This window comes from Echiichthys vipera (assembly GCF_963691815.1).
Source record: "Echiichthys vipera genome assembly, chromosome: 16".
In the NCBI taxonomy this organism is placed as follows: Eukaryota; Metazoa; Chordata; class Actinopteri; order Perciformes; family Trachinidae; genus Echiichthys; species Echiichthys vipera.
The window spans coordinates 9,745,845-9,817,933 of NC_139841.1; positions in this window are offsets into that span (position 1 = coordinate 9,745,845).

Consider the following 72,089-nt stretch of genomic DNA (forward strand, 5'->3'; position numbering starts at 1 on the left):
CTGGCATAAAGTGCGGCTGTCTAGATCCCCTTCAGACTGCTTGGTGTTCAGGCAAATTAGAAATAAGGCAATGCAAGTTGCTCGAAAGGCCTCTGTGGCTCTGATCCCAAAATATTCTGGAAAATGGTGAGAGATCTTGAAAATAAACCTTTTACTCAGCTGCTTTGTCACTTAACATGGACAACTTTGTAGTCTCCGATAAGGTGCATACTGTATGGCATATTTAATCAGCATTTAAGCCCCTCCTCGAATTTACCGGAAGTCTCTGCCCATATATCCACAGTGTGTTGGGTTAGAGTTAAGGGTGTGCCACATGGTTCAATATTAGGGCCTACACTATTTTCTGTTTGTATTAATAACATTGCTTGCTCAGTTAGAGGCACTTCTATTCATCTTAAGGCTGACGTCACAGTCATTGGTCCCTCCACAGATACAGTATTTACATCACTTCACGATAGTTTCTTTAAAGTTGTACTCATTAAGATTTTCATCTTTTTAATTGTCTTTTAAGTTACTATCTGTCAAAGAGTGAGTTAAAATAATGGTGATTGATCATATGAACCCCTAATGAAAGCACTTCTACTTGCCTTTTTACTGAGAATTACAAAATCCGTGTCTGTGGCGACATCTGGGGCTAGATGGGACCCCATGTTAGTGACGCTGCTGACAGCAGTTGGTCTGTCTGCCGAACTCGTCATTAACGGTTACGCTGCATTCACTTGTAATTGGAAATCAGGAACCTCAACTTCTGAGTCAGGCTTTTGTAGTGTAATTTGCAGTGTAATAGGAACATATGTGTGTGTATGGATTTGAGAGGGTAGCATATAGGGGATGGACTGGAAGGGGAGAGGTGAATGTGTTTCAATAAAATTTACAAAAGAGCAATAAATAAATAAAAGAATAAATGGTCAACACACATAGGGATCATGAATGTGACAAGATGGCTGAGTGGTTAGAGCAGTTGCCCCATGTAAAGAGGCTGAAGGTCCTCGAGGCAGCGGCCGCGCGTTCGACTCCGACATGTAGCCCTTTGCTGCATGTCTAACCCTCTCTCTCTCTCACCCAATTTCCTGTCTGTCATATCTAATTAAAGGCATATCTAAAAAATTGCCCAAAAAATAATCTTTAAAAAAAAGATGGAGGGCACTAAAAGAACAGGCTCACCTGCAGTTACATCTTACTGCCAAAGATGCCGCTTGAAACAACATATCTCAATTCTTATGGAATACAACTTTAAGGTTCAACATCACTCTGTCTTTCTCACATCATATCAGTAGGTTACAGTCTAAGGTCAAAGGTTACAGTTTTCTTGAGTCTTCTCAGGTGGCTAGGAGTGAGTTTGTATTGAAAGAACAAAAGGGAAATGTTGTTGTTTTACTCACATCAACAATTCAAAGCTTCTGCTTTCCATAATTGAACTACTCTCGAGTTGTTTGCACAAAGAGAACTCACTTAAGCTTGTATTAAATGCATGCACACACTTGTTTTAACACTCTCGGGCATGCATGGCACTAACACAGATGGAGAGGGAATCTGCATTTCATTTCTCTGCTCTCCTTCTCACACTCAATTTACCTAGCATTCAAATCTTTTGCAATCATGCATTTTTCAAATGTTAGTGGTGGTGGCGTTGGTTCATGCTCCTATTTCACCTCCACCCTTTCCTTCCCTTTTATCTGACCACTCCCAGTCACACTTCCCACAACATCCCTGCCATCAGCACAACCTTTCCTCTAAGGTGCTATACTGACCTATATCACACTGAGCCAGTAAACATGAGAGAGAGGAAAAAAACTGCCAGGGGTCAGAGAGTAGGATTTTGAAATGTACTAATCCCCTGGGGTGTTTGCTGATGTGTGTTTAGTGCTACTAACCCTCCCTCCCCTCTTCTCCCCTGTGGATTGAGTCCCCTTTTGCAACTTGGCAAAGCAAATAAGGTGTGTTATCGCTGCCAACATACTCCCTCCTACTTCCTGGTTCTTTCTGACTGTCAGGACTGTCCCTCCCTGCCACAGTCACTAGAAATCCAAGCCTCTGTTAATAATTACCATCACCACATTCCAGTGGCACTGAGGCATACATACTGCAGTGTGTTTGCTGTGTTCATGTTTTATTTCTAAGGTGGTGCATAGAGAAGATTGTGAGTCCTCAATAATGCTTTCATTGACAGTTTCTCTCCATCTGTGCTGTTCCATGCCATTAGGTTGTTGCACGATTGCCTGTCTGATAAAGTCTGAAAAGTAGAAGGACACCAGAAAGATGTGGGCTGCAGACTGGAAAAAATAAAGAGTTGATGTTGCGAGCTATGCTCCAGCTCGAGGGAGCCGTCACCTGGCAACCAGGAGATCACATTTCTTTCATTTGTGTGCGCTGTTTTTGTGCATGTGTTAGTGCGCAACAACATTGAGGCGATGTTTGAGGACACAGCCCAGACCTGGGAGATGACAAGTGAAATCAGCATCACTTGCACTTGGTCTATCTCATGCCCTTCACGCCTGCCCTCTTACCTTTTTACCTTCACTGTGTTTCTGCAGGGCGGGTGTCTCTGGTACGAATCACTGAACTGAGGATGCAGGACCTGCAGCTGGATGACCAGGGCTTGTACGATTGTCGAGTCCTCTTACTGGATGAAACCACAGATGAGCTGCAAAACGGCACCTGGACTCTGCTTTCTGTAACTGGTGAGGTTTATCATGTAGTGTGCGTTTGTGTTTTCTTTTTCTTTTGCTTCATAACACAAAATCATTGAAGGGTATTGAGCCTCAATACCTTTGCTACCAATTTCTACCACGGTCTGTTACACTAAAGCAGTTTTCTCGCAGTGTCCAAAGTTGGCCTGTCATACATGTAGCACAAAGCAGGGAGTTGCTTCATAAAGTAGGCTCAACAAGCTCTGAGCCTTATCCTGAACTCTGAGTTGACTAATCCTGAGTTGGGAAAACCTGAGTTTTCAGTTTCAGAACAGCTTACCAGAGTCAGTTCAATCAACTCTGAGTAGGTTGAACCTGAAAATAAAAAGCTTGGCAAGCCCCACTGTACCACTGTGTAACATCACCTTTCCTTTAACAACACTCAATAAGTGTTTCGGAACTGAGGACACTAATGGTTGACTTAGAGTTAAACTTCTCTTATGAAATAAGCAGGGACGTTGCTGAAAAGGACCTTGCTAGGATGGCAGCATATGTTGCTCCAAAACCTGTATGTACCTTTCAGCATCATATGTGCCCATCAAAGTTACCTATGATGCCATGGGCACGAACACACCCCCATACCATCACAGATGCTGGCTTTTGAACTTTGACTGATAACAATGGTTCTTTTCCTCTTTGGTTGGAATAGACAATGAAATTGTGAAACCGGGACTTGTTTTCTGAGCATTCCTTAACTTTCCCAGCCTATTTTTGCCTCTGTCCGAGCTTTTTTGGGACGTGTTCAAAATTAATATTTGCAAAAGCACAATAATGTTTACATTAAATATCTTGTCTTCATAGTGCATTTAATTGAATATAGGTTGAAAAAGATTTGCAATCGATTGTATTCGGTTTTTATTGAAGTTTTACACAATGTCCCAACTTCATGTGAATTGGGGTTGTATTATTCAGTAGCTTTATTTGAGCTGCTTCAACAAATGTAGACAATTTAAACACTAAATGCTGTTAAAACATGTTCTGCATACTAAAAAAACTCACTTTCAAACTACATTCTGCAGCTGCACCACGATCCTTCTCATTCATCATATTAACATATAATCTCCAATATTAAAGGAATTAAGTTCTGTCAGTGCGACCAATCACATCATGAGTGATAGAGATAATTAGAGCGAGTAGAAGTTTCATACATTTATTGAATATTTAAATTTAAGGGCAAAAACCGCTGTTCAAAGAAATGACTGACAGAGCACAAAAGCAATAACATTAGATAGTCCTGAGTAACAAACTAATATCCGACCAGGATTTTGATTCTGACATTCTGTAACTATGCTATTTAAGCACTTTGATATGCGCTTTGATAGGGACTGAATGAATGAGGAAATTAAACCGCGTGTCTGGCTCTGTAAGGGGGAGGAGACACAGAGAAACTCATTTGTTGAAGAAATCATCAGCAGGAGGCGAGTCTCTTGCTGTTCCTTGAATTTCTTTGATGTTTTTCTTTACTGACAGAAGTTCCCAAATTTTGTCGTCTCTCCAGTTAGAAATTTTCATTGTCATCTTTGTGTAAATCACCCTTCTTCTTCCCCATCAGATGTTATTTCTTTCTTCCGGTTTCGAGCGAGCTGCATGACAGAAACGTCATCAACATGGCCACTTTCTCACCTTGACTTCCCACATAATAACCTGCTCTTTCACAAATCTAATTTTTAAGACTTCCTTTTTAAACATTTCTAGACAGATCAGAGGATTTGGATAACTTTTGGCTTCCTTCATGCACTGGAGTTATCATTGTATGTATTGATAGGTTTAAATAATAATAAAAAATTGCACTACGCATCATTATTTTTTGGGCTTTGAAGTTTATCCATAGTTGGGAAAACCTTTGCCCTGACTCTACAAACATATGAAACAAAGTGTCGCTGCAGATCAAAGCGAGGCGAGACAGTTTCAAAGGTTTTGTCACAGAGTTGGTTTGTGTGCATTAGGTTAGAGATGAGAATTATAATAGATTATGACTGTGTACTTAAAGCAGTAGATGTATCATCACTGACATGCCCTGCAGGCACGTTCTTCACATCCTATTGTTACTCAACCTTTGAGATTGTCAGTGTGGCCTTCACAGTCTGGAAATACAGAGCTCAAAGAACAAAATCTATTTACATGCAACAGCTTATTTTTCTAGGACCAGGAGGAGAAAGTATTTGGCAGGTGTTTTTCTACTTATATACCATATAACGATTTATCCTGTGTACATCTCAAGCTATGATCTAGATAAGAAAAGAAAAATGACTCTAATTTTTGTGAAAAGAAAAATATTGAAACCATTTTTTAACTTTGTATCTGAATATTCATTTTCCAAAGGTACAATAAGGGTATGAGTCAGAAGAATTGCAACAATATGTTGAAGTTGCAAGTGGTTTGTTTATGTTTCAAGCTGGACGTTATGTTCTCTGAGATCTGAGACTTACAGTGGCAGCAAATTTGTCATCTCAGATCTAAAAGGCAGCGTAACTGTCATTTTCACTTGGATTTGTGAAATAATAATGTGACTTGATGTCAGTAAACTGAACACATGCTGCTACTACTGATGTTTAACAAACAAACAGTTATGCTGTATATAAATTGATAAAAATAAGAACGTACAAGGGAGACAGAAGACGTCTGTGTGTATGGCTTTTCGCTTGCAGTTTTTCCTCTTATTGCTGCTGTTTGGAAGATAGTGTGGTTCTCTCTTTAGATTTATCTTCAGCTAACTCTACACTGGAGCTCAAAAGTAGAGAACAAGTTATTAATTCTTAATTTATTCTCAAATGTTATTTTTTTATTGTTCAGAATTTGATATAATATCCACTGTGGCTATACCACTTTTGTACTAGCATGTTTTTGTAAGTTATTCAACCAAGGCACTTAAACAAAAACTTTTATTTTGTGAAAAAAACACTTATACCTCACAGTCATTGGTGTTAATCTGGCACCTGGTGACAGTTTACTTAATTGTTGGGCACACCCTTTTTATCTGCAGCTCTCCTGGTTACTTTGAAAGATGTTGAGCCGCTCTAAGGTGACTGAAACCCTGAGACAGCAGGTTGTCCAGATGAAGGCCAAAGGGATGACCCTCTCAGCCATCAGAGAGAGGTTGGGCGTTCCAAGTCTGTGATTTCAAGAATATTGAAACTTCACAGGGACACAGATTCATTTAAGTCCTTCAAAAAGGCCTCTTGTCCAAATAAAACAAGTGCACGAGAGGACAGGATTATGCAAAGACTCTCTGTCTCTCTCTCTCTGTCATATTTTAAGACAATTTGGACTGAAAGCCCACTCTGCAGTGACCAAACCTCTCATCAGCAGAAAGAATAAAAAGGCTAGACTTGCCTTCGCTGAGGAGCATGTTGTGTGGACAGAGGAGAACTGGTCCAGAGTGACTTCAGTGATGAGAGTATGTTCAATTTATTTTTGTCTGATGATGGGAAATATTATGTTGGGCGTAGGACTGGGGAAAGACTGAAGCCAAAGTGTGTTAAGAAGTCAGTTAAATTTGGAGGAGGAAGTGTCTTGGTTTGGGGGATGTTTTCTGCAGCAGGAGTTGGGCCTCCTGTACAGCTACATGTCAGGCTGAATACAAATGTTTATGTGAACCTCCTTCGGCAAAATGCAATACCTTCACTGCAATTGTCTCCCAATCCGCCCGCTCCCTGCCACACTGCAAAGCAAGTTAAGCAGTTCCTTGAGGCTAAGAATATTGAAACAACTTAATGGCCAGCCCAGAGTCCAGATCTAAACCCCATAGAGCATGGGTGTCAAACTGATCCAGTAAAGGGCCGTGTGGCTGCAGGTTTTCATTCCAACCAATCAAAAACACACCTGGTCCAACAAATCAACTGTGTGAAGGTGATTGAGTAAGTCGAGTCAGGTGTGTTCTTGCTTGGTTGGAATGAAAACCTGCAGCCACATGGCCCTTTACTGGATCAGTTTGACACCCATGCCATAGAGAACCTCTGGAAAATCCTCTGCAACAAAGTAATGTCTAAGAAACCCACTACAGTTACTGAACTGTGGAAGAGACTGAAGAAGAATGGATCAAGATCAAACCAAAGCAGTGTGAGAAACTAGTGATGTCCTGTGGGCGCAGATTTGCTGAAGTCATCCAAAGCTGTGGCCTCTACACTTCCTATTCATTTTTGAATCCTATAGCCTGAAGAACACATTGTTGAAATCTTCTCTTCTGACACAATGGTTACTGTTTTTTAATTTTTCTCACCTTTTTTTGTTGAAGTGTCTTAGTTATTTAAAAAACATGCTAGTACAGCAGTGATATAGCCACAGTGGAAATACCATCAAATTCTGAACAGTTTAACAGTTTAGAATAGAATAGAAAATGATGTGTTTTGCAACAGTGTTTTCATTGTACAATATATACTGTACATAGATGAATACTAGATGAGTTTTGTGTTGCATAGACTATAAAAAAAAGATGGTCTTCCGGGTCTGAAAAGTGAAGCCAATGCAGAAGTTCCTTTAACCTGCATTCTTTCTATTGTCCAGCGGGGCGGCTCCACTGGTTGCAGACAAAGCTTATTTGTATAGACGTCAATGGGAAAATGACCCCACTTCTCACTTAATTTATAACCTTGATAAACATTTCCTAATGAGGTCTTCTTCAATTCAGCATGATGTTCATTTAGTAAATTATGATCCCATTTATAAAAACAGACGATAAACCGGTTGATGGAGTCATCATAAGTAGTTTCCCTCATTATCATTTAGCTAAGAGCAGATTTAAACAACCGGACGCTGTTTAGCACTTATTTTTATTTATTTTATTATTAACCTTTATTTATACAGGTAAAATCTCATTGAGATCCAGGGTCTCATTTGCAAGAGAGACCTGTTCAGGTCGGCAGCAGCAAAACACAAAGTTACAGACTAACTGAACACACAGGAGACACAACACAAACAGTAAAATAATGCAGTACAAAGTGCAAAGGGCAAAGAACAAGATAAGTTCAAGTTAAATTATGTACAAGTGCAGACCCCCACAGACTGTTTCAACAGCCTTCCTACAAGCAGTTTGAAGTCCCCTAAAGAAATAAAGCTGGACAGCTTCAGCCTCTGCTGGAGCTGGTTCCAGGTCGCAGGCGCAGCGTAGGAAAATGCCTTCTTGCCAAGCTCAGTACGGACTGACGGGACGGCAAACGAGATGTAGTCCAGGGACCGGATGCTGCGATGGGACTGTTTCCGTACCAGATACATTGACAAATAAGATGGGAGCAGCCCGATAATGGATTTGTAGACAAATAGATACCAGTGAGTGGTTCTGCGCATGGAGAGTGAAGACCAGTTTGTGAGAGAGTACAATGCACAGTGATGTGTGAGGGGTTTACAGCCAGTTATGAATCTCAAGGCCCTGTGATATGCGGCATCCAGTAGTTGCAGGGAGTGAGCAGAGGCATTTATATATACAACATCCCCATAATCCAGGAGTGGCAAGAAAGTGGCCGCAACAATACGTTTCCTGGTTTTAAAAGAGAAACAGGCTCTATTTCTGAAGAAAAACCCCAGCTTTAATCTCAATTTCTTCAGTAACTGGTCAACATGACATTTAAAAGAAAGGGTATCATCCACTGTGATGCCTAGATATTTGTAAGTGGCCACAGACTCAATGGGGATACCCTGAGCAGACATAATTCTGGGTAGAACAGCAGGTACCTTCCTTTTATTAGAAAAGAACAACAACTTGGTTTTACCTGCATTTAGAACTAGCCTTAGATGGAATAATTGTGCCTGAATGGTGTCAAAAGCAGACTGCAAGTCAGTGAACACCTGGTCAGTGAACACTTCTCCCCCGTCCTCATATGGTCACATCCGGTTTCAAAAAAATAAGATGGCGACGGCCAAAATTCGATCTCCTGTCTTCAAAAGGGTAGTCTACCAACGTCACGGTAGCTATGTCCATCTCTTATATATAGTCTATAGTTAAAAGTTCACCTTCATGTTTTGTTCCATAGCTCCTCCCACCATCACAGAAGCCCCGCCCCCTGTGATGGAGGCTCTGGTTGGAAGTCCCCTCTCTCTTGCCTGTGTTGCTAATGGCAACCCTACTCCAACCATCACCTGGCTAAAAGATGGCAGTGTTATTCAGAGAATAAATGATCAGGTATGTTTATACAATTGTGAATGCATTAATGTAGAAATATATGAATTGTATTTATTTGTCTCTAGCTCCGTCTACAATGTCCACCACTGTATCTTCTGATGATGATAAATTACCAATTCTCAAAAATTCCAGTCAAGCCCCTACCCTCCTCGTTCAGATCTCTCAGCTTTTAAGTAATCATTTTTTCACACTAATGCAGACACTCACAACACATGTACATGATCACACACACATACGCACACGCTCCCGCGATCAGTCGACACAATTCCAAAACACAAGCCCAATCCCTTGTCTTCCTGTGTGAAGATACCAACCTCTACTTATATCCCTGTACTTGTCTTCACCTGTTCTGTTATCACTGTATCTCACGAGAAAGAAATTTGAAATGTGACAAGGGTCACACACCAAACACCTTGGAAAACACTGGGTCAATCTTTAACATTAAATTTCATATCATTACAAAACAACAATCTGCAAAGGGACGTGTAAACCATTAACTGCAGTAGTAAAGTACAAAATTGTTCTTTCATTCCACATCTCTTTATCTACCTGTCTGCCTCTATCATACCTATCTATTGTATGTATATATAAGTACTACTTGCATTCACCGGCCTCTCTGTTGATCTGACATATCATATTTACCAGGAAGGAGCCTTATCTCTGCAAGCAGTGAGCATGCAGTCAGCAGGACAGTACACCTGCCACGCCTCCAATTCTGAGGGAAACGTGACTCGTGTGACGAAAGTGAAGATCAAAGGTCAGTTGCTGCCTGATGACCTGGCTGTCTGTCTGCCTGCGTCTTTTTCAGGCACTTCCTTCAGTCTCTGTGATGTCTGTGTGCCTGACTGCCTGGGAGCCACCGCAATTCACATTTCTATTTCTCCTTCTTGCATCATATGACAGAGTGGTAACAGAAACTCAAGTTGAATTCAACTCGTATTCTCTCCCTGTGTAGACAATATTGATATCATGAGACGAGACAGGATTTCATATGGGATTTTGGGAGTTGCTTTATCGTTCCGTTTAAAGGCTGCATTTTAGAGACGTGACTGTTTTTTTAACTTGTCAGGATGCTGTAGCTATGTGAAAGGAAATATCTCTGTTCGGTCATCAAATTCACATTATTAATACATTTGTTTATATGGTAAATGCAAAACGGTAGCCTGATAATAATTAGAAAATGCTTATTAGTCGTGAGCCTCTCAGTCAATTTTTATTTCCATGGTGGAGACTTAAATGCCTGGTCCGTTTTGAAGCTGCAAAACAATAGTCACAAACTTTCTCAAATTACAGCCAAACTGTACAGCTAAACAGTTTCTGAAAACATTTTATGCAACAAATAATCAATACAGAAACAGAATATTGAGTTATATTTGATGAGCACTGCCTAGTCTGACATTTTGATCTGAGTTTTGTGAGCCTGGTAAACTATGCTGAACGGACCTGCAGACTCGACGGTGACATTCTCAGTCTTCGTCTTAAACCCGCCCTACATGAGATAAATAGTTGTTATTGGTCTGTACAGTCTCAAGCTGCTGGAAATCTGGCTGTATGGGAGAGGGGCCAGATGTACCTGCCAGAGCAAATGAAACATGCGTTCAGCAGAATCGTCGGGTTTCCATGCAAGATGCCATCTGCTTATCAGGATCTAATCTAATCATTCAGACACACATTCACACACCAATGGCACAGCTTCCGGGAGCAATTTTAGGGTTCAGTATCTTGCCCACGGACACTTTGACATGCAGACTTCAGGACTCCTGGATCGAATTTCGGAACACTGGATGCATTATGATTTCAGGTTATCCGTCCATCTGTTTGTCACGCCGTCCCATTCTTGTGAACGAAATGTCTCACAAATCCTTGAGAGAATATTGTGACATTTGGCACAAATGTCTACTGGGACTTAAGGATGAACACTAATGACATTAAATATCTAAAAGGTCAAAGGTAAACTTCACTGCGACATCATAATGCTTTTCTGTCCATTATTCAACGCTGTAACTCAAGAACAGAAGGGGAGACATTTGGTCGAATACTGAATTGGTGACACATATCTTGAAACTATGGTGGTTGTATAGATCTTCTTTTCTGCTGGGTTGAAGATGTGTGTGAAACTAGTGTTGTTTTCGTCAACGAAAATGATGACGAAATATTGTCGTCAACGAACCTTTACCACGTGACGAAAACTAGACGAGACGAAACGAAAATGCTGGGCATGTGACGATGACTAAGACGAAATATAAAATGCAATTTCGTTGGCGAATAAAAACGAGACGGAATGTCTCTTCATTTTCGTTGACGAAAACGAGACGAAATAACGTTGTTTCATCTCGCTTAGTCACGTTATTATTATCATTATTTTGAAGTTTTCTCCCAGTCTCGCGTCTGGGTGACGCCACTTCCTCAATCCCCACACGCGCATTATTTAGTTTCTGAAGATGACGCTGCTGTGGCGTTAACGTTAGTGTTAGCGTTAACGACAACTAAAGAAACATGAGAACAAAGTCTGACACCAGCCGGGGCTCGTGTTTGGAGAAATGCGACCACAAAATCACAGGAAAAAACACCACGGATCTTAAGAGACACCTCAGAGCATCCCATAATGACATTTAGGTAAGTCAAGACATAACGTAACGATACTTTCTATTTTATTAAGCTCATGCGACATGAGGCTACGGGGCGGCAGTAGCTCAGTCCATAGGTGACTTGGCTGGGAACCGTAGGGTCACTGGTCTAAGTCCCTGTGTGGACCATGTATGGAGCGTGGACTGGTGGCTGGAGCGGTGCCAGTTCATCTCCTGGGCACTGCCGAGGTGCTGTTGAGCAAGGCACCGAACCCCCAACCGCTCGGGGTGCTGGTCACTGGCAGCCCCCTCGCTCTAACATCTCTCCTTAATTGCATGTATAGGTCCTGTCAGTGCATGTGTGTGTATTTCGGGCCTGTGTGTGTAACATGATTAATAATAAGAGTGAAATAATTCAATTTCCCCGTTGCGGGGTAAATAAAGTAATTCTTCTTAATGTGTCGGGTTTTAACGCTAGCTTTAGACGTTAGCCACTGGAGCTCCGAACAAGTGTGTCTGTGTGTGTCTGTGTCTGTGTCTGTGTGTGTGTGTGCTGTGTGTCTGTGTGTGAGACTAGCGTGTGTGTGTGTGTGTGTGTGTGTGTGTGTGTGTGTGAGACTTGCGTGTGTGTGTGTGTTTGTGTGTGTTTTTAGTTCCTACCTGACTGACTCACTCTATAGGTATACTAAACTTCCCCTTGTTGGCCAAATACTTTCACTAGTTTTGTATTTCACAGAGCAAATCACACTAAACTGAATTTGGCATCAACATAAATTGGATTACTTATTCTAGATCTGTACATGCATGTAAACTAAAGATATCTGCATGTAAACTAAAGATATCTGCATGGGTTTGGCTCAAAGGAAATGTTGGTTTCGTCAATACTACTAGGTACTTTTATCATATTGATTAAATATAATTGCATTACTAAAAAGAGACTAATATACAATTTCCGTCGACTAAAACTAGACTAAAATGCTCAGACTTTAGTCGACTAAAACTAGACTAAAATGCTCAGACTTTAGTCGACTAAAACTAGACTAAAATGCTCAGACTTTTAGACGACTAAAACTAGACTAAAATGCTCAGACTTTTAGTCGACTAAAACTAGAGTCTAGTCTAGTAAAACAGGCCGCCAAAAACAACACTATGTGAAACATCCACTTTTCACCAAAGATACACTTCATACCTGTTCTATTGAATCCCTTTAAAGTCATCACTATATATTTTATGTAAGTCTGGAGAGATATGGGTGTAAACTGCATATTGATAGGCAGAGGCATTCTGTACAATTACAATACAGTAATTCTAGTCTAAAAATGTTCCTTGTTGAATTTCAAATTTAAATTTCCTTTGATGAATATATATATCTTGAGGTGTATATTGATAGCTTTCCAAAGGTTTTCAGGTTATGGATTTACTGTGTAATGTATGGACACGTACATGTAGAATATGCAAATATGCTTCTGTGTATTATAGGATTACACCGACCCAGCACTGCATAATACGCTGTGGAATATATTTCTGATGTCTGCCTACTCTACACCTACTGCTGATTTTCTCTGGAGAATCAAACCCGTCTGGAGCGTGGTGCACAGGGACATATTTTGTTTCGGCAGAATGTCTCAGAGAGGTTTCATTGAATTTTGGAATTTTTCAGCGGCCCTATTTTGAATAATAATAATCATGTGCACATAGTGCCTTAATACAGTTCAGTCTAAGGCACATCATCTGAGCTTTGGCTGTGTTTGTGCGCAGCATTGCCAAATGGATGGATTACAGGAGACTAATAACTGATCTGGATGAAGTCAGTCTAAAAGCCTTAAGCAACCTCTAAACTGTCACTCATGCACATATCCAGTAAGCTTTTTGAGGTTAAAAATCGAATCATTAATGACTGCTGTGGAGATCATGTTCTTATTTATACATGAGAACATGGAATGTGGAGCCTCCTTTATTAGCTCTTTGCAAAAAGCACTCATGTTTGTGTTCGGCTCGCTAGAGGGAAGAGATAAATGTGACATTTTACCACCATGTTGTAGTAGCTGCATGTGATTCGTTTTCCAGGAGATTATATTATTTTGGCAGCACTCAGGGATATTGTATTACTTTTTATTCTGTTTTCTTTGTGTTGTTTTTGAAAAAGGTTTTCCTTGACAGTTGCGTTGTCATGATTGTCAAATTAAAATCACGTTTTCAAAACAGTGATGGAAATTCTCACCACAGCTCATTCTCTCACAAGATGATGTGCGTTTCTTCTTACTGAACCCAATGATGCACTAATGTTTCCTTGGCACATGTATGGACATGCTCTTTGTAGAAATCCACACATACACGATTTTGCACCAAACCATCATAATCTACAGACATAAATGTCTCATTTTTTCATTTATTCACTCTTGCATTATCCTAAAGCCATTTCAACTTGCAGGTTCAGATTGCATGCTCATCTGTAGCTTTACTGCGATTTTTCGCATTTATGCCACAGAGGGAAAAACTGCTGGTTTTCTTTGAGGTACAGCATGATGAGAGTTGTCTGTTGTGTGATGGGTCAGACTTCCATCATAGTTGCAACACATTCTCACTCCCTACTTGTCAAATATGATTTGCACAGGACATCTTGGCGTCATGCTTTCAACACTATGGGTATCCCTTTGGCATCACTTTTCAACATGCAGGGTTCACAGTGTTAATCAATTTGAATTGGTAGGTGTTGATTTTGGTGTTGTTTTAACACTTGTAGTGATAAAAAGTGCTGTGAGCGTTGTCAATTAAGCAAGTTAATTGTTTACATATGTGACTGAGTTACATTCACTACAGGTTGAGTAGATCACTACATCCGGTTTGGACGTGCACAGCAGATTTCCCAGTAGGCCATTAGTTGAACAGATTTCCATTGGTCGAACAGATTTCCCAGCAGGCCATGTTCATTGGAAATGTTGAGAGAAAAACTAAATCAATGAAATCATTTGGATTTTTATTTTATTCATGGCCAATATCATTACTGAAACCAAATAAACATACATTAAAGTGTTTAAGAGTAAATACTGCATATGAGTTGGGTGGGATCAAATACCACCATGACTGTGATGTATGAGAAAGTGCATAAATACCAGTCAGCTCTATTTTGTTTCAGAAGGAACTTTTCACAGGCTACCAGATGAAGGTGAATGGTAGTGGAACAGTGTAATCTTGCCCTGTGTTTTCATGCGGCGGGGGTGTCAAGGGTGGGTCTCATACAGATGCTAAAGGGTGTCTTGTGAGCCGTTATCAGACACTGAGGGCCACTGACCAAGCTGTCGTATATGATGAGTCAGGAGTGAGAACGAGAGGCATATTTCATACTTGATTCCAGGTTATTGTCTCTATGTAGTATTTTACTAATATTTTGATGCAACGATAGCTCTCCATAGTATATGAAAACACATCTGCGTCCTCTTTATTACATCTTTGACATGTAGAAGATACTGAAAGGTGATGTAATTTAAAAGAAAAGTAAGGGGTACAATGTAAGACATTAAACTTGATTAATTTATGTCCTGTTGCTATTTCAAAGATCTTCCCATTTCTTCACGTTGTTAATTGGTCATGAGCTCCACTACTATTAATGGGGACTTACTGTGAATAGGCAAAAGAAAGGTAAAACCTGTGACTATATTGTTGAAACTAGTGTTTGTCTAACATGAATTGATTCAGTTGGGTGTAGAAGACATATGACTCTTAGGCTTTTAGGTGTTGAAGTCTCAATGAGAAATGACATCAAGACACAATTTTAGCATTTTCTGCCACACTAATTTGACTGGCTTCACGGAAGCAATGATAAAGGGACCAGTCATTTTGAAGGAAGTGCTGCACTCAAGGAAGAAGTGATTTACTTTTGTGAAATGTTTTGAGTGAGTAACCACCTTTTGCAGTTAGAGTAAGCTGTTGCACTCTGCATATAAAATAGATGTTTTTAGAACTGCAACAGTATTTCAGAAAATGGGCTTCTTGAGACATGTGTTAGCTATTTTCTGTTATTTTAGAGACTATATGATTAAAAAATAATCAATAGATTAATCATTGTTTTTGTTCCGTTTTCTTTTTAAATAAATGTGATATCTTTTGTAACCTGCCTCCCACTAGGTCCGCCTGTTATTGTAGTCCCTCCCAAAAACACCTTTCTCAACAAGTCCCAGAATGCACTTCTCCGGTGCCAGGCGGTGGCTGACCCCCCCAACATGACCTATGTATGGCAGAAAGGCGGAGTGAACGTCCATCACATAGAGTGAGTATAATGATTACTCTTTGTTTCTGAGAAGTCCATTTTCACCCTTTGATGTTTCATGCAGTGCATTTCAGCAGGTGAAGTACATGTTTCTTTTTTATTTTTAATGTTCTAGGAGCACAGAGGTGTTGTTAGAGCTCATTCAAATCTAACTTCGAGTTTTTCATGGAAGATTGCAAAACAAAATGTTTCACTGAGGAAAAAATAAATAAATTCAAACAAACACCTACAACACAATAGTGGAATTGTGAAATTAACACACAAGGACATTCAGTGAGATCAGTCCGATTAAAAATGGGAATACAAAGAGAAAACATTTGTTCTTAACATTTTGTTTGAAAAGGCTGTACCAGAGCTGAGGTCTATATAGACTAAAATGTACTTAGTGTCCAAACATGCCAAAATCGGCTTTTTCATCAATATACTCTTCCTGGTTCTTAGTTCAAATCAACAGAGCTACAGTACACGGAGGCCCATCTCCGTGGACCAGACAAATCTAGAGGCCATTTCTTAAAAGCCTGTCTGACATGTACTCCATGTACTCGTGTGCCGGACCACTGAATGATTTGATGACGAATGTTCATCTAAAATTGACATGAAAGTAAAGAAATGTTAAAAACAGGCACAAAACCATTTTCTTGCACGTCTTGCTAGATAGGAGGATTTCATAGGATCTGAAATTTACACACGCAAAGCGCCAATAGATTTTCTGTTTGGCTAGAAATTCCCGGAAAGCTTCCATGAAATGAATAATCATGCTGAGAGACTCAGGCGATTTCTGTCCTGTTATCTGTGTCCAAGTTTTACAGATGTGTTTTACGCACATCTGTACTAAGGATGGGTATGCGTACTCCAGTACTTTGTTCAATGGATACGCGCTTCTTCTTTCTAGGCTTAGTAACTGTCAGTACCTTACTCTGATGTGCTACCATGACAAGTGGCTCATGCAGCCTTCAAGCTAATGTGTCAGGTAACGTTTCAACATTAAAACAACGATCAACATGTTTATGAAGTTATTTTAGTTTAGACTGTTTTGACCATGGATAATAGCAACTGGCTTCCCCACAATTGAATTTGCCACTGAACGTTAGCTTTAGTAGATTCATGTAAGCTAATTGTAAGTTAGTAAGTTAGCCAGCTAGTGCCCCACTGTCCCCTTGAATCTCCCCACTTCCTCGGACACTTTTGATTGTTGTTTGTGTCTGTTCATGGAATATGGCAATATCCACATTTATATCATACAGAAGTCAATTGTCTGCATTTGTTTTATAAATGGCTACATGTGAAGACTGAATGCCACAGATGTCAATATTAAAAAAATCTACTAATTATGAAAGTAGTGGCCTTACAGCACTGTCAGTTTTTGGCTAATTTAGCAAATTCTATATCTGAAAAGTTATGCTAAGTACAAATAAATGCATTTAAAAGATACGTTGTCATTTAGCAGTTCCGCTCATGAATTTGCAACATTGCCCTCACTGGACCACTTCACAGATTTAAAATCAGGATATAAGTACTGTATTATCTTTCTTAGAACCTCGGACAAAATAACAAATATAGTTTTACAGTATATATTGTCATATCACTCAACCCACATGTCAAAGAGTACCTTAACTCTAGCTTAACACCTTGTTCTTGCTGACCTCCGGTGGTAGTTACCATCTTACTGCAGTGATGTAGTGTACTCATGAAATGCGCATAACATGCAACCCCTATGTGCCTCTTCTCAATGTCCGATTCACAAAAATATATATTTGCCCTTTTTTTGAACGTCTAATTGCAATTAATTATGTGGCAAAGTATAGATTTCTTTTTGTGCTAAGAACACCGTCAGCAGCAAAAAGAGACGGTCAACGTGACATAACAGCAGTGTCACTACAGTTTTGGTGTGTGTATATTAAATATATAAATGTAGATTATGTCACAGATATGAACAATTTCTCATGTATCTGGTCTGTCCCGAACGTTAGCGACTAGCTGGGGGAAAAAGTTGAGCAGCATAAAATCCAGATATTTTAGAGTTAGATGAGATGAGTTTTTGAGTTCTAACAATCCAAAATGACCAAAACCTAAATTAATTCAGACTTCATAAAGACAGTATGTGACAGTCTTTGCCAAAAGACACACACAATCCAAAACAGAAACATAAATTAAATTAAACTGAGGAAATATAAAAGTGTCAGCTTCAGTCACATTAGTTTAGAATAAAAATGAAGTTGTCCTGAAACTGTGGAAGCACTGAATGAGCTTTTCTGTAGGAGAGGTTTCATAAAAGTGGCGTGCAGTGCCAGGAAGATGATCCGAGTGAGCGGAGAGGGGTTCATGATTGCCAGCACATCATCCACCAGACAATTTAACACTCTCTTAAAAAACGGTGGCTTGGATAGGGTCAGTTGAGCAGGTGGAGGGCTTCATTTGCATTACTTCCCCTCTTGAGTATTTCTCCATCACACATATCATTATTCATTACAGCTACTCTAAGGTTAATACTCAACCTGATTTTGATGAGGAAAAAAGTTTCACAGAGGCTTTTTGGAGCTGATATTTAATGCTGTTAACAGCTGAGTAGAGCACACTTGGATTTTCTAATTATCTGCTTTGAATCTTGGGAAGTAAGCCCTTTTGTAATTGCTTTGTTAAAAATAGTGAGGTGCTCCATAAGAATGTAAAAATAGACTTTTTTATGCATTTAGACTCAATAATTCTGCATTGTTTTTAGGTTACATATATCCTCATTGGTGTTTTTTGGTTTTCATTCAAAGTTGCTTAAAGTAGAGGTTATTGTGAGAACTAAGTCATAGGTGGAGGGAACAATTTCAGAGGATACATTATCATTATGCTTAAGGCTAAATGTAATAAAAAGAACTGCTGACCAGCCCTGACAATCATACGGTTGTTATCGCTGATGTGTTAAGTGCTGTCAGTTACTTGATCAGTCAACCTGCAGAAAAATTACAAAAAAGCTACAACTCTGGCCTCTTTTTTGAAATGTAAATATGCATATACAAAAAGGAAAAAGTGATGAAAGCAAATGTTAAACAAGGCCCAGAGTCTACAGTCGTGTTAGCAGCACATTGAGGCTATGCACAGTAGTGCTTTGAGCTAAATATTGATGCAGGTGTGATGTTAACTGTTACACCCATCTTAGTTAATGTCTTAGCAGGCTACCATTTACCAAATAGCACTAAAAACAAAGAATTGTTGAATGATGAATGTCATTAGTTATGCAGGTATATGCTCACATGTTTTAATATACATTTAAACAGGAAAAAAATAGCCATTGAGATTAATAATTTATTTTTTGAGTGTCCTGCCCTATCTATCACAAGATAAGATAAACTTTTTATTGATCCCACACTGTGGAAATCCACTTGTAACAACAGATCAAAAGTCAGAAAAGAAAAGGAAAAAAAGATGACTGAGAAATAGAAAATACAAATAAAATAGAATATAACATCGATATATACTATACTATTAAGTATACAGATATGCCCATGCTGGAAGAATTGCACAGGATATTGGAACAGGGAAAATAATGTTGCACCTAAAATTGTAATACAAACAATGGTGTATAGCAATGTACTTGAAAATACAAGAATATATCTAAAACATGATTGTGAAGACAGCTGCTGCTGGAATCAGACACTACAGTAAATGTGTTATAAAACCAAACAAGTGTGCTGAAAGAGCAGTAGTGTGGAGGGATATCAGGGTTGTTTACAGTACATGAGTCATCTGACCTGTATTCTAATTAACCCAAATGTTTGACTGTGAGTCGTCTCACTAACACGTATCAGCAGTGCAGCCTGTTAATGAGGTGTTACAGGCTGGTGGAGTCTGTTTTCTCTCTGGTTTCTCTGTAAATGCAAAAATACAAAAAAGAGTTGGTACTCCTCCTCCCACTCTAACTGAAATGAAATGAAATATCCTTAACCTCCATCTGCACACAGTGGTGAATAACTCATAGGGAAAAAAAACAATAAAACTCCTACACTGTTGATGCTCTGAGAGCCGGTTTGACTCTACTGGAATAGCAGAGCTGAATTACCTCTCGCTGACTCGCAGCTCATATGCACTTTACATATTAAAGAATCCCCGTGTGTTTTTTATCCAGGTCTCTGAAGTCGCGGGTGAAGATCATGGTAGATGGAACTCTTCTCATCTCCAGTCTCATCCCAGAGGATTCTGGGAACTACACCTGCATGCCGACCAACGGCCTCATGACCCCACCCACTGCCTCTGCCAATCTCACAGTGATGCGTAAGTTTCTGTTGTAGTCCGTAGCCTTCATAAAACATCAGACACTTCTTTTTTTCTTTTCTTTTTCTCCAGAGTTTCAACACATTATGGTTCATCAATGAATTATACAAACAAGGAATTTGGCTTGTTTGCACTAAAACTTATACTGTATTATCTAATTACATATTAAAATATAACAAATTATTATTGCTGTACATATAGAGTGAATGCTCATATGTCCTTGTTAAATACTTTCTCCTGTTGATTAGGATTATTCTGATCTGGGTTAAGCTATTTAACGCCCATCAGTGATGTCATGGTACACTTCTACGTACATCGCTGCAGCAAAGTAAAAAGATGAACCACCATTTTCCAGCTCACTTGAAGTTGCTCTTCTACTTGAGTTAGTTATACTCTTTAACTCCCTTCAGTTTCTCTAAATGGCAACATCTACTGTAGGTAATACATTGACTATGGATAAGTACCTGATACAATCCCACATCTTCAACAAGGAGAGTGAGCTATCCCTTTAAATTAGCTGCTGTTGCAGCAAATAAGGTGTACTGTAAACACATGCAGAGAAAAGAGGCTGATTAAGAAGTAGCTGTGCTTCATAGATTAAATATAGAGGTGTGACGGAGTAAGTCATTTACCTAGTATCTTGAATGCATTAGTCCATAACAATAGCTTCCTTACAAAACCAACATTTTTCTTATGAGAGAGAGTTTAGTCAGTTTTTTATATATATATGAAGAGCTCTTTTCCAAAACGAGATAAAAGCCAAATTTAAAAAAAATTAGTTTGTCATGCCACTTTGCTGTATACAGAACCTATTTACTGCTTCATCAATGTTTCTGCCAAATCGCTATATTTCCTTGTTTCAAATGGTCCGCAAGATGCAGTTCCTTTCCAAACCGCGACCAGAGCCAAACCTATTTTTAGCCTAAATGCGATACGTCCTCTTCACCAATCAGAATTCAGTGAGCGTTCTATGCGATCCAACATGGCGCCGCTCTGAAGCCGGAGAGTTTTTTGTTTTGTCCGTCCGTTCAACATGTTCAGACTGAGCCATGAACCATTTTGAGATAAATTGAATATTGACCAAATGTGTGGGTCTGGGTAAAAAATGTCATTTTCCTGAAAACTATTAAAATGGATTTATAGCGTTTTGGAAAAGAGCTCCTCATATATATAACCAATATTGGTAAGCAGCAATTAAGTGTTCTTGTATGAATCTATTACCATGTAAGTGTACCATTTGACTGTGGTTTGTAGACCTGTAAAACCCTTCAGACACTTTCACTCAGCTATAAATAAAATGAGCAACAACTGTAACAAAAACCTTCTAACAGAAAATGTATTACAACAAAACAATCTCAATTCTCAAAATGATGGATTGTGATGAGTTATTTCCACCGATACATGGAAACAATACGAATACGACAATACGAATTGTAGTAGTTATTACAAAGTAAAGTACTTAAATCTCTTTCCACTACTCAGACCCAGCCCAGGCTCTTCCAATGCCCCAGCAAACGTACCTTCCCACAGGTATGGAGGGCGTGGTCACCTGCCCAGCGGCGGCTCAGCCTCCGCTGCTGCGTGTGGATTGGACAAAAGATGGAGAACCACTTGACCTGTCCTTGGTAATAAAAGTTAACATATATCTAAACGTGTATGTTTGTGTGTGTACACATGTGTGTGTGTACTCTAAGACGTGAACAAGTGTGTCTATAGGCCGTCTTTATTTGTTTTCCCAAGATCTGCCTCTGTCCGTTTATAAATATTTTTGTTAATCTGGGGATTAATCATTTCATAAATGAATTCATGGCCTCATATCTCATCCACTTAAACAAACGTCTTTCATACTCTTTCAGTCTCTAAAGAAAACTATACTTTCCAGATGGAGTTGCTGTCACCATAACAGTGCCCGGCCTTTACTGTGTGCTCAAACTCAGATTTCTATCCCCGTTTCTTTTTCTAGATCTATTTATTGATTCCTTATGCTGCAAAGATCAAAGGGAACCAGAGGCTGAATCTATTCATATTCTTTTCGCAGAAAAACAAACACCACTGTCAGCAGCTCGTCATGCAAAAGCTTTTCTAACAATGAGCCTCCCCACTTGCCTACAGGACAGCATAGCATCTCTTTTCTTGCTATAACATTATGAAGACCGAGGTGGACGTTATGATCTATTTTTTTAAGGGTTTCTTAATGGGACACTTCCTGTGTCCGCTGATGGAAATATCCTTTCAGTTTTCCAATTGTACAATGATTCAACCACATTCATCTTTAGGGGCAGGGATGATGTGCAATCTTAAAAGCTTTTGAAGCAATCCCCAAGGAACTCCTAACTGCCCCCTTGCTCTCTCGTTATTCTTTTTTTCACACTTCCACTTCAATCTACTGCTCACTTCGTCTGAGGAATGCGTAAAGGAAGCTTTTATAGATGAGGGGCATAGGGTGTGACTTCTCAGTACGCAACCACAGTGTTTCTGTGGTTTGTCTTTCAGATCAAAAAAAATTTGAATGTACCTTTGTTTCAAAATAAGTGCCCAGGGTGTTAGCTTTTAAAATTATGATTTGTCTCGCGTGCATTAAATCCACCCACTTCCTCCTCTCCCCCCATCCCCCCCATCCCCCCTCCCCTAAACTTTGGTCTGAGCAATTGACACATTGTTGGATGAGACGCGCCACAGGAAATGTGATACATTCCTGTAGTGCGGGACACACACGTTGGAGTCAGGCTGTTATTCTGCCAATTATTCCAATAGCACGCTAGATGTCACAAGCTCTCAAAGACACAGTAATACTTTGTTACTTTGTTGGGGAGGATAATAGCAGTTTTGACTTCATTAAATGGAGTGGGAACCTTTTGCGCAGTAAAAGCATAACACAAACCTTCTATTATGGTTTATTGGGAAAAACTACTATTCATGCCAATGCTTAAGAAAGAGATTTAAAAAGTTCTTCAGAGCATTTCTGTTGTGCACTTAGGGATGCACCAGAGATATGATCAAGGTAATATCCACAAAGGTTGTTTTTTTAATTGGAACAGAACACCACTTATCTTTTACATGTACTTAAGATATTATCTTGCGAAATCTGTCACAACATGAATAAATAATACACAATTTTAGAGAAGTTTGGTAATAATCTACCCAGCGGGGACTTAAGTACTTAACCACTTCAGCACTGTGGTTGGGAGATATCAAAAAAAAGATTTCTCTAAATCCTTCAGACACAGCTGAGGAGCTCAAACGTGGCTTCTTTAAGCTCTTGGCACACTTCTGACACTTCTATTTTTTTTGTTGCCATTAATGCTATGTATCATGCAAGTATGTATGTGCTGGTTCCTTTTCTTTGTAGCTGTCAGATTGTTATGAGCATTGTGCATTTCTTTCAGTATCCAGGATGGACCTTGACATCAGACGGCTCTTTGTTCATGACTACAGTGAATGACGATACAGCAGGTGTTTATAGCTGCATCCCATACAACAGCTACGGCAGCATGGGTTCATCTGTGCCAACGCATGTAATTCTACAGGTGAGTGGGCACTGCAGGCTGCCTGAGAAATTATGCATTAAATGATTAGTAAATACTTAATGTGAGGCAGACTACATTCCTTGCATAATGCCCATAAAGCTCAGACACTGCCACTGAATCGGTCCTTCTAGTTCTGCAAAACTGCCTATCTACAGCACCGTGAGTGCATTTTAATTAGCCACAACTGCATCTGTCACAGCGAATTAAAAACTTAACAGAAGCGACATTTTATTGACCTTTTCGCTCCGACGTGTGAGCCCTCTGGCATTAATAGAAGTCAACTCAGACTCACTACAGTGGCTCCACTATTGGGGAGTTAATTGTGTGGCTAATCCTTTTGTTATTAAGATAATCTTGTCCAAAGCGACAGTAATCCAGTCTTAAAATCCATTGTTGCCATTGCTGCAATCTCCTTGATTCCACTATATTGCTTTGGAAATTCAGGACCCCCCAACGTTCAGCGTCACTCCAGAGAAGCAGTACAAACAGGAAGCTGGCAGAACCCTGCTCATCCCCTGTCAAGGAAAAGAAGACCCAACAATTAAAGTGACCTGGAGTAAGGTAAATTACACAGAACAGGTTATTCAATAAGTAAGCAGTCCTGTTTTATGCAAAGGTTTACACCGATATCCTTTTTGGAGTATGTACATAGAGTGTCTCCACTTCAGTAGCACTTAGTGTGCGTATAACATACTTTCCAGTTACATCCTTATATATATTCTGAAGGTTTTTACAGAGGGCTTTGTAAATAAATCATTCATAGCCTGATTTGTACAACATTATATTCATAAAATCATAGAGAAAGCTTAATTTGGTTAAAGGTTGTTGCCAATATTTTCTTATTTATGTGATATTTATGTGATAAAAAAGATGTCCAGAAAGTATTTTTATCAACAAAATGAATTTTGAACTTGGCTTAATCCAATGTTCCAATGATTTTTAGTCTGAAAAATAAAAGCAATTAGCACATTTTCTCCAACATAATGTCTCATTTGCATATTTAAACATATTTTCTATTATCTAAGTAATCAACTGGGGAAGATTCATGGTGATCCCTATTAGTTTAAATGTTACCTTATTCACCTCTAGTGTCTCCCCTTAAATAATTCCAAACAAGCCAGAGTGTTTCTTGTCCATCTCATAATGATAAGTGGTGAAGCAAGACCATACTCCAGTGCTGACACAGCACAGTGAAGATAGGTCTGGCTATGCAAGGCTATGTAGGAGGTGGTTGTCAGATGGCAAAAACTTTGTTTGGATTTCCAAAGGAATGTGTTTACGGTAGGTGGTTTTGAGGGAGGTGTGGATGGACGCCAACAGTTCTCTACAGCTTAAGGATTTGATTAAATCCCTCTTACAATTATACACTGCCCACATATTCCATTTCACTTGGAATTACAGCGCATTACATACTGCCATTTCACTGTAACTATAAAGAGTAACTACGCCAAGGCCGAAAACTCTGGTAGTGCTGCCCTCTTGTGAATGCAACATGTGAGGTGCAGCACTTCACAGAGTGATGATGAATGTGGTCAGAGGTGCAGACTTTCGACCCACTGAGATCAATGAAACAGTGTTTTCCCTCTATACAGATTTATAGTTGCTCTGGAAGTCAGCACATTCACACACCATTACAGCGTGGACACACCCTCTTACTGAATAAAAAAAATGCTTTCAAATCAAGGCACAGACAAGAATCAACTGACGGTATAACAAAATGATTATGCAAAAATTACTAATTCAAATGTAGTGTTAAGATACTTATTATCTCAAATCCATCCTGCTGCAGTACATAGTCAAAAAAAGAGAACGACACGTCACTGGTTTAATACGATATGATAAGATGTGGTCCAATTCGATGTGATGCGAAACTATGCAATACTTCCCAATACGATACCATTCGATACTTTACAATACGGTTTGTTACTATAGCATACAATGCAATGTGGTCATGGTCTGATACGATATAGTACATTACGATTTACATCCCCATAGGGTGATTAGTGCATATGACATATTGTCATAGCAGCTTCCATGGTTTCTGACTGCACTACATATGATGCTGTGATCACACTGCCTGTGATGGACGCGATAGAAGCAGAGCAATTATATACAGAGTTATTCTACATGCGCGATTTGAACGTGACGTGTTCCTCGCCTTACCTGCGGCGTGATAGATGTGAAAATGGATCAATATTCACGTCCAATGGCTCCAATGTCTCCAATGCCTCCAACATTCTGGTTGAAAATATTGAACTTTTCAACTGAATCACGTGACGCTGTGGCGGGTCAGCCAATCAGCATTGAGATTGTGGTAATCGTCATACCATCTGTGGGATCACCGCAGCTGACATTGTTGCAGTTCTGGACTACATCAAGAAATCAGACTGCTCCTGAAAGAAGATGAAAGTCGTCATTTCAGAGGACTGAAGCATATCCCATGAGCAGGCAGGTCAGCAACCTCTGCAGGTACGGAAGGTTAAATCACTGACGGCCTAATCCCACTACAACAAGACGGTCCATTTAAGAGCTGCACACTTCCTCTGGTAGCTAATTTCTGTTCTTTTAAGCATTCAGATGCTACCTAATTGCCTCGATGCTCCAAACACGCGATTGGCGTGATGTTCCGAATATGATCCAAATAATCCAAATATGATCAAGCAGCACGTTGCTTGTGTTTCTTGCGATGTCATTGTGTCTCTCGTGTGCAGTGTGATCACAGCTTAAGAGCTAGACAATTTGACCTAAAATCTAAATCGCAGTATATTGTCAGATCAATTTGATAACAATATAGGTAAACAAGTAAATAGTATTTCCTTACCTGGGTTTGCTCATGTCTGTTAGTTGATTTGTTTGTTGGCACTTTTTCAGTCAAATTGTGATCTTGAGTAAATGTAGCTTAAGAAGTGATCTGTTATGTCAGTTATATTTCTCTTTCTTGTATATTGTCTTGGACATATACAGAGAGTTTTGTTCCTTTTGTGAATGGTCTTTGTGTTCTTGGTAGGTTGACTTGGCTCGTCGCACATCTTACTCTATAGAACCCAACGGTTCCCTGCTCCTGCAGCCTCTCACCAAGGACCACCAGGGCGCATGGGAGTGCAGTGCTGTTAACCGCGTGGCCTCAGTGAAAGCCAGCACACAAGTCTTTGTCCTTGGTGAGTTCAAGCAGATCGATTCCTATCTGAGAAAATAACCAAAAGTCCTATTACGTGAGCAGTTTTTTCAAATTGTTTTCTTTATACCTGTGTAAACCTCTGTTATACCCAGCAAAGGCTGGATGCCTGTGCCTCCACTCCGCCTCCAACGGATAAATGTGGTATATCTAGAGATGGCCTTTTAACTTTAGCGGTATCAGGTAGTTGAAGTGCTGGCAAATATCCATCAACTCCTCTCTGTTCCCTCCATTACAGGCACCAGTCCCCATGCGGCTGACTCTCTGTCCGTCTCTCCAGGGGTGAAGCAGGCCAACATTTCCTGGGAGGCTGGCTTTGATGGAGGATCAGCACAGACATTTTCAGTTTGGTGGGTGTAAAGCCTCCCACTTTCTTCTCGGGCTGTAACCATGGCAGCCATCAGTTGCACTGGTATTACTCTATTGATCTTGAGGATGAGGAATTCATTTATCTGTTATCACCTCTTGGCAGCTACAATAAAAAACGTTGCTGCAGAGCATAGCTTTATAATGCAGTGACAATGCTAGCAACAATAGGAGGTTAGTGAGAAAAAGGAGAGCGGAATACATTTGTTTCTTGTGAATATGCACTTTTCTATATGCTTAGAAATCACAGATGAATGTCCTGTCTTTGCTGTCAGTGTGCCTGTGATGTATTTCAAGTGAGTGACGGACAGCAGGGCCGCCGGCCCTGATGGCAGGTTAAAAGGAATGAAAAACCACAGGCGGTGCACTAAAAGTTGTATTACAGTTGCATAGTCCCAATCACAATGTTTTCATACAATAAGATCTGGGGAGAACTGTGTCCAACTTACATTTCAACAGCGCTAAGAGAATATAGAGTGGAATAACAGGATATACTCTTCATCAACATGCACATTTGATGCCTTCACATCTCATTGATAACACGTTCAACTTTACTGAGACCGCATTTGCCGGTTGGGTCACAGACTAAGAAAAAGACTCCGCCAAAAGCTAGAAGTCAGTCCGACCGGCGGTAAGATGTCGCCACCTGTAACTCTAGATTAGGTTTATCAAAGATGCTGTCAAAACAACACATTACATGAAATAATTTTAATTAGATATCTGAAAATGTCTAAATTACGACTGAAAATGACAACAGAAATAAACAATTCGCTGATTTCACATTATCTCCGCAATGTAAATCAACCGCCAGTTGTCTACCTGGAAGTGATTCGTTGTTAGTGCAACATCAACGTAATTCAGCCTATTGTATCACAGTTATAATGTCTCAAAAAGTGAGTTAGTTTATTATGATTAAGTAAAAGTAAGGAAAAAAAAACATCTTGACGTGACCGGTATGGTCGAAAAAGTAAAGAAAAGATAAGAAATATAAAATGTCCAAAAAAATGCTTAAATCAGTCACAGGATAGCCTGTCTAAAACAGTCATGGCATAGTTTGTTGAAAAAAAGTTATATTATAGTGTGTCCAAAAAATTAGCCCCCCCAAAAAAGTCTCAGGACAGGTATGGTCGAAGTCACACTCATTTTTGGACTTGTTCGGTCTTCATTTAATTTTCATATCAACTACACAACTGCATGGGTGGGACGTTAATTGCAAAATACTCAAAACTGCCTCTCTCTCTCTCTCTCTCTCTCTGTCTGTCTGTCTCTCTCTCTCTCTCTCTGTCTGTCTGTCTCTCTCTCTCTCTGTCTCTGTCCCTCTCTCTCTGTCTCTCTCTCTCTCTCTCTCTCTCTCTCTCTCTCTGTCTCTCTCTCTCTCTGTCCCTCTCTCTCTCTGTCTCTCTCTCTCTGTCTCTCTCTCTCTCTCTCTCTCTCTGTGTCTCTCTCTCTCTCTCTCTCTCTCTCTCTCTCTCTCTTTCCTCTTTCTCTCAGACACTCTCACTCACACACACACACACACACACACACACACACACACACACGCACACACACGCACACACACGCACGGTAGTAGCGGCTGTTAAAAAGGATTCACTGAACTATATTGAAATGTTCATGTTTTTTTAATGTTTTGAATGCCAGTGATGACATACAGAAAACTTCTCCTGATGCTCATCTTAATCACATTGTAACCTGGCAGCGTTACATCAGATGAAGATAAGATGAGCTACCTCAATCCCTTAGAGGAAACTGGGTCATCACTACAGCAAAGAGCAGCATAGAAATACGTTTAAATTACATCAAAAACCCTAAAAATAGATCATCCAATCAGTATAAACAACCCACTAATGTCTCAGCTGCTGCTCACTCTGACAGTCTGACATGTTAATGGCCGTTTATTATAAAAGAAAGTCAAAGTGAATGCATCCTCTATTATGAGACACTTTTGCTTTTTGTGCTGTAAGAACTTAAACAGGATTTAATGGGAATGTTTTCCAATTGACATTTTAACAGCAGTCCTTACTTTTTTTCTAATGAAGGCTGAAAATGGTAGCAGGTAGTTCTTGTGAGCACTTTGTGACTTTCATCTAAAGCAGTTTTTTGACAGTTGTGAACGCTCTGTAGACAAATACAGTATTCACCCCATATACTTCAGGCCTCTTCAACGGAGGGCCACATACCCAGGGTTTCTTTGGATAACCTGTATCGACAAATATGAAACTCCTAATCAGAGTTAAATAGCAGATTGTGTAAAATTGTGTGTGAAAAGTGAAAATATTATGCATATTGTCTAAAAATAACTATGCCAAATGCAGAATTAACACCATTAATCCCTCTAATTAATTAGAAATGATGATTTCAAAATGCAAAAGCAACATTCAACCTGCTTTATTTTATATTTCAGGGAATGCAAAAGGTGTAATATACCACACTGGCCATAATTCCATATCTTTTGGTGAATAAGTTTCCCATGTGACATAAGAGTAGGATTTTTTTAAACTACACATAAATGCACATCGGAGGGGAGATGAACCCCACATGCAGAATCACAAAACTGACACGCTGCCTTCACTCTACCACTGTCTCACATCACAAACATATTGAGCGCAGCTACAACCCTGCGGATTGCACGGCACACCGTATTTTTGCTCAGAGTTTCGGAATCACCAACTGCATGCATGCAAATATGTACCTGTGCCAAAGAATCAAAGTGAACAGACACACTGTGCAACATTAAGTGCACGGCTTCTTTGTGTAGCATTGCCAACATAAGGACCAACAAGGACGATTAATTAGTGAATACCCTCTGATGAGAACCTGCATCTCTCATAAAGGAAGTCTAGGAAGCTGCTTTTAGCTTTAAATAGCCAATCTAACACGACAGTCTACATCACTTAGCTCTAAGTCTGAGCTGAAAAACTCCTCCCGACCAGGTTTGGTTGAAAGCATAAGTTACCATGGTGATACAGTGACGCTAAGAAAGAGCGACTTTCATGTCACAGCTAACCGCACATACCTCTCTAACTCACCAATCGAGCTTTGTAGTACACCCGACGCCCACAGGGAGACCACGGTGAAGTGAAGTGTACTAAAACTCAAAGTACAACTACACTAGTTACTATAAGCTCAATAAAACTTTCCAGTTTTGCACATTTTTCTGACAGAAAGTTTACTTTCATTTTGGCTGTGGCTCAGGTCATTCCTCTATTCGAGAGATTGGATTTCGAAGTGTCCTTGGGCAAGACACTGAACCCCATTGGTGTGTGAATGTGGTGTGAATGGTTAGATTAGATATAGATTAGGTATGACATCTACATACCTAATGGTTAGATTAGGTATGTAGATGTCCACTGCCATCAGTATGAATGTCTGTGTGAAAGGGTGAATGCAACAGTAGTGTAAAAAGCACCTTGAGTAGTCTAGAAAGATGCTAGTACAAATCAATTTAGGACGCTTCAATGTATAATATTTGGAGTCATTATATCTGCTCATAAGAAAAAAACATATTCAGAACATATTGACATATGATGCATGTTAATTGAAAATTAGGAATAATGGGAAGGTTTTCAATACATTCTGTTCCTTTTTTAGAAGATTTATAAAGCTCTCTGTAACTGCAAGGCCATTTCTTTGTACCTAGTTTTCCAAAGCCTTTGCAAGTAAAAAGCCCATACTTTGTCAATACAGCTGTTCAACAAGCAGAAAACATGTAGAAATCTGAAAAAGTGATGTTTTAGTCTCTGTCCACTGTCTCTCATCCAATGCCACTATCTTATACATAAACAGCACGCTATCTCGTCTGATAGCGAATTGTTTCAAACTAGAGAAGAAACAAAATGAAAATGTCACCTTGACTGTACTTATACACACCAACTTTTTTTTTTATTGAGAACACCAAATAAATTCACCTTTGTTTGCATAAGTATTTTTTGTGCATGTTCTGCAGACAGCGGCCGATTAGGCAAGTTTCTCCCACCACATTTATAAAATCCAAAATATAAAGTCCAAAATACGACCACATTTCAGACTTCAGAGAGGGCTGAACTCTGTCCGGAGCGTCAGTGCCTTCCACCATGTTTAAGCGGACTTTGCTACAAGTTAATTGGCTATTGAAACAGGTGAAGTGACTTGCGTTCTAAAACCAGCCGCTGGCGATTTGACAAGCCGAGTCGCCGGCAACAACATCAGCTGCTTTAAGGCGAGACAAGAAGGGCCGGTTCCCACTGCTGCAACATTTACCTGCAATATTCTAAACCGGTTTTGTCTCCTCGCGACTCTTTGGTCTGAACAAACATAGTTTTAATAACGACGACGGTGATGGTTACTGTCTGGAATTTGACCAAGGCATCATTGAACCGGTAACTGTTTCATCCCTATGACAAACAAGGTAAAGCAAAAGTTGTCTGTATATAGTCTAACATACTGTCATTATCTTATTATCTTGAAATTTGGCAACTTCTTGTGAACTTACCTGCTGGGACAAACCAGCCCCTCCTCCCTCTTTCAGCAGTACAGCTGTACATGGCTAATTAATATGCATGTCAATGTGATGTCAGATTGTGGTTGTGAAGATGCCAGTACATCCATGATCAGCAGAGGACAGGAGGAAGGACTGATACTGACTCATTCTTATATTGATATTATTATATTATATATATTATTTATTTTACTCACATTTGAATAGTTAGTTTTCAGTGGGATCTTATTGTGTTTATGAAGTGACCTTGCTCTTGTTAACTTTACTGTTGCTGCTCTAGAAACATTCAGTTATATTTAAAAGAAATATTTAAGCAATCATTAAGTCATTAAATAAAATGAATAAGTGTATTGACAAAGTGAACTGACCTAATATGGAATATATCAAAAACAATAGTAGTATTGACACAATCCTAATCATACCCATCTCTAATTATGATGGGAAATGTGTTAGAACGTAGAGAACAGTAGCTCAGGGAAATGTCTGAACAATATTATTAAATAACCCTGATAAACTGGAATAAAAAATACTACAGAACAGAAAAATCACCCAAAAATCTCGCTTATTGCTCTCGGAAGATGAAGTGTATTTTGCTTTATGAATATTACCCGCTTAATTAACTGCAGTGAAATTTGAAGAACACTCAAGTATCTAACGGAAAATGACCTTAAAATGATCGACTCCATGTTAATGTGAGTAACACTCACTACTTTCTATTTGTCATATAAGAGCATCACTTCTTTGTCAAAGCCGTCATCTTCAAAATCTTTTCACCTTTTCAGACAGATCTGAATCATTTTGAATTTGAATATGTTTTTTTAGGCTTTGGGGGTTAAGTAATTTGCTCTGTATAAAACATACCTCAGCTCCAGTAGAAACATGAAAATCACCCTAATTAGAGTTCTGCGCAATAGCATGGACACATCAGTGCTGTCTCTGCCACAAAATCTGGAGCTGATGATGAGCATGAATGATTAATGAAACCTACTTTTCTGTCATGTTTCATGAAACCAGTCTGCCAGAAATCCCCGCCGCTCTTTTGTTCTCACTGCTTTTCTCTCTGTCTTTCTTCCTCTGCAGGGTGAAAAAGATTTCAGCGAGGGATAATGATGGGAAGCAGGACTGGTTCTCTGTGCCCGTGCCCCCCTCCTCTGGCAGCAGGCTGCAGGTGACCGGCCTGTCTCCTGCCACCAACTACCAGTTCAGCATCCTGTCTCAGAATAAAATGGGTACGGGACCCTTCAGTGAGATCGCCACCACACGGACCTTGGGTCAGTATGGTTCCCCAGTTTCCTCTAAATCTGTCGAATATCAGCAGCTTTCATTTTGCATCTAGTCAAAGATTTGCGAAATCCTTGTTTGGGCGGATTGTATAGGTGATATTTAAAATCAATGCACTAAGAGACATATACAGAGTCCCACAGTTGATGGACTTTATTGGCCTCCCTGGATCTTGCAGTCAAAAAAGTACAGAGTATCATCATATTTTCGTTTTATAGTGCTTCACAAAAAAAAACCTTAAAATCTGTATTGACGTCTTATTCTCTTATCTCAAATGACCATTTAGCAGAGGAAGTATAAAATAACATTAAGTGCAGATATCAGATAAAGGCACAAATATAATTGTGCAATGTAAAGAATGTTTGCCTGCAGTCTAGATGTTGTCGACCTCCGAGCACTCCATGTCCAACCCAAGACACATCTGAAGCTTACAGTAGCGTACAGTAATTGCAAGCAGTGTGGTTAGATGTGGGAGCTTTGTGCGCAGTGGCTGGAATGTTCTGCCGCAAAGCTGGTTGAAAATTGTCCCTGTAACAGGCAGCTCTGTCTCACACACTCAAAAAGTAATCAAATGTGATTAGTTACATTAGTTTGATATAGTAATTCAAATAGTTACACTACTTATACATTTTCAAGAGGGTAACTTGTCATTGTAACCAATTACATTTACAAAGTAATCTTCCAAACACAGGTCATCACTTTGTTCCCTGGGTCCCATTTGTATGAGACTTGTACGGACAATACTCTGAGTCTGAATAGCAAACAGATGAAGGGAGTTGGATGTTTCAAATGCAGTTTGAATGGTAAAAATTTGTTTCTCCACTGTGGAGATTCTTAATGGCTTGTATCTGTTAAAAATTGAGGGTGTAGGTTTCAAGTAGTATAAGAAACATAAGCTAGAAGCTGTAGGTGGGTGACTAAATGCAGTTCTAACCAAGGGAACATACTTGAAACATTTGTCCTTGGGAAATAAACGTTGCTAAGAACATAAACTCCTTTGAAAGGTCTCCTTCATGAATCATATTAAGAGGATATTGAGTGAGGGAACATTAGACATATATACACTTACACATTTGGTACAGACATTCATGTCAACCTCTCTCAGGATAAATTGACACAGCTTTGATGATCCCCTGATTAAATATCTTACACCATTAACGGGTCAAAACCACAATTAATCCAATACTTGGGACCAAATGCCTATCCCGTACTCTGTTTACTGCTAATGAGCACTTCCTAGCATGCTAACAAGTTGACCTAAGATGATCATGTTAGCATTAACCTCAAAGCGCTATAGTGACTAAAGTCAGCTTTAAAGAGTCACTGGTGTGGCTGTTTTATCTGTTATCCAGCAGCGGGTTATATTTTCAAAGGTGTTTTCATGATCATACAGATGTCTACAGTCTTACTGGGATGATCAAATGTTGGCTCAGGGCGAAATCAACATTCATATCCAGTGTTTCCACACAATGTGCCATTGCTTTTCTCTTTTAAAGTACTTTTAAAGATTATTAGTCTGTTGCTCTATAGCCTATGGCAGGCTGGGGATGGGAAGTAATACAATTTTATTGATAATAATACCATATATCGATTTCCATGTTGATTCCTGATCAATTTACTTTATGGGGGGAAAAGTAAGCTTACACAGCATCAAAAGATGGCATCCAAGTTTGAACACAGTGTGGATGAAATGAGAGAATATTTGTGCAGCTTTAATTTTCATTTAGATTTTAAAGCCTGTCTGCCATGACTCCTCCTTGTTGCAAGTTTGCAGTGTGACATGAGTTTTACCTCATTGTTTTGCAACGTGCAACAGTCAAAAAAACATGCCACCATTGATAAAATGACTTGATGATCTCAGAGGCATTAGATTCTGGTTTTGATTTCAATTTGTTACCAGTTTTCAAATGGAACCGGTTCTCGGTTCCCATATGGCAGGTCAGGGCAGTGGATGGCGCAGCCTGAAATGTTGTGAGATAAATGTTAATTTTGCCCATGGGAAGATTGCATCCTTGCCTGCAGAGAGTAAACATCCTTGAGACATCTGAGAGATCACAGTAATACCTTTGAAGATGCAACCCACTGCTGGATACAAGTAAAAAAAATAATAACATTTTGATTCTTTTCCAAAAGGGTTTGTGTCTTCTCTGGTGGAACACTAGTGCTGGTCATGTCAATTTCAGTAGCCACAATCTCTCAATTAAAGTTTTATGCACAATTAGTCATCACCTTAATAAGCTCATCAACTACTATGGTTATTGTTGCTATAAATGTCACAATAACATGCATTATAGCAGTATTTATCAACATGAAATATCATGTTAGACTGCAAATCAGGCCTCACACCATATTTACCTTTAATCAAGCAAAACAATCTGGGCGGCAAACTGTACGTCACAAATGATCTGCTCTCTGCAGAACAACTAACATCGTCCCCAACCTTGCTCCCCTCTCACTCTCAAGGTTGAACATCTGTGGCAGCAGCAATTTCCTCCACTGTAATTAAATGTTTCCGCCAGAGGGTATGTGGCTGATCAGCTGAAGTTCTTTTTTCCCCTCTGCATCAGATCCTCCACCAAGGAGAAGTAAACTAAAGCCCCCAGCATGGCTGTCAGCTAATCAGGGCTCAGCTGGTGTCGTTCTGCAATGGTCCCTTCCTGAAGCTCAGCACCCTCCCATCACAGGCTTTGTTCTACAATCACGCACCGAGCAAGGGGAGTGGTTCCATTTGGACGAGGACATCAGTGCCAACAGTAGCGAGATAGTTGTTCCAGGTCTGCACAAGGTAACAAGCCAGTCACACTGCTCCCTCTGAGACTAATCAGTCCACACTGCTTGTTGAATGCCTTGGAGATTTGTATCTAGGTTATACCTCCGTGGTTTTACTTTCTCAATTATGCACACTACATGGCAGCCATCACTTTCCTGTCGCCTTTAAATCTGTGTGCCCCGCTGTATCGTCTCTGTCTGCCCGTCTCATCCTTCTTTTTCTCTCCTATATAGGCCTACACAAATTCAAATGAACCTCATTAGCATTGCAGGCACACTCCCGTGTTGACAAAGTGTGGTTTCATCCCCTGTCCTCTCCACTGTGTGTGTGTGTGTGTGTGTGTGTGTGTGTGTGTGTGTGTGTGTGTGTGTGTGTGTGTGTGTGTGTGTGTGTGTGTGTGTGTGTGTGTGTGTGTGTGTGTCTTTTTGAATACTCGTCTCAGGACTGTGTGTACGAGCTGCGGCTGCTATCCTGTCGCGGGGAGTTGCTGAGCGAGCCCAGTCCATCAGTCAATGTCTCCACCATGGGTAGGTGTTCAAGAGCAACCTTGCCCCCTTAGCATTCTCACCTCCTCCTCGGTTTCAACCCATACTACTTTTCAAACAATTTTCTCTCTTTTTTTAACCCCCCCTCCCCAGTCCCTCCTTACTCAGCGTCGGACCAAAATTAGGGCAGGCCCCCATGGAATGCTGTCTATTAGAGGCCTGAATGATAGAAATAGCTTTGCTAATAACTTCTGAAAAGAGTTAGCGATATGATTTATACTGGTCTTTTCTGATACTTGTGTGACTGTGGCATGAATGTTCCATTAGAGATGGTATGGAGATGTCGAACAGAGGGATATACAGGTCCCACTGGTACCACCCAGGGATTGTCACAACAATCAGAGCTGTACTCTGTATGTTGTTTAACATAGCTCTGCTGAAAATTGCAATTTGATATATGACTGAGCAAATGCAAAACAATCAAGTTTATGATTTGCTGATAGTGATCATCAGGGAGATAGATTTAAGATTACATCCACTTAAAACTGGTAATACCAAACTGCATTGCAATTTTCTATTATTTTTATGATTTTTGTTTGTTTGTGATGTTAAGGATATTTATCGTAACTGTAACATACTGACACAATGAAATGCATATGTATTGATCAATCATGATGAGATGATTGTATAGCTTGATGAACAAAAACATTTTTTCTTTCAAACTAAATTGAAAGATGTTTCAATTTATAATAATTAATTTGAAGTATTGTAAGGTTTAACATTTTTCTTTAATTTAAAGTTTATTAAAATATAAATGTTTAAAATAGTTTTAATCAATGCATGTCTTTTTTAATAAAATAATATGTTTACACATTGCAAACAAATTCTAAAACCACATTTTTTAATAAAAAAAAGGGGGAAGAAATATATCTGCATTTTTAAACTCATCTTTATTGTCTTTTTGTTGTCTTGTTGTTTTCAAGAGTTTTTTTATAGTTATTGTTGACACTACAGTCACACTTAGCTTGCTTTTACTTGTATCTACTAATATATGTATCACTGATGCAATGATGTCACAGGGATGGAGATCTATCCCGCCACATCCCGACTCCTGGAGTTTGTCCCGGAGCCATTACTGGCCGGCGTGCTGGGCGGAGTCGGCTTCATGTGCTTGGCGCTGGTCTTGCTGCTGGGGTCCGCCTGTGTCATCAGCCACAAGAGGGACCAGCGTCGCAGAAAGAAGAAGGATGGTAAAACTTACCTCACTCTAGAGACTCAGCAGACACTCACTTTGATGAACTGCATCATGAATATCATCATTTATTCAATAAAATATTGAAGGCACTTTCAATCCATTATATAAATCATATCCCACTGCATGGATTTGGTGCTCCTCTTACCCTGCTCATCCATTCAGTTGTAAAAGTTATTGATGTCATTTACATTACTTGCTAATTAGGGGGATTTCTCATTAGTGACTGATAAACGTAAGTGTAATTAACTTTTTGGACAGGCGTGGGTGCCTCAGGCCTTTTAATGGGCTCTTATTAGGGTTGATTATGTTTTTACTTCTTGGTCAGTGTGACTGTATTCTAATGAGTCAGATACCATCTTGCCCCTCTCCCTCCCTTTCAGAACCCCCTTCTGCCATCTATAAATGCTCACCATCGACGTAAGTACCCCCCTTTTTCATTTCACTATAATACCTCTCATTGACCTTTCGGCCTCCCTTACAAAGAAAATATTGAAAGTGCCAACACTTAAGTCATTTTCTAGTTCAGATTTCTTGTTCTTCTATTGCTGCTGCTGTTAAAGTCTCTGTCTACATCTCTTCCGCCCCCTCTTCTACTCTCACGCAATCTTATTTTCTCTGTCTCTGTTCCTCTCCCTCTCACACCTCCATTTTTTCTTACAATTCCCCCCTCTCTCTTTCTCTCCCTCACACACACACACACACAGAAAGACTTCAGGCACTGGCAGTCCAGACAGTGTGTTAAAGAAAAGCCTACTTCCATCCAGCATCCTCTATCCCACTACTTCCTCTCCCACCAGCACCACCACCTCCTCCTCATCCTCCTCCTCGCAGACAGACTGTTCCTCCTTTAGCACAGAGAATCATCATCGACGGAAGCAACTCCTGTCCAACTACAGCAGAGGTCATCTTACTAGGACAACTTCGACTCCCATTTCTCCTCCAATGGAGTTGATCTCTAGAGGTCCAGATGGACGCTTCGCATTACTACCGTACGACAATGACACTGATAGTGTCCACAGCAAGAAAAGCGGAAAACACAACGATGTTAGAGTCCGAAGGCCTGCCTCAATGCACTCAGTGAGGGAAGACAGGAAGCAGCCAGCGTTTGTGCTTTCTGTTGATCTCCCACCTTGCAAACAAGCGGAGCCTCATCCCACAAACCAAATTTGTAGCATGGCCCAGGACCTTTCCTATCACCGCCCTTATATCTTGGATCAGAAGGCAAGCTACGATGGTTTTCCTGACGTCAGTAGCCTGTGCTCAAATAGTAGTTTGGCCACCATTCCTCATCAAGACAGAGAAATTATTCCCACATTTCCGGTGCTCCCGCATATCCGATCAGGCCTAGGTCAGCCATCTACGACCGCTAGTGCTCTTGTTCTCCAAATGGAGCACGAGCGGGATAGAGGAAACCTGAGTCGCTGCCTGCAGCTGGCTCAGGAGAGGGAGGACCTGGAGAGGGAGCTCCAGAGGTACACGCTAGAAAGCGGCTCCATGAGAGAAGCTAAGAGGGAACATTCAGACTTGGAGAGAGAGGCCAGTGATAATGTGCTTATGTGGGAATATAAGAGTAGCACTTTGCCCCACAGATACCCTCAGGGCAGCAAGGAGAGCTTTGGTCTGCTACACAGCCCTTGGTCTTCATCTTCCGTGCAATGGGATGTCCGTCCTTTTGTCTCTCCTCTCACTGTGATCCCAGCCCAGACCTGTTTCAGAGCGTCTTCACCTGCCAGTCCCTCTTGTTTTAAGTCAGACAACCATCATCCTGCTCCATCCTTCACCAAACAGACCCCACTGATATCTGAGGAAGCAGGCAGTTTTTACAAAGGCAGATTAACTCTCCCACATCTCTCTTTAATGCACCAGAGACATGAAAGGGTAGAGGCAGCACCAGAGGGCTATGATAATTCACCACAATCCACAGTCTTAGAAATGCAAACGAATGATTCATGCTCTGAGGCACAGAGACAGAACAATGGCAGCCATTCAACGTTGTCTTTTCGTAGCAGTAAATATACTGACAGATCTCATTCGGCCCTCAATGAAGTGACGCACTCTTTAAAAGCTGAGGTAGCGTTCCCAGAGCCCACGGAGGAAGATGTGTGTGTTGAGATGAGTGTGGATGAGCCAGAGTTGGAGGTGTGTGTAACACGGCCTAAAAAGCCCATGCTGCACCGCAGGATCGCCTCTCATGTGCAACACGGGCACTCGTTGACTAGCAGAGGTCAGCGTGAAGGCATGAGAAGAAGCACAAGCTTTAACTGCCGCAGTCCTGCTTCTGCGAAACACAGCATCAGGTACCCAGCTTCTCCGCAAACTCTGGAACCAGAATTACGAAGAGCTGTGACCCAAGGCTCTAAACTCTGGAATGCTCAGCAGCGAAGTCAGAGCCTTGACTCACGGAGACGGAGAGAGAGCTGTTTCCTGACTCCTGATGCGTGGATAGACTCGCTCAGCCAAGAGAACTGCTCCGTTGCATCTTCCTATCATCCGGACACTGTGTTCTGGGATCCCCAGAGCTCTCCGACAAGGAAGAGCTCCAAATCCCCTGCAAATCCTTCTGCTACACAAGCTGTCTCCCAGTCAGCCCCTACTGTGGACCCCTTATCTCTCAGGAGCAAACCAGAGATGCCAATACCAAATGCTGACTTGCGTTGTCTCTATGAGCCAAGAAGACAGGCGTCCCTCTTTCCCAATGCTGTCAAATGGCCAATAGACTACCGGGAGGCCATGAAAAAGGCAGAAGGTTCCTTGGAGGCCATGAAGGAAGCTTCCAGATTCTTACCGCCCAACAACAATTACCAAGAGGCACTAGAAGTGGATGCAGGGGGCTACGAGGGAGTGCCAGAGTCTGGGAGCAGCTACAGCAGTTATGCCAGCAGCGGCAGAGGCAGCATGGAACCAGTTAACAGACGTCTGTCCCTGTGTCATCTCTCCTCAACCCTCACAAGCTCACCTGAGACTGTAGAGGAGAGCCAGGGGAGCACAGAGGACAAGCACAGTCACCAAATGGAAGAAAGCCAAAGGTATTAAAGAAATAATGAATGAGGGATATTATGTTTTATTGAAGAAAATATGCGGGTAACAATTGTAGTGTTGGAGGATCCTGTGTGGTCATCATAAGGGGTTCAAGGTGAGCCTAACGTGTGTGTATATATATATATATATATATATACACACACACACACACACACACACATATGTGTCTATATCCTTTTTTTAAGGAAATAAAGTACCATCTATTTTGAGATTTTTTTATATTTCACATAATCTTATATACTCTTGATTTCCAAGAATCCATAATAGTCTTGATATAAAGGTTGAGAAATGCTAAAGCAATAAAAATAAGGTAATAAGTGATGTTTTGTTCCTTCTCCACTAGAAAGGCCTCAGTTGATGAGAATTATGAGTGGGATGCTGCTGATCTCTGCTCACAGCCTGAAAACCATGATGGTAAGGATTTTTTTCTTTTTAAAAGAAATTGATAATATGCAGTTCTTGTTTCGGTGCAAAACCAGATGGATTTGGCTCTTTAAAATCATGGAACAATACAGTACAATGTATACGCTGGCAATTTTAATTTCCATCATCCGAACGGTTCCTTCTGTTCAGTAGACCCATTTTTCTGCATTTAACCTGCTTTTCATGCTTCAATTCAATTCAATTCAATTCAGTTCCATTCAATTTTATTTATAGTGCCAAATCATACCAAAAGTTATCTCAAGGCACTTTATATATAGAGAATATAGAGAGGTCAAGATGGTGGCCTACTTTAAAGGACGTGAGGACCAGGATTATTTTAGGTAATCCGGTTGGAGATGGGGAGCAACTGGAGTTCTCAAACCCATGATTTGGTGTGAGTGAGGAGTAAGGCAGATGTGTTCTCGACCAGTTGTAGTCTGTTGATGGAGCTGGAGCTGATGCTACAGACGAGTGAGTTGCAATAGACAAGACGTGAATAAGTATTTTGGTAGTGGGGGGTGTGAGTGAGGATCCATCTTGGCGATATTACGGAGGTGAGGTTTTAATGACATGGAGGACGTGAAGCTGAAGGGAGTGGGTGGAATCGAAGATCATGCCAAGGTTCTGGGCCTGGGGAAATGGGGAGACAATGGTGCCATCGATGCTGACTGTGAGTGTGGTGTTGTTGATTTTACTGAGTGTGGATTTAGAACCTATGAGGAGGAGTTCTGTTTCATTACTGTTGAATTTGAGGAAGTTATGTTGCATCCGAGTTTTTATTGCTGACAGGCAGGAGTGGATGCTGATTGATTTGTCTGCTGATAAAAATATCCTGTATTTACATTTGATATGTTTTATGCATAGTACTATTTTACATCCTGGCTTTCTTGTCATTTAATCTCTTAAATGAGGATGTTAAATTAAGTGTTTTGCAATAGCAGTGTGTTTGCTAATTATAGAGCAACATTTACCAGGTCATTACTTGAACACTTGGCAATTTTTGATCTGATCTAGGTGGCATTTAATCATCCACATTAAAATAAATGTCAGAGATGTCTTCACTCTTTGGCTTCTGTGAATTATCTTCCAAGCTTACTTACATTTGCACTCAAAAGCCAGTATTTAATATTTAACCCTTAACCTGCAAGTGTTTCATATCAGTGAGAGTTCATGGAGGGGGCGAAACCAACTGTAGATATTTATTAAATTAGCATCTGCTGTAAAATGTCAGGAAGACTCAAAGAGCATTTCTTTGTTTTACCCACAGATCTGCTTCCTTCGTTGAATCTACTGAAGTCTACGCCGTGCTGTAGCCTTCCCAGAATGCAGTGCTCCACTAAGGCACAAAAAAACTGCGCTCCGCTCTCTTTGCTCCTGGGGCATCAAAGCAGCTGCTCTGCTGAGCCAGAACCAGACACGGTGCTGTTCTGACAGGGACAGCCTTTGGCCCTTCTCACCTGGTGTGTCCTTTCACTTATTGACTTACATCAAAAGGCAACAAAAAGAGTATGTGACAGAAAGTGAGCTTCTGTCTAATTCCCTTTTTCAAACCAAGAAAATGACAAAGTACGGAATGGCTTTTAAGTGGGTGGTCTGCTTGGTCTCTTTGTGAAACTTTATTTGGAATTTTATGGTTTAGCAATATAGCTCTCATAAAAGTAATGGAGACACAAAATCTAATTTTTCTTTGCTTTAATAGTTTATTTTGCTCTGTGACCAATCACAATCAAGCTGTTGGCATTTTCCTTTGAGACGGTCTGCCAATCTGCCAATATCAAATCTTTTCACTGTGCTGATGGATTCACCACATTCTCTGTGTGTGGTTAGACATGCATTCATCATCCCGAGATGACTCAGTGGCTACACAAGGAACAAAACGATCTCAGTCATCATCAAGTGACTGGTTTTGGGCTGGGGATGATTAAGATTTCAGATATCATCAATCACATGTGAGTTTAACAAGAGCTGCTTATGAAATGTCAATGAAGAAGAAAGATAAATAGAAAAGGAAATGTTTTTCTGCTACACTGTTACTATTTTTTCTTTAGTGTAACACTGGGCCTCATGCACTAACGGTTATGATGCGTTCACTTGAAGTCAGGTCCGTAATAAGTGCAGAAGTGTAATAGGAACGTGTGTGTGTGTGTGTGTGTGTGTGTGTGTGTGTGTGTGTGTGTGTGTGTGTGTGTGTGTGTGTGTGTGTGTGTGTGTGTGTGTGTGTGTGTGTGTGTGTGTGTGTGTGGCTTTAAGGGGGTAACAGGGACAGACCTGAAGTAGAGAGGTGAATGTGTGTTAAAGTTTACAAAAGAGCAAAAAATAACTCAAGATTACCAGTTTTAGTGTCCCGAGCCGTGTCCCAAGATAGACGTTCTCCGGAGTAGGGCCAAAGTGTATCTGCCTCGCCTATAAGTGGGAAGGTGATGACCCCATTTTCTCCCCTCAAAGAAAGTTTTGACGCAAAACTCATGTCGGTGCAGCAGGACAGCACAGAGAAATACATTTTTAAAACTCTCTGTGTTCAACTCTCAGTAATTTTGTAGCTTATAACTGAATCTACTGTATATTACTTTCATTTTAGTTTTTCTCCCATTGTATGTGTTTTATCATAATTTATGTCATGTCAAAGTGTAATTCCAACAAAAATCAAACCGATCGTCTTTTTCAGCATGAATATACATCAAATAATCCATCAAGACAAGTTTTTTGGGTGATCACCTATTAACAGAGAAATCCTGGACAGTCGCCAACAGCCAGACATGGCTAACACTGAGTAGGTGGAGCACTAATCCATACCAAAGGGCTTTTTTTAAAACTTCTAATATTAATAAAAACAGCACCAAGCCTCTGCAGTAGCATGATAACAGTCTCTACAAATAAAATAAAGCACCAAAAACATAGTCGGCACACCTGGAGTTTATTAAAAAAGACTGTTTGACAATGCCACAAACCTTAGCAGCTGAGTACGTCCATAATGAGATGCAGCCCAAACAATGCACTGGAGTTAAGTTCTATTGAACTTCAATAGAACTGAACTCATGATCGACTTGTTCGGGCTGCCTCTCAATATGGACGTACTCGGCTGTTAAGGCTTGTAGCAATGTAGAACAAGCTACTCCAGATGAAAACACTACAGTTCCTGATTTAACTAGCTTCATTATTACCTGTTACTATTTTGTTGCTGTCATCTTTCCCGTTCCCCGGACAAACAATAGGAATCAGCGATTGATCGTTTGGTATTCTGTCTGACTGGTGATTGGTCGACTGAACCCGCTGCTGCCCTTTCACACTCACTGAACACAGTCGGTCAACATTACAGCACATTCACTGACTGGACTCTCACATGTGCAATGAGTTTGCTGTCGTAAGGCCTAAAAGTGCATTGAATCCAACATTAATTTGTTGTTTTTATATGTGATATACTGTATACTCTGTGTTGTGATATATATTGATATTGAAAACACTAAAGTCCTACTGTACTTCCCAATTTAGATTGTTCCTGTTAGTTCTGGGGGATAAATCAGTGTCTTTCCTGGCACAAACCTGCCACCACTGCCTGAAACCTGCTGACAGAAACATACATATGCCTCATGCTCTCTTTTCTTCACGAACAATGGAAGAAAAGGGAAAATTGTTTTTTTTCCCTATTTTTCCGCTCAAGGGCCTTCACATTAGTCAACCAAATAATTAACTCAGCTCCACAGCGTACCAGAGCATTGTGGGGTATCCATCCTATAATTGAAATTCACTCATAGAGGCAACATTTACTGCAAATCACTGTTTCACTTCTGTAGAACATTTTCATTTTCTGGTGTACACTTATTGTACCTCAAGTCTGTACTGTAAATGATCAAACCCCACGTGCTGCTCTGGGGATTTGTAGTCAGCACTACTTTTTTGCCTACGTTTTTGAAATGGAATCTAAATATTGTGCTTCCAATGCATCAAAAAAAAAAAAAAGATTTTTTTATACAGCCCATTTTTGACATTCAGAGCTAAAACCAGGGGAAACATACGGACAACTATAGCATGTTAAGTGATCTGGAGGATTCGATCATGAACCAGAAAATGTATAAAAGACACTTCTGTCAAGGAAACCTGTTCACAAAGACACATGGGCTACAGCGAGGGCTCATAAACCTGATTGTTACACTGCTACCTTTTTCAGTTATTGTGTGTACTTAGGCGGATTAGCTCTAAAGCAAGCACTCTTTTATTATGGCCATTAAGTAGTGAATGAATTATTTGCAAATGCCAGGCAGTGACTCCTGAAGCTAGAAACCAATCAAGATCTTATGGAAATAAATGTCATTTACAAATTGGAAAGCGTAACCATATGGTGCTCATGTTACCTTGGCAAGTTCTAAACTCACTGTAATTATTGAATAACTGGAATCTTTATGTGAGTGAATGTCAATGTACTGTAAAACTTTCACAGACTGGGATCTCTGTATTTAAATCAATTATCATAATTATCATAGCATTTTTTTCACAATACCCAGATGTTTTTTTTTGTAAAAACCTTCTTTAAACCACAACTTCACCAATTAGCCAGAAAAATATACCAGTTTAAACTCATCTTCATTCGGATTCTACTTAACACTTTCAGATGTTTTTTCTGTAGAGAGGCGTTTGTCCAAGTGAAGCAAAATGCCAATAAGCTGCTGATAATGAGTGTTTAAGTGACTAAAAACTGTTAAAGATCAGAAAGCTTGAGCTACAAATGGTGTTGTAATTGACCATATCTCCCCACATTGTTGTATTATTTATTTAAATCCACACACACAAAAAGCTCCGGCATTAAATATTCATTATAAAACAACATCTAAGACTGACAGGAATCAAAAGGCCACCAAGTGCCATCACATTCTGATTAAAATCTTATTTAATCCTCATTGGTGCACTATGTGACATTAGGTTTTTCCAACTGCGCCCTGCACGTTTCAAACCAAGAAAAGAAAAATTGAACCGAGAAAGTAGAAAAAGTAGTGCAGAAAGTAGTGTGTTCAGTTGCTTACAGAAAGAAGACGATTGAGAAAATAGATTTTAATTGGCCTCCACGCAGATTCTTGTTTGTGCATACTGGTAATATAGAGTGTTTTTTACCAACAGAACACATACTGTGGGTCAAAAGTTTTCTATGACAAAATAGGTAAGACTCAAAGTCTATTACGTATGTGCCCTAAGTTGATGTTTAGCATAAAAATTGCAAATAATTAGTTCATTCTACAGTACATTGTGCTCTCCTGTTAGATTACATTAAGATATTTCTGTACATCCAGGGGTTAAATCAAGCCTGTATGGTCCGCTGCTCTAGATTTGCACTAAAAGATTTAGTGCTGGTATGCAGTAGCTATTGGGAAGATGTGACAGCAGCTGTCTGCGGAAACTCACACACAACAACCGTCCCAATCACATTTTCAACAAGAAAACACACCTGCGAAACTTGAGTCTACATAAATAACAGATAGTTTTCTTATAAACTGCTACCTAATTGTTCAAGTGTGTAGGCAGCACAGACCTGTGGGTTTTAATCTGTGCTGGAAGGAACCCCGCCACCTTTAGAGAACTGTTACGTTAACGCTGGCTAACGTCAACTTCTGCTGAAGCTGACTGATGTCGAGTGCTATGGGCTTTTGGGAGGCAGTTTTTATAAAAATCTAGTTTTTATAAAAATCTAGAATTTCAGTCTACTTTCACTGTTGTGTACAACGATGGGGGCTACAAACATTCTGTCCTTGCCAGGGCTTCAGGAAGAGTTTGCATTGTTTTTCATGGCTGCACAGCTGCTCTCCTCACTACTCTCAAACAATGTAAACCAGATAGGCAGTCTGTGATGGGGTACGGATATACAGCTTGATTTTTCTCATCTGACCTTGAGTGCGCAGCTGACTTCATTCACTGATAAAATACTTACATCTGAACCCGCTATCAATTAAACTAATGGTATTACTGCAGCACCAGCCCCCCCCCCCCCCCCCCCCCCTTGAGAAAATGATCGGCGGTAATGTCCCAGTCATCTTTTTTAATCCTTTTACAATTCCGTTTCTTTAGAATATCACATTGATCGCAGAGATTAAGGGGTGGGACAAACAGATATTTCTTGGTGAACTAGAGTTTTTGAGAGCATACGAAGAAAACATTAACGACTGAAGCCTTGGAACAGGTACTTCAACAGCTCATTTCAAAGGGAACACTCATAGAATTCAAATGACAAAATAGCCTTTCACACTGACAGGTACCATTTTTTCTGTTTCTCAGACATGTTGTGAATATATCAGCCTTGTATTCACTGACATTCAGATGTTCTTCGCAGCTCAATCTGTAGCTGGCAACCCACCAGTGATTGTTGTTTTGTGAAGTGATGTTTTTCAGTGAAGATGTTTATTTCATCCTGTGATTCTTTTTATACAACAAGTGACACAATGACAGCTTGATTCAGTTTTATATAAATAGATCCAAAAGGCTGAAGGTACGACCCATTATATATGGTTTACGATCTTTTTCATATTCACTGACACTTGATACATTTAAAGTGGTTATGGTTTGAAGTGACACTTACAGGTTGTGGTAGTCGTCTTGTTATCTCAGGCATAGGCTGGCTCGCTGCCACAATTGAACTGTATGTGACACAGTGCAAATCAATGGGCGAGGGACCGATCTATATTGTTTTTCTAAATGGTTATAAGGACATAAACAGGAGGGCTTTCACATGTCAGAGGATCGACACAAGACTGGGTGTATCAAGAAACATTGCTCTTTAACGTATGACAGGCTATAAAGTTACGATTGTGCTAATTTAGCCAACTTTAGCTAAAGCCTATATACAGTTGTGGCCTACCAGCAGGGATACAGTAGTGCACTAAGGCCATTTCCATGCCAAGCCTGGAAAGCCTAAGGTGTACTTGCAAACTGTTTTTCTGCCCGTTTATCCATATGAGGAGTGCGCTGAGCAGTTGTATCGCTTACAGCTTGAAAAGACAGTTGGCAGGCCATGGCCAGCCGGTTGAAAGGCTCTTGTCAATCAACAATGGCTGGTGTTACACTCTTAAGGCCATGTCTCAACCAAATGTTTTTTTCCCAGCTGAGAACACTGAGCTAGGAGCGCTTGAGAGCATTTCAGAGGCGTATGTCTTTTTTCAGCTTAGTATCTACAAGGAAAGTTTTAAAAATGAAAAATTTGTGAGAAAAAACTTGCAGATTTACAAGATGAGAAATTGGCAAATATACGAGAAAAAAACTTGTAGGTTACGAGATTCAAAGTTGAAAAAATTGCGTTTTGTTTTATACTCCCTGTTGAACGTAAATCACTTCAGAATCAACACAGATGCTGCTGTGTGCTGTGCAGGCTCATATGTCTGCAGCAAACCTAAATTTGAAGATTTAATGTGATTTGTGACGCAGGTACAAGCACCCGAAATGGGTTTTCTCAGGAGGGTGGCTGAAATCTCCCTTAGAGATGGGGTGAGAAGTTCAGCCATCCGTGAGGCCATCTAGCCATCCATCTAGTAAGGATGCCCCCGGGCGCCTCCCTAGGGAGGCGTTCCAGGCACGTCCAGCTGGGAGGAGGCCTCGGGGAAGACCCAGGACTAGGTGGAGAGATTATATCTCCACACCGGCCTGGGAACGCCTCGGGACCCCCCAGTTAGAGCTGGTTAATGTGGCCCGGGAAAGGGAAGTTTGGGGTCCCCTGCTAAAGCTGCTGCCCCCGCGACCTGACCCCGGATAAGCGGTTGGAGATGAGATGTGATTTTTTTCACACTTGGCTCTAAGTCTCCCCATGTTCTTCCAAGGGAATTCTTTTAATGTGAAGCAGCAGCAGTGCTGTAGAAGACTGAACATTAGAAAGTGAGATAGTGATCAAAGAGACCAAATTAAAAACAGGAACACTGACTTGTTTTCTGAGATTTCATGTGTGTGAAGGTGATTTGAATGGCTCCCCCACTAACAATGAAAACAATTGAGTAGAGAGGTAATGAAAAATGCTGACCATAAAGACTATTGAAAAAATGTAAATTTGTTCCATGATGTTAAGATATTCGCTCATGCACACCTCAGAGCGCGATCCCTGATAGGAATGTGTTTGTTTAGTTTGTTTCACCTGGAGGCCAAAGCAGGCCCTCAATTAAAAGTGGACAATCTTTTCTGTTCAGTGGAAACTTTGGTTAGTTAGATGAGTTTACAACTCTAATGCATTTTAAAGTTTAAACAAGGAAATATGTCACCCTGAAATCCACACATTTAATCATGACTCAAGTCAACCAGTGTGTGTTTTTATAAAAAGGTTTTAGACAGAAAATTAAGTGAAATGTAATAATTTGTAAGTTAAATTATTTAACAAGTAGAAAGGGAAACTGGTTTTGTCATGTCACCTACTAGGATTTGCTGTTTTATTTTCAGTTTTACGTCCTTGTAATCTTGTTTTTGGACAGTTTCATTTCATATTTTGTTAAGGATTTTTCCAGTATGTTTTTAAGTAGGCAAAAAAACAAAATGAGCATATTGTGGAATACATGAACTAAACATCTTGAGGGGTCACTACAACATAGCAATTGTTAATGAAAGGAACACATTATCAGTTTCAGCTGCATACGGTAACATTTCCATATTGTGTTCTGCTGTGATTAAGTCGTTTGTGTTTCATTTAACCTTGCAGACATAATTATTTTTTTCATCATCATGTGGACTATAACAGGTATTTTATTTTGCATGCCAGAAAAAAAGGATGGCAATTAGTGCTTGTTGATGAGGATAAGCCATGGCGATTATCTCCTGCCAAGTGTAAAATTAGTGTGATTATCAGCAATATAACTGTAGGAATATGGTCTGACGAGGGTAATTTAAAGATTGAAACTTAAATGGGAGTTTTTCAATCAGTCTATCTGCACATCCAGCATTCAGTCTGAGAAGCGAGAATCCACAACATGTCAGTGAAGTTAATTACTTCACTGAATGCCTCCCAGCAGAGTGTGGAATAATATGGGAGAGAGTGACTTTTTTTTTTCTCTTGTATTGGTTTTATAGTACGGCAGAAACTTTCTTAACCCCTATTTCACATTAATTAGGCTCTTGCCCAATTGACTTAGTCTTTCTGTTCTTGTTATCCCAAGGGCAATAAACTCGAAGTAAGTGTTTCTTATTCTCTCGTTGATTACAAAGCGTGTCTTCATCCAGAATTGATGACCTTGTTATAACGTGTTGTTTTACCGTGTCTTTCAGAATTCACTTGTACACGACATGTTGACATTACGAAGCACATTAGAGGTTTTTGCTTTTGACAAATATGTTTGAATCTATCCAATTGCTCTTTTTAATTATTTTAACTATAATATTTTTTTTCCGGGTACCTAAGTTTATCTCCTACGTACGAGATATTAACATATCTTATTCAGCAAAATGTTGCCAGCCAGCTCTCGGCTCCGAGCGTAATTTTTCGTTTGTTAGGCATAGAAGTGTTTATCTTCCTTAAATCACCTGAAAACAACAGCAGTCTGCTCCACTTCAAACACAGAGACCTCCTGTGAAACAGCCGTGTCCAGACACATCAGCAGTACAAACAATGTCCAGGTGTGTACTTAACTTGTAATTTGTTGTGACATTTATTTTATATATGGCATTTCTTGCATCCAGGTGCATCATATACACATTAGGTAGGTTAACTACCTTTGTTTACGCTACCTGCAGACATAATAACGGTCCTGCCATAGGACGTGATAGCCATGTGGAACACACAATCTCCTCACAATATGATTTAATCAGACCTTAAATCTACACGGTTTAACCCAAGTCAGCACCCATGAACAGTCCCATTATGTTGACATACATTGGACATTTGTAGTCAACTATGAAGGAAAAACATATTGTTTATGCTGCATTTTGCTGAACATTCACTTCCCTTTGTATCGTGCGGCAAGCAATTCATTCAGCTCAGCAATTTTGCCCTGAAAACAGCCTAATTAAGCCTTAAAGTTTTTCTCCTAGGAAAGAGATAACATCTCCTACGTACGACATAAACTAAGGTTTTGGCCAACCATGCTCCAGAAAAAGTATTTTTACATTGCCTTTCAGGGCTTTTCTAATTATCTTACATAATAATAGGTAAAATGTTTTTTCTTCTTTAATTTTATTCAACCTTTATCCAAGCAGGTACTGTAATGTTATTGAGACACAGGTCTCATTCTCAAGAGAGACCTGGTTAACACACAACAGCAAAAATGACAAAGTTACAAAAGAACAAGACATTAATACAAAGACAAAATAGAACTCAAGTTCTAAAAGTGATAAGTGAAAAGTGTCATTAAAGTAGTTTAGAACAATCAATCAACAAAAGCAGACCCCCCCACAGACGATCTCTTCAGAGTTTTGAAAGGAAATTTAAAATACCCTAGAGCAGGTTTCAGCAACAAATTATGTAGTCTAATAATTTGCACTCCCTTTTATTTTGGGTAGTTAGACTGACTTTTTCCTAGTAAAGCTTCATGAAGCATTTTCTTTATATTATGAAGACACTAGTTGGAGCTCTTGGTTTAAAGAAAAAAAGACTCAAGGACTGGTTATTGTACTTTTAACCCTTTGTTGAACAGCAAGTGCCATCTAGTGGGCACAGAAAATAAAGAAAATATCTGATATAGCTTCATTGCGCTTTGTTTGGACATCACAACTTTTTCCCCTTCTACATTCATGAAAAGCGGCCAACTCTGTCCCTGATTGGCTAGTACTCGTTGTCATCTTCGCAGAATGTGATGCAGGTAGGGGGAAGATACCGCACGCGCCTAGGAACAGGCTTGGTTGACGTTGATATGGCACACTGACTTACAAGAAATTGTAAAAATGTCACTTTCATGTCAAAAAGGTAGCTGACCCCTGCTCTAGAGGAATCATACTGAAAAGCTTTAATTCTTGCTGTAGTTTGTTCCAGGTTGACGGGGCAGAGTAGAAGAAGGCCTTTTTACCAAACTCTTTTAGCTGTGGACTTCATCATACTCGGAAACATACACATTTTTCATGCATTTATTATATTATTTTATTATAAACCCAGAAAAAATGAACAGATTTATATTATAAAAATCGAGCATATATTTATGTGTACTGTATGGAGCTTGTGGCAATGGTGACAGTAATGTCTACAATAACGACAATATAATGAAACAAAATATCTCATCAAGGTGGAAAAAAATATGCCCCAAAAACAATTATTTTCCGTTTATGAGGCAAGCTTTCTTGTTATGAACTACTTCTCTTAATGTTTTGAAAAGGAATCATGGTTGTTAGATACTGGTTTAGTTTTAAGTTATGTTTTTTAATGTAACATTTAGATTTATTTGTACATTTTTGATTGTATGAGCAGATTTTATTTGAAAGACAACTGTAGTTAATTAGTTTTTTATGTTTTGTATATTTCCGTGTCATGTAAAACAATAACTTTGAGACAGTTTTTGATTAAATAGTACTTATATACAAGTCTAGAAAGATAATTTCTGTAGTTTCAAATAAAAATGCAACATTGTAAAACAATTCCTGTACAGTGAAATGACTGTTGCTATTATATTATTTGCTTTACTCATTTGTCTTGCACCGCCTCTTCAGACTGATTAACCATTTTCCTATGTAAATCCTGGTTTAAAGCCTAACAAGGCAGCACTGTATGCAGTTAACCTTTGTTTTAATAAATAAACATGATGCATTTGTACCTTGTCAAGCCTCAGATGTTTCCACTTCACTAACTTACAGGATCTTTACATTATAATGTTTACTAGACAATGGAACAAAGTGTAATGTGGATTCTTAAACTGATTGGTATTCCCGTTTGCTTATTACTCGAGTGTTTTGCATACACAAATACTTTCTAAATCAATGGAACTTTGTTGATCCGAACCCTTTGCAAAATTAGGCTATTTAGGGAGAACGTAAGCGCTCTCTGGTATAGAAATTAATTGCAAGAGTTAATTTCAAACTATTCAAGAGATGAATGTACAGGGTGAGGAAGTTTAGCCTTCAGGTTTTAGTTACCCTTCATTTTCAGGCTGTTCGCTGGAGAGCAAATTGGTTGGGCCAATCACCAACAGGGTGAATAATAGATTAGTTCATCAAAGTTGTCTAGCACCCAATGGTAGTTATCCCAAGTGATTGGCCATCTAAGTGCAAATTTCAGTGGGTAAATGCTTGCTTTGTATTGGATGAGAGTTACCCATAGAGTACAGTAGAAGGCAAAGCTTGTGTGAGATAGAACCATCATTACTACTCTTACCATGATGAATGACCATAGAAAGGAAATTGGACAGAAATTGAGCCGTTTTCTGTGGTAATTTGACATTTACACAACCATATGGCAATTGTTACACAATTCTCCCACACATCAGTGGGACCATTAGATCCAGCGGTAGTGAGTCAGTGGAGAGTAAGACCCTGTGGCAGAAGGTCGGCTCATTATTTGTTGCCAATGAAGCATGAAAACACAGCTGATCCAGATCCAGCAAGCCAGCATCCAACCAGCGGAAGCAGGCTAGCTAGCTAGCTTGCCAACTCTGCCATGCCTCCCAATCACACTGGTCATAAAAAACGAGCCGGACAAATTTGTCACTCATCTGATGATAGCAATGTATTTCTTGTGTGTGGTTGAGGCATACTGTAAGCTGTTTATGCCATATTTAGCAGCTGGCTCTCCTAATGTAAAAACTGGCTGTTGTGCTGCAAAACATCACCTCCGGGACTCTTGAATGTCTACACCAGTGGGGCTGCGTGGGTATTTTTTACGGTCAAGAGTAATTACAGTTTTAAACCTGCAAATTTGTCTATTAAATTAGGACACAGTGAGATAGCAACAAAGAGAACAGCAAGAAGGACTGGCTTCTGGGACTGGGGAGATGTAACCGGGTGTATTCAAGGATCTGGTGTGCCCTCTGATCTTGTCACTACCTTTCATTGTCATTCTCATTAACATTATTTAAAAATGCTTGCACCTGGAATTGAAGCCAACCACATCACATTGATGTTGATAAGATCATCAAAACTTATTTCGAAAAAAACATCTGACATCATCCAGGTTGCAGTGCAGAGCCACAGCTCAGCAGAATGTGTTCTTGCTCTTACAGACTCACTGCACATAAAAAACTTAATACTGCCATAATTCTCCAACTAGCCCTGTCTCTTTAGAATTTGCATTAGCAAAAACATTTTGTAGGAAACATACTGCCTTCTAATATCAATTTTTAACACTCAGAACTAGATTCTATTTTATCAATGCATTGATAAAATAATAAGAATAAGATTCAATAGCAAATATATCTGATTATTCTAATTAAAAATGTTATTTTCTGAAGATCCCCTCAATGTATCGTGACAAGTGCAGAAATGGGAATATTGAACAGGTAGGAAATTTGCGCATTGATTTTCATAGCCAGGTTAAAAGCAAAAGAAATGGGACACCAAACCATAGATATAAAACATTACTTTGTTGTCAAGGATTTTCCAGAGATTCTATATGGGGTTTATATCTGGACTCTGACACTTTGGATTCAGGGGTTTCAAGTCCGACGCCGAACATATTGTTTCCAATCATACCATATGTCATAGTTTGGGGGATGTTTTCTGCAACAGGAGTTGGGCTCTTGTACAGCTACATGGCAGGGTGAATGTGGGTTATGTTATACACGAAGGAGAGTAAGTTATTGCAGTTATTGTAATATGCATTTCTGGTTGTGCAGTGTTCATATTCTGATGGAGGTACTGTATAGTAATAATACACAGTGGCTGTGCAGTGCTCTCTTTATACGGATGAGCAGGGAGCTCTGGGCCGCTGGTGACATTATGGGACTAATGTGTGTGCTGCCCATATCCCAAATGAACTCTAAACCCATCCACTTTTTAATACAAATGCCAAGTATTTGATTTAAATCCCTCTTGTAAATGTACACCTCTCAAATATCAAGTTTCTGTGGGAATACGATAAAGATTCTCTCACTACTGTTTCATGGGAACTTGTCAGTGTTGTAGCACCTCAAGCTTAGTCGCTCTTGTGTAGGTCGCACCATAATGGTGATGGCGACTGCTCAATTCAAGGAGAAATAGTGGCGTGTAAGCCTGACTCGACCACATGACTTATAAAAACACAACAGGTTTATTTCCTGTTTTTATTCTTTTTGTTCCTCCACAGACGCCAGGTTTGTTAATGTGGTGTTCATGGAAATGATTAGCTCTGTATCACCCCTTAAAGTGAAATTCAGGCGTAAAATCATCCCAGGGTCTTTCTCAGCAAATACACTCAACAGATAAGCCATCGAGACTATTTTTTCCGTGTAACAATTATTAACAGAGAAATCCCAGACAGTCGCTAACAGTAATTAATGTAATGCAATGCGACTAACATTGATTAGCTCAGGGCAGCACGGGGAACGCATTAAAGTGGCTTTTCTTAACCCCCAATACTGCTCCAAATAACACCAAACCTCTGCAGTAGCATGATGAAGGTCTCTACACATTAACCGAAGCACCAACAATGTAGTTAGTGAACCCGGAGTTTATTAAAAGAGTGTTTTGAAAGACTTACCAACTGGCCCCGGTACCAGCTCCTCCACTCGGTCGATTACCGATGCAATCCAAAAGTAAAAGGAGCTCATTGATGCTTTGTTTTATGAGTAAGGACTCTTATCATGCTACTGCAGAGGTTTGGTGTTATCATGAGCAGTATAAGTGGTTAAAAAAGCCATTTTAATGCGTTCACCATGCTGCCACTAGCTAATCACTGTTAGCCGCATTCAGCTGTAAGCGACTTTACCGGATTCCTTCGCTAATAATTGTCACACGAAAATTTTTTGTCTCGATGGCTTATTTGATAAGTGTATTTGCCGAAAAAGACCCTGGGATGATTTTACGCCGGAATTTCCCTTTAAAGACGTTTGTTACCTCCACCATTCACTGGGGACATGTGTTTGTACCAGCTAACCCAGGTGTTGTCATTTATGTTCGTGTACATGTGTGTACACTGTTTTGACCCTGATGACAAAATAAAACTTGAACACTTGGACAGATTCATGCTTTGTATAAGGTCACTTCTCACCGCACTGTGCCCCAGCTGTAGGAAAAAGAGTTAACTTGTCGGCATACGTCACTGACTAAAGTATCCACCACTAACACATGAAGCATGATTAATATGGTTATGGCTATTCCTCATGAACTGACTTGATGATTATTGATTCCGGAGCATTATAGAGCTTTAGATTTAGATACTTGTGACTTGTCACATGACAGCCTCTCATGACAGCTTGCCCTCAATCAGATGAGATGGATGCTGCCTGCAGCTGTTCAACATGTGACATGTCCACAGAATCTCCATATTACACCTGTTGAGTTGCTCCGTCTTCTAAACCCCTTAAAATGCCAAAGACAGCCGACAAGAAGCATTAGTGATGAGATTGTCCTTGACATGTGTTTTGACTTTGCCTGTGATATCCATACTGCGTTATGAAATGGGATTTTGTTGGTTGCTAGCAGCAAAACGGCCATATATTATTTCAAGACAAAACACTTCAAAGAGCAGAATGCCAGACATAAATGAAGCAATGGGAGGAAACGTGACGGAAAAATAGGATTTCAGTGCTGTCAGTGTGAGCTGTCATACAGACACTAACAACAAGCAAAATGTCCTTAAGGACGACACAAAGGCACAGCTTCTTTGTTGTTTCATACTTATTAATTGCCAGTCTAGGGATGAAAATGCATCATAACATTTTCTATGATTTCCATGAGACTTTTTCTGATGCATAGCCTAAAGACTGAAATAAAGACTATGATGATTACAATATAAATTGTCTGTTTTTACCGCCAAATGCAGCTGTCAATAGGCTATTTTACACAATGAATGTTCGCTGTTTCAGGCAAATAGATTATTCCATTAGTCAAATTGATTACAAATAGGTTGGTGGGGTCGATTGTGTGGCCCAACAACAAATTTGATAAGGAGTAAATGCAATCAGCCTGGTGTACTGACATCCTGAGTTTAATTTGTTGTAAACTGCTTTCTTGTTTTATATCAAATATACAGTAACTGTTCATTTCTGTCTGTGTTTACACATTAATGACTTTACTGTGTTACCTTCCACTGTTGTGAACTCAAATTAGGGCTGCCACTTATGAATTTTTTTTTCTTGTATTATGACACTCCGTTCAGGAGACGAGGCGATACTGGTATTGTGTTCAAGAGAAAAAGACGAGATGAGATTTTAACACAATTTTTAACTTTCAGTATTTTCTTTACAGACACGTTTGATTTTAGATGCCTAGGTGCTGCAGATGTCTTTGAATAGTGCTCAGGTTAGCCGCGGTGTGGGTTGGCACTATCTTCTTACAGTGCTTACATACTGTTCGTCTCTTCTCTGTCGCTCTGTTGCCGTTTATTGTCTTCACCAGGAATCCAAAATGCTGCCACACAAATGATTTAAAGTGCCGCAGGGATTTTGTCTGCTAATTTCGAGGTGAAAGTCAGACTCCGTCATGCCCCCTGCTGATCTGCACTTCTGCACTGATATAGTGAAAAATCCTTTCCTCTCAACAAGAAATCTCATTAAGTTTTATTATCGCAAGATCTCGTGGAAAACTGGACACTAACCGATTGAGGCTGTGGTAGACGGGCAGCTCCATTATGCTACAAAGTAAAACTACTGTTTCATCAGCCTGTTTACTTTGAAGAGAGCGATATCACAGCTCCACTTAGAAACATTAAACAATTCCCTTAAAATAATCCTAATACTCTGAACCGAGTCAGAATCACAGATGTTTTAAGAGAACGGTCAGACTAATAAAACCACCATTTTTCCAAAACTTTAGTGTTGAATGGAGCTGCTCACCTGACCAATGACTGGAGCCCGACAACTTACGTACAATAACACAGAAATTACGTAATGATATTTAAGAAACACCTTTGAATGAATTTAAGCATTTTAGAAAAACATCAGTTCACATCTGCCTGACATGCTATTAATTGAGGACTGACTGTTGTCGTTTGCATCCACTGATGTGTTCTTTTCAGCTGTTCATTGTTCCAATCATCTACGGTTGTCCATTGTTATTTGAGTGTGTCCATCATCACTTTCATTTGAACATCACTTAAAGCATCTGCACTTGTCCTTAAATTCTAACAAAAAAGACAACAGATGTGTGTGTCAGTCCACATTAGATTACAGCTAAAGACACCAGACAGATGCAAAGACTACTTTCAAGTACAAGCTGTAAAATCTTAACTCATTACATCATCACTCTTTTGGAACAAATTCAACATCAATTACGGTGTGACTGGTGCAAGTAACATTTTGCAAAATCCCTGCTAGTCAAAGTTTCACATGGCTGTCCTCATCTGCTCTATGGCTGGCTCTGATCTGATAGCTCAAACAGGGACAAAGCCATTTGGCACCACTGGCAGATAATTCATATGGTTTAGTGCTACAGGTTTAAACCAGGAACTTCTAATGTAATTGAGCACAAGCCTTCTTCAAGGCTATTTACAATGATGTCCTCAAGAAATCATAGTCACAATTATGACGTAATGGAGAGGAAGCTGAGTCTGTGGGTGCATTGATGCCATCAGAGCTTTCCACATCTGTGACACTGAAAAAAATGAAAGTAAATGAGTGAATGGCGAAGAAAAATCTATTTCAGAAGAGGGACAAACGTGCATCCAGGCAAAATACTTGGCTACAAAAGGTCATTTTTACCGGGGGGTTTAGTCCCGTGTGAGGCAGCTGTCATATCCTGTAATATGTAGTTTCCACATTTTTTGAGCATTGAGGCACTTGAAGAAGCACTCTGATCACTTTTTTTTGATAATCGATTCTGTTCTTTAGTTTCATTTTTTCTTAATTTTTTGATATCAGGAAGCTACTCGCACTCACACCAGGACAGGTAGGTGACCTAGTGCATACATTGAGTAACCCCTCCTTCATCTGGTAGAATATAGTGATTTCTAAATTGCTTGTGAATTGGCCATTTATATTACAAACGTCCTGAGGTAAGACTATTTCATCCCATGTCCCAACGTCAAACTAATCCCGTCCGAATAGGGCTAAAGAAAGCTTTACTGCAGGGGAAGTCTGCACACTGTTAGGCTCCAAATAAATACTTTATTTATCTTTTTCTCTCAGGCAATGTTTTAATCTACAAGATAGTAGTCACATCATCACAGCGACGCAATCATTTATGGGAGTGTCATTTTGGAATCAGAAGAAACACGTAATCCCTTGATCCTACTGAACGGCATTACATTCTGAATCATTAGCTATACCAGTGCTGGGAGTAATGCATTACAAAGTAACGCAATAGAATACTCGGATTATTTGTTGCTGTCGTAATGAGTAACGTAACGTGTTCATCTTGCAATTCAGGTAATCAGCTATTTAGTTAAGTAGTTAAGTTTTTAAATACATTACTTTTAAACTATTAAATGCCCAGTATTTCTCTGCAAGAACCACTGAACTACTGCCACCTGCACCTGTCACAAGAGGAGACTCCCAGGCCCAGGGTAACATTTGTGCATTGAGACAGAGGACAGATGTCTCAGCAGATACTGAAGTGACTGTGTTTCCTCTTCCCAGCTCATTGTCAGATTGTTAGAAACCATAAATTTGCACAGATCTGTGCCTGGAGGTACCCTCAAGGTTTTCTATTTGCCATACTTTCATGTATATGGATGTACCTGAAATCATGCATCTTTAAGCATTGTTGAAGCTACACTTGTATTTACACTATACAAACCTTGGGGCTGAAATTAAAAAATAATTAATATAGTATATATACAGTTACTGAGCTGTATATATATATATATATATATATATATATATACACACAAACTGCAACAATAAATATATACTATATGTTACAATAAAATAAGATAAATATAGAATATAAAATAGAATTAAATATATATAATTGGACATACAAGGATATACAGAGTGTGTATTTTTTAAGGTGCATGCAGTGACTGTGCGGTTTGGTCCACTTACAGCACAGTCGGTAGCAGGTGCTGGTGTGGTGGTTGGAGGTGTGAGAGTGTGTGTGTGTCTGTGTGTATGTGTGTTTGTTTGTTTTGGGCTTGGTAGTGGATAGTAGTCATGGTGGCTCGTGGGAAAATGCTATTCAGCATCCTGCTGGATCCAGCCCTTTTGCATTTGTACCTCCTACCTGAGGGCAGGAAGGAGAAGAGGCAGTGGGATGGATGCGGATGGACCTTGATTATCCACTGCAGAGCTAGTGGAAGATCTCTACCAAGAAGGGGAGAGAGGCATCGATGATCCTGCTGGCTGTTGGCACTATCCGGTCGAGATGGCGGCGTTCTGATGCCCTGCAGTTTTCCAAGTGACGCCGCATGTGAGCACATCCAGGCAAAAAATACTCAGGTGCTAGACAAAAAATAATTTCATATGGAACCAGTGTGCAGACTTCCTCTGTGCCATACATTCACATATCCCCATTAAATGTCAGGATCTTTATGGTCAATCCATAAAGAGGTTGAGTTAAATTAGTCTCTTAAGCCAGTATTGACAATAATTTTAACATTTCAGCTGGCAAACAATGTCATGACAGAAGGCATTTCTTTTCATTGTCTTGTTGGGGTAAACACAAGCAAGTCATGAAAAACAGCCACAATATGTTACGTGATTTATTAAGATATTTTAGGCAATAAGAGTTTCACCGTGTAATAAACTGAAAAGACACCTTGTTACAGAACACCCACAGTGTTCAGTACAAAGTGAGACAATTATTTCAAGGCAGCACAGAGAGGTTCAGACAACATCACCTAAGCAGTAGACAAGTAATTCAGTCGGAGATAACGAGAGTGCTAAATCTATGTTAATTGGCACATTGCGTCATGAAGATGTCAATTGTTCTCAAAAACCCTTTCTGTAGCGTTAGGAACTCCAGAACCAAGTGTGTTAGTCAGCGCAGAAGCAGCAAGCTTGAGGTATGATAGACTGTTGACTATCACTTCAGAATCTTAGATATACAGTTGTGATGAAGAAAAAGGTAACACATTTGTGTGGCTTCAATAACAATCCACATCACTGGGCTTTTGTACTATGTAACACAGTATTGCCAATGATTACATTTTGTATTCATCAACCATAGTTATACCATAAAAGATAAGAAAAATATACACATACTTTCCTCATTATAATGATCAGATTGATTGCCTTATTGTGACAGCTATAAGTGTAGCAGAGGTTTGCCTTAAAGCGTAATTCCGGCGCAAAATCATCCAAGGGTCTTTTTCTGCAAATTCGGTCATCAAAAAAGCCATCGAGGCAATTTTTTCCGTGTATGAACGATTAACGGAGATATCCTGGAGAGACGCTAACAGCCCGCCGTGGCTAACACTAATTAGCTTGGGGCAGCAAAGTAAACACATTAAAACCACTATTAACCACTAATACTGCTCCAAATAACATCAAACCTCTGCAGTAGCATGATAACTGTCTCTACACATAAAACAAAGCGCCAACAACGTAGTTAGTGAACCTGGAGTTTATTAAAAAAGTGTTTCAAAAGACTTACCTATTGGCCCCGGTACCTGCTTCTCTTCTGTTACACGAGATCTCAGGGGGGGGAGGCTTGTGTTGTCGGAAGACGCACAGCATATGTGAGAGCAAGCACTATGTCCATGGGAAAGATGGCTAACCTGCAACTTGAAGTGAAGAGAGACAGAATAGTTTGTGTTTGTATCTTTCCCAGCTGCGAAACAAAAATGAAAGCTTACAACCCAGAAACGTTTCTTAGGCTATTGTGGTACGATGAACGTGCTCTGATAAACCAGTGGCTTATTGTTTTGAATCTGGATCGAAACACTTAAGCAGAGGGATTACCGTGTCTGCAGCAAACATTTTAAAAAGGATGACTTCATAATTTTTAGAAGAGCTTCTGACCCAAAGAATCCAAAGAGGGCGTGCTTAAAGAAGAATGCCATAGGTAAGTCTTTCGAAACACCGTTTTCTTAACTCCTGGGGTCCGTTTCACAAAGCAGGTTAAAAAAACTCTGAGTCTTACCCTGAACTCTGAGTTGATCTACTCTGAAATAAGAAACTCTGAGTTTTCAGTTCCAGAACAGCAGATTTGCGTTGATCAACTCAGAGTAGTTTGACCTGGAGTTAAGCGCATGCACCCCCGTTAAAAAAAGACAGCATCAATGGAGCCCTGATTCGACGAGTCACCATAGCAACGGGGAGGGGGAGGGCTACGCTACAACTGGAACTGTAAATATTAATGCGCTCATACGGAGAGTTTGAGCATGTTTTTCGCCGAAAGTGTAACAAACACCGCTGCAGAAGCTAAAGAGAGGGAGACGGTGCGGGAGGACATTGCTGCTCGGGTCAGTGCGTAAGTTTAAATGTAGTCCTGTTGCAATCACAGTAATATCACAGGGGGAACTGCTTGAGTGGTAGCCTATTATAATTTATTTAATTTAGATGCTTCACACGGGGGAGAAGCGCACTTGGCAGCAGCTTAAGATGAAACATAAAAACATTGTTCAAACAGGTAAAACATCGGCACAATCTCATGGTGACGCCTCATTTTGAGCATGTTTTACATTGTAAAGTAAATATTACCGTAAGTGGCTGTTTTATATGTTGTATAAAAAACTCCCATTTGCAAAAAAACGCAGCGCAACACACAATATCTGCTGTGATATGAAACGGTACCGCTCAAAAAGAGAATTGCCTGGAAATGCAAGAACATCTATCATCAATAGTTTGATAATCATATCCCGACAAATATTTAATTCTCTGAGCAGTAATGCTGCACCTTCATTCACGGGATCGTTATCAAAAGGACATGCCATGGTAGTGAAATAGTGACCACCTAATATAACTTCTAATGTAGGCCTACTGACTGATTTTTGCAATGATTTTCTGAAAAAACTGACAGAACTATACTACGCAAAAACTCGCCCGCTGACTGAATGAATGAGGAAATCAAACACCGTGTGTGGCTGAAAGAGAGAAACTCAAGGTTTTCTGAGAAAAACCTGGTCCCGACCACGTTAGTTTCAGAGAGCATGTTACCATGGTAACTGACCGAGAGGTTAAGCTACCTCTCTTTGTGAAACAGGCTAGAGTTACCCCTCTGTCTCTGGTTTGAGTTACCTCCCTTTGTGAAACGGAAAACTCAGAGTTTCCCTCATTTCAGGGTTAACAGACTCAGACTTTTCACTAAACCTGCTTTGTGAAACGGACCCCTGGTTCACTAACTACGTTGTTGGTGCTGTATTAGTGGTTAAAAAAGACGTTTTAATGTGTTGCTAATTAGTGTTAGCCATGTCCAGCTGTCAGCGACTCTCCGGGGTATCTCCGTTAATCATTTATACACGAAAAAATTGTCTCGATGGCTTATTTGATAACCGAATTCGCCGAAAAAGACCCTGGGATCATTTAAAACAAGAATTATGCTTTTGCTAGGATTACGATGACACTAATAGATTTCAAGAAAGCAAGGAAAAGAATGCATACTCAAATGCCATGCGCACATTGAAAGAGTTATTGGATCCTGTAATTATTTGTCCTAATAAAACTAGCTGTGAAGTGATCCCCTCCATATCTCACTATAGCATTGAAGGACCTTATTAAAAGTCACCAAGATTTGACTCCATTAAAACAAGATTGTCACTCTTCCCTCTGTGTAAAAGTCTTTTTTTTCAAAAAAAAAAAAAAGCTTCAGCATTTCACTGGCGCAGTGGTTAGAGCAGTCGCCCAATGTAGAGAAACTGAAGTTCCTCAAGGCAGCGGCTGCAGGTTTGACTCTGACCTGTGGCCCTTTGCTGCATACCTTCCTCTATCTCTCTCACCCAATTTTCTGTCTGTCCTATATACTAAAGGCTTGAAAACTGCCGAATAAATCATCTTTAAAAAAAATATATATATATATTTTGCAGTTCTCCAGTATGCATGACTTTTTGGTGTTGCAATTTGATTGCTGCAATATTTGCTATGTCACTTCATTTCCAACAGGCAGAGATCAGAGGAGCCCATTAATTAGCTAGCTAGGCTGGCTCATTGGAAGAACAGTGCTGTCCCTCCTTTTGCTCCCCATCCGCTATCTGCATGTTACCATTCTCAACGTCCAACAACAACAACAACAACAACCTCAGAGTTAGCCTGCTAGTTTGCAGTTACAGGACTAAAACAACTTGTGAACGAACCTGGGAAATGGCCAGACTCTGTCTCGCAGGACTCTAATTTTTACCATGTTGACTCGAGCCAAATGAAGCAAGACTACAGTAATAGCTAGCGTATACAAATGGTAAAGGTTATCAAATACTGCACAAGTAGGTTTGAACTAGCCCTGAACTGACGTTACCCAGTCCCAACTTCAGCATTCTCTACATGTCTACAAGACGAACAATAACACACAGTATTGAGCCTCGACCGCCAATGGTTTTCTGCTCACGACAAATCAAAGAAAGATACCCCCACATTATGTTTGCCAGTGGCATTCAGCAGGTGTTAAAGTACCATATACATAGAGAAACATCTCTTGGGATTTAGTGCGAAGGATACCAATAACTCCATACAAGTTGCTTGTTTTATTTTGGGGCAGAACTTAAGAAGAACAAATGCCCAACTTGATTGAGCCATTCACTATTTGCAGCACATCCGCTAGGCAACCTAAAAAAAGATTTAAAAGGTAAGAATCTGATTGAAAATGGAATAGGTCCTCTGAGAATAATGCCGGGAGATAGGAGGCAGATCATTAGCACCTATTCTTCTACTATGTGTTAAAGTAGTTATTCAGCAGGAAGGTCATGGACACACTTTGGGGACTGAGGGAGGACGTCAGAGGGTAGTAATTTATTTGAGCTGTGGCTGACCAGACTAGTTTACTTCATACAGATCTTTTAAGCCTCAGTGAACAAAACAGAGACTTTTTACAGGGCAAGAAATCAAATGATTTGTAGCTAGAGGATAACACACACTGAGGTTACGTCAGGCCTGACTTGACTCATAAGACATTTTTTCTTCACTATCTTCTTACCACGAGAATCACTCACCTCATAGCGGGACAGAGGACAGACTAACTGAGTATCTTGTTAGAGTGCAAGGGAAGTTTCAACTTTCCTTTCTAGACTCAGGGGTGACTTCAGAGAATGAGGTATTCATTTTAAGCCAAAGCCTGTCCCGATGTCCTTATTCTTAACCAATGGGGTTTTTTAATAATACTGCTGCAATAGGAGCAAGATCATTTATGGGACAAGATCACTCACATAGTTCTGGGCTTCCTTGCCACAGAGGCCTTTGTCTTTTTCCTCTTATGCTTGTCTAAAGCAAGTCCCTAGGAAGTGTAATGGGCTTTAAAGCTAATTTGACATAGTGGCCAAAAAGTGGAATTGCTCACAGGTCTGTCACATGTCATGGTAAAAGAGACGTCTGTAAAACAGTAGATACATTTTTCGACACAAAATCCTACAAAATCATTTGTGTTAAGCCCAGTTCAGACCAAAGATTCTGGATGAGGCAAAACTGTTTTAGAACGTTGCAGGTGAGGTTGCAGTGGTGTGAACCAACTTGTCTCGTCTGGACTCAAACCGGCTGATGTTGTTGCCTGAACTCAGCTGATCAAGTCGCAAGCAGCTGGTTTTAGAACGTAAGGCTCCTCACCTGTTTCAACAGCCAATTAACTCATAGCAAAGTCTGCTGGTTGAACAGAGGCTCAACGAACGTGCAAGTGAGCAATACATTATATTTTATAATGCTACACTTTATATCACGCTATGAAAGAAAGCCTGAAAATTTGGGGATTAGAACGGAAGGACTATGCCAGAAGAGCCACTCGAGAGTTGAGTGGAGTAGAGTTGTGTGTTCTGATAGCCGATCCAGCTGCATGTTACTGCATGTGGCAGTGAACAAAACATTGGTATTTCACATATTAGGGAACCGTCTGTCAGAGCTGTGTGGAGGCAATCCACACAGAATTTTTTTTCCACAGTATATCAAGTTGAGCTCCTTTAATCCCCATCCCCCTCCAGCCTCTTTGGCCAGTGAAAGTATGTAATGGGCCTGTGGCCCTGTAATGTTTAAGCAGTGCTAACTTTTATAGGAATACTGTAAAAAGGGGCCTGGCTTTGAACGCTATATCCAGTTCTCTTTATACGTCTATTGTCTGATGACGTACCATGTCATCATTTAATTTGGTACTTCACAACACAGCCAGTGATAAGACCCTGATTGAAACTGAAAGCTCATTGCAATCAATTTCAGATTTAGAATTCAAACTGTCACACCCTTATTTATAATGTTTATTAAGTGATTCCTAGCTTCATAGACAGTGTAGAGTTATTTCACTTTTATTGTGCACTGAGAGTTAAATACACATGCAAACACAGCATGAGAAAACTTTTAACAGTGTCAAACCAATAATTTCATCATTCATTTAAAGCTATCATCGGGATAAATCAATTGCTGAATCCATTTATTGTTCCAGGCTAATTTAAAAGAGACCTTTGATCCCCACACAGGCACAACAAAGGAATGCCGTACATTCATTTATACAAACAGAACAAAGAAAAGGTCTCTGTAAATTCAAATGACATCCTTGACAATTTGTTGAGATGTTGTCATCCGCACTCATCATTTCTAAACACTTTAATTATCTTGTAATCAAATGTGTCAAAGATGTGTCTGTTCAGTCAAATTTACGATATAATGATAGAGGATTATCAAGGCCAGAAGAGTATGAAAAACTTGTATTAATGCACTTTGTCGTGTTACACTTAAAGGTAACCTTGAGAGCAAACTCTGAATTAATGCTATAGCAGCAAACACAAAAGTAACAGTGATCCACACATAGATGAACGCTTCTGGTTCATTAGCTGATAGAAACATTGTATACAGTATTGTGCTTGACACCTGCTGCTGAAGTATAACATTTGTAATGTTCATTTTCTGTTTCTTCCATATACGAATGGCTACATGTGATAGGTAAGTAAAGTCGATTTTATTGAGCCCAATACCCCCAAATCCCAAAATTGCCTTTACAGTCTGTACAGCACCTGAACAATCTGTTCATTTCAACCTCAGATAAGGAAACACTCTTCTTTAGCAGCAACCCCTTTAACAGAGCAACTGAGGAGGGAATCCTCCCCCAGGATGGACAGACGGACCAACATAATGAAACTTTCACTATAGTCCAACATCCTGTAGGACAAAATAATACATAGAATGTGGTCATTATTTGAAAAAGATCCAGGAGGATATTTCAATGTAAATATATGAATCTCTGAATGCCAGTAATACTTACCTCATTTTTCAGTCTATGATTCAATTTCAGTCTCTCCATTTGTCAGTTTCTGAGCACTTCAGTTCACTCTTGTTTGGAAGCAAAATGTCAAATGAGCCATCAAGAGTTTTGTTTGGAAGGCACTGAAAGGCGCACACAAAGTTCACATTTAGTGTCAGCGTTGTTCTAACTCACCTCAGGAAACCCACCATTTTTTTAATGGATCAGCAAGAATATTTTTTTTGCCTTTTACCTGAAAAGGATGTTCCAAAATAAGATGTCCAACATTAAATGTTCAGCATTGCTACCATGATATTTTGTACAGACATTCACTGTTCTACAGAAGAAGAGTCTTCCTGACTTTAGTGAACCCTTCACATTCATTACATAACATTAATTTTGTTGCAACTTTTATCCAAAGCGACTTACAATAAGTGCATTCAACAGTGAAGCTACCACCCAAAGAGTGCAAGAATCATTGTTGCATGTAAGCCTGTCTATGTTTTCATTTGTCCAGGTCATCGTTATCCCCAAAGCAATTTCAGTCAAAAGCAACTGGACTTGGTTATCTGTCTTGGAAGACGTTTCACCTCTCATCCAGGAGCCTTCATCAGTTCATGTACGCATCTGACCAGGACCAGTTCCAGCCTGGTCAGATGCGTATATATATATATAAATAAGAATTTTAAGAAAATTTTTGACAAGTTTTTTCTTTTCATGATAGGACGGCTTGAAGAGTAACAGGAGAGAGAGAGGGGGGACAACATGCAGCAAAGGGCCTCAGGGGGAATTGAACCCTGGGCCGCCAGGTCGAGGACTTTTAGCCACTGTAATTATTGACAGCTTGTATGAACCCAAAGTTGTTTGACAAAATAGAAAGCATCACATGCCATTACAGAATAAATCCTACATCCTACTATGCGTGCATCCAACTCTCTTTTACCCTCCGTTCTGAAGTACACACACAGGTCTGACACATGCACACACCCCCTCTCCTTCTGTTTCGCTCATTGTCCTGCCACCCTTGAGAGTTCACTGCTCTTGCTGTCTTAACCTCCAACCCGGGTTGTCCATGCTGCTACGCTGGGTGTCACTCAGTGAACTGTTTGTTTGCCACTCATCGCTCACTGCCCTGCTCCTGTCCCCACACGGCTCCCTGCAGGCTACAAACCACTGGAGAAATTTCACTTCACAAGCCTCTTCTGCACAGGCTCCTTCCCCTCGTAGCAGCTGCTATTTTACTTCAGACAAGGCATGCTCCTATCAATGAGATAAGGCTTTATTCTGCCTTCCCAAACCTCCTTTTTCTTCTGTCTCTCATTTCCCCTTATATACAGTAGCTTTACATGCTCTGCATGCAGTATGACTCACCATACAGAGTCTTATCTGTGATAATAACAGTGATAGTAAAAAAAATCCCCCTTGGGGATTAATAAAGTACCTCTTCTTTGTCGTCTTTGTCTTCTAAATACAGCAGCAGAAAGGAAAGCTATTATTCCTCTAGTATGTGATCGATTTAGTCTTCTCAATCTGCTTGTAATTAAAAGTCTACATGAGGCATTGTGTCTTGCTTGTTTTGACATTTCAAGTTCATAAAGTCTGCCCCCCTACATCTCTGAAAGATATACAGTTGCACCGACTCTAAAGGAATAAGAAAGCAAACATACTGAACAGAGTGAAAGCCATGAGGACACAGAACCCTGTTTGGCTTTATGCCAATGCAACAGCTGCAAGGAGCAGAATAAAGAAAGCTAAAAGTTGGCAGCAACAGGGAAAACAGTGACTATGAACACTTGTGTCATACTGATGTGCTTCAACAAATAACCTCCATTTTCGCTCTGTTGCGCTCATTTTCTCGTATTCTCTGTGGTGTCTCCCTCTCAGCCTTGCTCCTCCATGGTTTCCTTGAATCAAATCTCTTTTTAACCCTTTTCTGAAAAAAATCACCATTTGGGGTCGGTGATACATCCAATATATTCAATTGTGGCTTATTCTATGTGGGATGTAGTACATTTCTATATTCCGAACATTGAGCATAAGCCATTGGCTTACACACTCCACCCGCCTATCCAGGGATATAAGGGATCCGGCACCATCACAGCGCACCTTGGCTGGGCTTTAAATCTATCTGGGCACCAGAAATACAACATTTAGCTACTGTTTAATCATCATCATCATCATTTCATTTGAAAATTTGCCCATTTGTTTTTTTTTTTATAGACGTTCAATCTGACACAGTCTGACACAGCGTCGTGAAAGTGAAAGTATAGTAACTAAATATACCGTCAGCTATTGTCAAAGAAATATACAAACAAAACACATTGATGTTTGAACAAAAAATACTTTTAATAAGATGCCCCTATCAGAAATCAGAAATCACATCTCCCAGTAACCCTCTGCCTGACACGCGTGACTGTGCAGCACTGAACTCACATGAACCCGCCGCTGTCTGCTTCATGTCCATGGCTTGCCACCCCGGATCAGATGGTTTTTCATGAGCAAAAAAAAACTGATTAGAGGATTAGTCGACTATAGGCAAGACGTGACGAATCAGATTCGACTATGAACATTTTTAGTCGAGGACACCCCTAGAATTTATCATTGTATAACACACATTTGAGACACATTGCTATTAATTGAAATGATACAAACTAACACAAAGATGAAATGAACGCAGTGTAGATAATTTAACTATACTTACTTATTTTGTTTTTAATACACTTTGGCAGGAAAGACAAGTGAGGCGTCCAAGAGAAAATGAATAAGCAGTGAATACAGAGGCTTAGGGGGAACAGAATGGTGAAGTTATAAACATATAAATATAATTTTCAAATGTTTTGTGATCATTTTGCCTCTTTAGTATTAATAGATTGTAGTGTGAATTATTCATTGCAACGTTCAACCTTATTCTCATATATCAATGCTTGACAGATTATTTTGCTACTGCCTACTATCATGGTTTTAAGTGGTCTTAAAATACCAATATTTAGATCAGGAAAATCAAAAAGTTTTTGGACCTCAGTATTTGGAAAACCCTGCGTACGGCTCTGCCTTCTTGTTTCTTACATAATTAAGTTAATTCACAGATTCATTTCACGTCTTCTGTGCTGCCAAATGTGACGTAAGCCTTTGTCAGCCATGGGTATTCTTCTGTGTTATCAGTCTCTGGGTGTATTGAGAAATATTGCTACAAGGAAGGCAATTAAATGGATTCCTCAGACTGTCATGGCATAGTATTGTGGTCTTTATTATTCAAGGAAGAGCAACCCAATCTATACTAATGGATGTGCATGCTAATTGTGCAGGTTAGCCCGCTGCATATTGGATTACTAAACTCTCACTTGGTGTTCTGGATGTGGTGTGGGTCATCAATGCGAATAACTAATCCACTCACTGCTGAAATGGCCATGCATCAAAAAAGTACAAACTGAACGTATGTTTATGCACTGTGTTTGTGTGTGTTTACATATATTTTAGAACATGATCATTTTGGGTTGTACTTTGGACCCCAAATTTCATTTAATACGTTATATTTTATATTGTTTATATTGTTAAATCAACATCAATAAAATACAAGAGCAGAGTCTCATTTCAATTTATGACTTGTGCTGTGGATTTATAAATCAGTGAATTTAGTTACATTCCATTACATAAAATGAAGCACCAATGGGCTCCTTCCTTTTGAATTGCATTTGGTAAACGACGACCAGGAGCTAGTATTGGGGTCGGTTAGTAAGTCTTTCAAAATACTCTTTTAATAAAGTCCGATATCACTAACTACATTGTTGGTGCTTCATTTTATGTGTAAAGACTCTAATTATGCTACAGTAGAGGTCTGGTGTTATTTGGAGCAGTATTAGTGGTTAAAACAGCCATTTTCATACCTTCACCGTACTGTCCCGAGCTAATGAGTGTAAGCCACGTCCGGCTGTGAGCGACTCTGCTGGATTTCTGCTCCCTTAATAGTACACAAAAAAGCTACAAAAAACTTTTATACACTAAAAAATTGTTTTGATGGCTTATTTTGATGTATGCAAATTCCGAAAAAGACCATGGGATTATTTTGCACCGGAATTACACTTTAATCTGGGTCAGATTATCAGGCGATTGACAGTAGCACTGTATGCTCCACTGCTCTCCAACACTTTCAGCTGTGTGCTGGATGTCTTCTCTATGTGCAGCCATGTCCCACCCTGCTCTGCTTCTGATTGGCTAAACACGTTAGGTTGGGAGGGAGAACTGCCATTTGAGCATTATCACATAACCCTCATGACGGAATTCTATGCATACCGCGACACAGGAACGTGTTTGAGGAATTGAAACATGTAGATGTGTACAATTCTGATAAACCGTAACACTTGGAGCCCGTTCCAAACAGGAACTGGTTCTCGATTCGCAACCCTACAACTTGCACATGCCTAATTAATATGCATGTTAATGATGGTGATGGTGATCACTCAGTATTGTGATGAAAGGCATTTAAGATTTGTATTATAGTATTATATGTATGTATTATTACAGAATACATTTCTGCTTATACCACTGCATCATTGTACATCATATCACTCAGCATTTTTTTTAAAGTTATGAACAAATTATATCATGGTATCCTTCTAAATGTATTAAGAAAAATTAAATATACTTAACAACTAAATAAATAGGGAGAGATCATTTTAAATGTTGAATTACCTATAGTTACTGTCTATATAATGAATGGTATTTTGGTTATCTGGCATTTTTTAACAAAACAAACCACTTGAAAGTCTTTTTCAAAATTCAGTGAGAAATGATGGTTTTTATAGAAGTAAGACCTCCTGCCTACATGCATAAAAATAAGCGAGTCCACCTATCTAAGATTGTGCCAATGTCGTATCACTCCAACGTACAGCAGCAGCCAATGCTGCATCTATCCGTATCTATATCTATAATGGCGGAGTTTATGACGTAAGCCTGTTTAACAAACTTGATTGTGATTGGCCAATGACACAGCTTGACAACAGCATTAGTCCCGACAAGGGCGCTGATTGGCTAGTCATCAATCCACATTGGCTTATCTATTTTTATAACCAAGAAATGCGGTTTCATGTCACCATGCCAGATGAATCAGTGGAGTAGGCAGATTCTAAGATCTGGACCCAGGCAATC